At 39.3% G+C, this 72089-nt stretch overlaps 2 protein-coding genes across 2 annotated transcripts; both read right to left on the bottom strand.

Annotated features, from left to right (window-relative positions):
* Positions 1 to 2559: 2559 nt before the first annotated feature.
* Positions 2560 to 23135, bottom strand: LOC142149976 (cathepsin S-like). Its single transcript, XM_075205250.1, has 8 exons — positions 23065 to 23135; positions 21312 to 21406; positions 19375 to 19517; positions 14446 to 14658; positions 8550 to 8732; positions 6793 to 6952; positions 2994 to 3093; positions 2560 to 2778 (listed from the first exon to the last, which is right to left on the bottom strand). The coding sequence occupies exons 2-8, from the start codon at positions 21403 to 21405 to the stop codon at positions 2670 to 2672; spliced, it is 1002 nt and encodes a 333-aa protein (XP_075061351.1). The 5' UTR covers position 21406; positions 23065 to 23135; the 3' UTR covers positions 2560 to 2669.
* A 22245-nt stretch (positions 23136 to 45380) lies between these two features.
* Positions 45381 to 69468, bottom strand: LOC142149975 (neuronal acetylcholine receptor subunit alpha-3-like). Its single transcript, XM_075205249.1, has 6 exons — positions 69396 to 69468; positions 61391 to 61530; positions 58078 to 58122; positions 54627 to 54736; positions 52813 to 53809; positions 45381 to 45956 (listed from the first exon to the last, which is right to left on the bottom strand). The coding sequence occupies exons 1-6, from the start codon at positions 69451 to 69453 to the stop codon at positions 45834 to 45836; spliced, it is 1473 nt and encodes a 490-aa protein (XP_075061350.1). The 5' UTR covers positions 69454 to 69468; the 3' UTR covers positions 45381 to 45833.
* Positions 69469 to 72089: the final 2621 nt, after the last annotated feature.

The raw sequence follows: 72089 nt of genomic DNA, 5'->3' as shown, positions 1-72089 counted from the left end.
TTGCAACTTGGCAAAACCATGATGCATTGGAGAGGGAGGTAAATTTAAAATGTAGGGACAGATTTATAGTTGGAGTAAGGTATGTCCTAGATCAACTTTACATTTCAGTGTCAAAATAAAGTTATCAAATATGTGTGTGCTACATGACAAAAAAGCAGCCAGTATTTTCCTTACATGCAAAATAATAAACTAATTTGGACCTCTTGCATTGTAACATGGTTTGTTTTGGATCAAATTTACTCCTTTTTTTGCCTTGCTCTCCTTAACGACTTAGGCCCAGAGAGTCTTAAGACTTCTTTACAAAAATTTGATATGGACATTCCCACCATATATTGAAAATTGTTCCAGGGGTGTTATTACATCTTCAATAGGTAGAGCGCATTTGTGGGTGATATTTGTGCAGAGATGAGGGGCATCTATATCATATAGTTGACAACCTATATTGTGTTTCTACCACTGAGATACTTAACAAGCAACCGTGAGTAGCTTGGTATATTTTGCAAGATAGTTGAGGAACATGTGTTGCTAAATCTCTCTCCCAATGAGATGAGTTGAAGATTGAGAAAACTCTTCCATTAAGATCTTAAATATTCTTGAAATAACATGATTAAGGATAACTTTGGATACACATATGGTTTCCAAGAGAGACAGGTCTCTACCTAATGTTCTAATTCCTCCAATTGAACTGATGTAGTTTCTTCTGTAAATATCTCCAGTGTTCTGTTTCAGGTATGTTGACTGGAGTACCTGGAAGGAGCATAGTCTCTTGTTTACCACCAGCTGGCTTAACCTATCAATCCCTACCTGAGACTACCCTCTGACTAAAATCTTGGATAGGCCCGAGGGGAAATCAGAACTGGACATAATGGGGGAAAGAGGAGATGAAAAAGCAGATATGTTCTCCTTATATCAAAGCTTTTTCCACGTCATCAGAGTTGGAGAATTCTGGGAACTTTAGAAAGCCAAGGGAGGACACGTAGAGGTATGCGCATAGAATTACTTTCTATATCCACCCACTGCTTTGTCCCGTCCCGCCTAGACAACTCCAAAATCATACGCAATGATGTAGGCTGGTAGTGGCTCATGAACAAGGGTAATTGCATTCCTCCATGGTGCTTGCATCTGACCAGAATAAAGTGCTTAAACCTAGGTTTTTTACTTCCCTAGACAAAGATGCATACTACTACTTTTTGATGTTCATCAAGGAATTGCTTGGGAATCTGAATCGGGACATCTTGCACAATATAGAATACTTTAGGCAAAGTAAAAATGTTAACAATATTTATTCTGCCAAACCAGGAGAATTTGGTAGATGACCATAATCCCAGTTCCTTCTTTACTTAAGATAACAGTGGAGTGTAATTGAGGAGGAACAATTGTTGTCCTTACAAATGTAGATCCCCAGATAGCGGATATAGGATGATTGCCATTTAAATGGAAAGGCTGTCTTGAGGCCAGCTACTGTTTTTTCAGAGGCAGAACTATTGAGCGCAATCGATGTAGAATAATTAATTTTGAAATTTGAGAGATTCAGACATTAAATTGGGAAGAGGTGTAACCGGTTTGGTGATAACACCCAGTAAGTCATAAGGAAATAGAGCAAGGCGGCATTCCTTGGCACCTATTTGGAGACCAGAAATGTTGGGGTTACATCGAATAGCCCTTGTCAAAGCCTCCATGCAAATGAGAAAAATTAGTGGAGAAAGACGAAAGCCCTGGCGGGTACCATTTGTAATAGAGAGCGTTTCTGAAAGTATCCCATTAACCCTTATTTTAGCTGTAGGTGATTTATATAAGACTAAAATATATAAGACTAAAATCATCTTATGGTAGCATGAGGAACCAATTCCGATGTGTCTTAAAACCCTTTTCATGAAGCACCAATCCACCCTATCAAATGCTTTCTCAGCATTTGCTGACAGGAGGACAGTGGGGGTAGAAGTAACATAAAAAAAATGAAGAAGGTCTATATTTTTGATGGTATTGTCTCTTGCCTCTCTCCCAGAGATAAATCGTACCTGATCGTTATGGATGAACGGGGGAAGGAGAAGCTTAAGACGATTGGAAATTAATATATGAATGTATAACAAATGGCAAAAACTAATAATTAAGATTGATTTTCTATAATCAATAATAAACAGTAACAAACAAAAGGTGCTCTGTGCTCGGGGATTGTTTTATTACAGGTGGCAATTTTGTGAGTGAAGTTTATTACATTACTTGGAGTCCAGCTAAAAATGTGATTCTCCATTGAATCAACCACATTAAATGTATAGGATGAGGCCTAATCTCTGACAACCTACTGCAGTAAATTGTATCTCTAGGCCATATAATAATAAGCATAATAAACTCAAAAGTGACCTATGTAATAAATATGATTTCAATGTCCCCTCACTCTAGTGATTTATTTAAGTCATTAATTAGACTAAACTGAGCTGTGTTTTGGGAGGAGGTTGGACTTTGAGTAGAGTATACACAGTGCACCTCCTAAGTGTTTTTCTACCTTTTCGCACAGAGAGGCACATTTACAGCTCCCACAGCATAGATGGTGAGTCAATCTGTGAAAAGCATCAAAATTATTCTTTATTGATAATTGTTGTTTAGCAGACATATTTATATAGTGGTAAAGAAGCTTATAAGCGTGTGAATTATTTTAATGGTCATTCACTTTATGCAGGATCTGCAATATCTGCTGCAAACACATTGTTTGCAATTGAGCATTGATTTATGTTGCGTTTAACTCTTGCATAACCATCTTCACCCCATTCCTGGCCAAAGCTGTAAAGAAAATAGAATGAAAAATTAGAAAGTTATACAGATAGGCTCTTTAATGTTAATATACTAATTAGGTATATGTCTGAGATGAATCTCACTTGGCAAAGACATGGATATCACTGTATTGGGATTAGGTAATACCAACTTTATTAACCTGAAATTTATGCAAATGCATAATTTAAAATTATTTCCTTAATGATTATTGTAACAGTCCGTACCTATTTTTAAGTATCCAATAATCTGTTCCACAAGAGGACCCATAGCCCACAATTGTCATGCCAAAACTATCACCATCCTCACATTCCCCATCAAAGACTCCTATTACAGGAAAAAGAAGAGATAAGTATTAAAAAAACGATTCTGGGCTAAAAATGAAACTCAAAAACAATTATAATATGTCCTGCAAAATTATAAATGTATTAGACTTTGTCCTATATATTCAGCAAATTAATATGTGACCATTTCTACATGCAAAAAGGACTTACATTCTGCAGCTCAGGGCTGGTGGAGATTGGTCTCTTCCTATATTTTTGTCACCTTTGTGCTACCTCTAGACCACTAGTTATTACCAAAATAGTAAAAAAAAAAGCCTCATTCACAACGTTATTACAATTTTCCTGTTTCCGCAGTCTAGGGCTTTTTAGTATAGCATGCGAACACCATTACTCATGGCCTGGAAACTAGTCCATACTGTCTAGCGTTGCCACTGCTTGACGATTTGGGGGGAGCGTAAACCAAAGTAATTTACTCATGTTTCACAGAAACTTGACTGTTAAATTATTTACTCCTGTGGCTCTCCTAACCAATCAAGGGGCTGTTCAGCTCTCTTTTGTCTGGCCTTGCCTACATAATAATTTCTGTACCTCAGTTGTATGAACTCATATACTAAACTCATATACTTTTTACTGGATGATTGTGCAGTGACCTGTTTTTTTTTTTTTTAATACACATGAGTGTTTGTGACTCTGATCACTTTTAAAGTAAAAAAAAACCTTTTAAGGATTATCAATATAAGTTATATTTTATTATATCACCTTTATTTTTGTTAGTGACATGTGAGTTCATTATCACATCCTAAAATAATACACCCCCATCAATACCCAGGGTGTGTCTCATGTTAACAGTAGCTCTTTTCTTTTTTCATGTTGTACATTTAATATACAACAAATGAGAGCACCCAATAATATTAATTCTATAAATTAAAGAAATAAAATAATTTCAAGTATTTACTTAAGGGTTAATTAAAGACCAATATTTATCTTGTGTGTTATTTTTTCCCTTTTTTTCTTATGGTAGGAATTAAGATCTTGGGCAGTGATGGTTGTCAGAGTGTTTAGGGTAGGCGGTATGAGGAGAGATTTAAATGTATTACAGAGGTGATTGGGGTTAGAAGCCAAATGCAGAGAAGAGAGATTGGAAATAAGTTTGTTTTGCAGTATCCAAAGTTTACTATGGGAGTGGAAGACTGCAGTATATTTGAGGAAGTAATGTGATGTATAAGAATTATGCCAGTGACGTTCTCCTCTGTGGGTGAGTTTTTGTTCCCTTAGTGTACTATGGCTAAGATTGTGGTCGACAGCGAGAGGAAAGACTAGTTGGAGCTACTTGATCAAGGGCTGTTACTAAGGTTTTGTTAAGATCTGTGACTGTCAGATCAGGATAGGAGAATGTAGAAATATGAAGAAAACGTTGTTGAAGAGAGATGGAGAGTTGTTGAAAATGAATAGTTGAGATTTCTGCAGGTATGTGGATGTTTGGTATTTGGTATTTATTTGTCACATTGTATGACCACAGATAAAGAGTGCAAACATTTCAACAGACATTAAATATGTAAATTATATAAATACATAGCAAGCCATAACAAACCAGCTGAAAATATTTACACCTGTTACAATAAAATGCTAGTGATCATATATATGTGAAAAATTAATTGTGGATTGTCATTTCTGAGTAAATATAATATAATATATAAAAAATTCCGCCCTTGCACTTTTTTCAAATAACTAATCATTTCCGCTAGACATAAGTTGAAACAGTGTTTGCTCTCCACAATTCTTACTCTGCGAGTATTATAGAACATTTGTTTGTGATTCTGATTTTAATACTATATATCCTTTCAAAACAAAAAATTATAAAAGATGGCATTGAGGACATTACTGACACCTTAGACGTATATTTGGTAGCACATCCTTTGGTCAAAATAACATTCAACAATCAACCACTTCCTATAGCCATGGATGAGCTTCCTGCACCACTCTACTGGCAGTTTGGTCCACTCTTCTTCTGCAAACTGCTCCAGTTCTCCCAGATGTGAAGGTGTCTTCTCCTAACTGCCGTTTTCAGGTCTCTTCACAGGTTTTCTATGGGATTTAGATCTTGAATCAGTGCTAGACATTGCATACTGTCCAGTGTTATGTCTTGAACCATTCTTGGGTGGTTTTTGAAGTGTTTGAGGTCATTGTCCTGCTCAAAGACCCATGGCATTTTTGGATACCCAGCTTTCTAACACTGGGTTCAACATTGCACTCAAAAATGGTTTGGTTTTCTCAAGATTTCTTGATGTCATACAGATATTCCAGGCACACAGTGCCAGATGCAGCACAGCATCCCCAAAACATTACTGAACATTCTCCTTTTATAACTGTAGGGACGGCGCTGCTCTTTTCTTTGAAAACTTAATTTTGCTTTCTGTAGACCTAGGGATCATCATCATCATCATTTATTTATATAGCGCCACTGATTCCGCAGTGCTGTACAGAGAACTCATTCACATCAGTCCCTGCCCCATTGGAGCGTACAGTCTAAATTCCCTAACATACCCACACAGAGAGAGAGGGAGACTAAGGTCAATTTAATAGTCGCCAATTAACCTACTAGTATGTTTTTGAAATGTGGGAGGAAACCGCTGCACCTGGAGGAAACCCAAGCAAACACGGGGAGAACATACAAAATCCACAAAGATAAGGCCTTGGTCGGGAATTGAACTCATGACTCCAGTGCTGTGAGGCAGAAGTGGTAAACACTTAGCCACCGTGCTGTGTTAATTACCAAAAAGCTCTAATTTGGTCTCATCTGTCCACAGGGCATTCTCCCAGAAATAATTTGCTTTGTTCAGGTGTGTTTTGGTAAAGTACAGTCAGGCTTCTTTATGTCTCTCTCTCACAGCGGTGAGACCCTACTCCATATAACTATCTTTCTTTGAGCTGGCGACTGATGGTGCAAGATGAAATTTTCGTAATTTGAGTCTGTATGTTAACTTTTACTTCTGTATGGCAGTTGATCAATTATTAGAGCAATCCTGCGCTGCAGTCTTTGATCAAGATTTCTCTTGCGGCACTTCCAGGAAGGTTGGCTACAGTACCATGAGCATTAAACTTCCTAAAACTTCCATATGGTGGAAACAGGAACTTCAAGGTCTCTGGAGATTGTTTTGTAGCCTTGATATTGTTCAGGATTGGCTACAATCTTCTGTCTGACCTACTCAGTCAATTATCTGGATTTCTTTCTTTTCTCCATGCTCATTGCAGTACACAATGACACAAAGCTCTTTTGATGATGGATTTTTATTTTCCAGGCGTCTGCTACTGACCACAGGTGCGTTCAGTTCCAAAGTGAGTTACAATAAACCTCTTGAAATATTCTGTCCAACCATTTATGGATTTCTGTGTGGAATAAACTAAGACTTTTTTTCTTTGTTTTATTCCACTGCAAACCAAAGAAATACATATATGTGAAATAAATAGTGCATTATTAGGAAAAACTGCATGAGCGCCAATATGTTTGGCTATACCTTTATACTGTTTTGCTTATTTGTTTTTTAACTGATTAATAAAATCTTCCAGAAAGTGTATATCTAACAAAAGAATGAATACCAGTGTCATATAATATGTGAGTGTGGAATGAAATTATGTTCATACAGGCACATGTGTTTTTTGATAGTAAGTAAGAAAAACTAATATTCAATTAGTATATACAAAAAAATGAGCATAAAATACATGATATTTTATTTTAAATTACCTGCATTATATAAAAAGAACTCTGGAGTCACTTGAAATGTTACTGCTACCGGTCCATCCACTGCCACTGACTTTGCAATATTCTCCTCTTCTGACAGCTTGTAGTATTTGATAATATTTAAGTTGGCGGCTTCCTTACAATTGTACAAGCACTTAAAGTTCTTAATGGAAAATCATAATGAAAGTGTTAATAACGTCATACATGATCGTCACTGAGGGAAAAAATCCTAGTGAGCGTGTAGGGTAAAGAACATGCTTTGGTAAAATTGTAGTTTCATTAGACTAAGGATAACACCTTGTAATTTAAACCCTGGCTGAGGCTGGTTAGTGACAATAGGGTAATTTACTGGTCATAAAATGAATGTAAAAAAATATATAGGTTTATCTGCACTGACTAGTTGGAGCAGCCCTCCATCGATCCACATACAATCCACCCAAGTATGTAAAATGAAAATAAAATATAAAATATGATCAGTAGATAGGGCGTTAACAACCTATAATAATTAACATAGTATCAGTGTGAGCTGTTATAAATCTTCATATAAACAAATATTGCAGGGCTATATCACAATACAATGTCCATATGTCCCGGAAAATAAATATCTTTCTATATAGCTACTAACTCTGAAGTCTTGAAAAAGGCCCAAAAATACGTCATCCAAATAATCAATCAGTTCAATACATATGTGATGTTCCAACCAATCTCTTCCGCAGATTTTCATACATGGAAAATAAACCAGAGAAAACACATCATAGTGTAACATGCATATTGACTGGAGTAATTCTATCTCCCAAACCCATGAATACCACTGTGTATTCCTCTTTAATTTCAAACTTACAAGAGGATAAACTCAAATTGTCGTAGTTCCTATAGACATAATAAGGTGCTTCTCTTCCTAGATGGATTCTGTCTCTCTTGTAAACAGATCTTTGCAGCGTATACCGGAAAAGACAAATGCTAACAATAGTACATTATCCCCATAAAAACGTTTATTATACAAGCGACAATAAAACAAACTAAAAAGTAAATAAAAGTAATTCTGTTTCTTTTTCCCACAGAGAAAACAGACACCACCTATTACAGATGGATATAAGCGTGTAGTAGTAATCTCTGATCCCTCTCACTCGATCTGGTAGCCGGCTGATTACGTCCACAGACTTCTAGGAATCGGGCATAGGTCCAAACAGTTCAGTGCGTGCTTGTACCTTCTTGTAACCGCCCCTTGCCGACGTCTTTCAATTACGTGAATCTTTTATCAAGGCATTGCCTTGGCAATATTTGCTTATAAGAAGATTTATAACAGCTCACACTGATACTCTGTTAATTATTATAGGTTATTAGCGTCATACCTACCGATCATATGTTATATTTTAATTTACTGGTTAGGGCAGTGCAAAAAACAGGCATTTCCTTTTGTACTTAGACAGTGCACCTGCTTTTGCCCTTACATGCACATCTATTATGTGCTTACATTTGAGCTTGCTGACTGCCTGTCTGACAATTGAGCCATAAACATGTGCTTCCTATTGTGCCCTCATTATCCCCTCTTTTACAGTATCCTAGTATTTCTCTTTGCTTGTACTTTAATAACCAACAAAATACAAAATAAAATTCCAGCCTAAGCAATATGGGGCATTGTTGGCATTCTCTACTGAATAATTGACACATTAAATGAATAGTTGTCATGAACATCAAATGGATTCAAAACACAAATTAAAATACAATATTTTCTTAGAAGAACTGAAGAAGTATTTTACCGATTGTGTATATTCATAATCCTTGCTTTCCATGATCCCTGTGTAAGAAACATATTCAAATGCACGCACAGATCTTCCGCTGCAGCAGCCACCATTTTCAGGATCACAGTCTATCAATTGCTGTTCGCTGAATGTACGCAGTTTCTTGTGCTTGATACAATAACGTGATTCAAGAACGCCTACCTGTAATCACATGTTATCCACACATATAAATAGGATTGACCTCTTCTGAATAAAGGCATATATAGTGTATCATGAATAAAGCTGGACTCGGGCTTGTTCATAATGACAATGGGCCTGATTCATTAAGGGAAGTTAAGTAAAAAAAATTGAGTAAGTAGTTTCCTGGACAACACCATGTTACAATGCAAGGGGTGCAAATTAGTTTTCGATTTTGCACATATGTTAAATACTGTCTGGGAAATAAACTGAGAGATAAAAATAAACTTTCTTGAGGTGAGAAGGAAATAAGAGTAGAGCTCAGATTAGACTTTGAGGTTCGGGTGCTACTAATATATTGTAGGGTTTATCATTGCAGTGTAGGGTCTCTATTAAATGCGGTAGTTAATAAATAAATGTTGGGAAAAATCTGAATGCTATTAACTAGATGTTAGGGCTCGTTGAAGAAAATAGGTCTATTAATTAAATGACAATGCTATTCATTTTTTTTTACTTTTTATTTTGAAAAGACAACATGCATAGATAAAAGAATGTTCACCAGTGTAATATGTAAATAAATTTAAATAACACTAAAAATAATAGGACATTGTCAGCATGTCATTTGAAGATTTTAAAGTTATATGATAAAATTTGGGAGGAAAGGATAGGGGGGGGGGGGGGTAAAATGGGAGCAGAGAGCCTTTCAAGGTATGTACAAAAAACAGAAAGAGGGCTAAAGGATAATCCAAGTGTATCATTGTATAAATAGATATTGTAAGTGTTATCTCCACTGTCCATGTCATGTGAAGGGTCAAGCTGACGAACAGCAAGGAGTAGTTATGGAGTAGGAGGAGTGGGTGAGGCAAACATGAACCATGGTTCCCACATGGGATCATTTTTATCTGGTTTTCCCTGTAGGAGATAAGTGATTCGCTCGATGGAAGCAATGAACAAAATTTTGTTCTTTACATGCTGGAGAGGAGGTGGGCAAGGGTCCTTCCAGAATTTATCTATGGAAGATACTTGGAGACTTTGGGGGATACTTGGAGACTTTATTCCTAAACCAGGAAAAGAGAGACACAGCAGATCATGCTATTCATTTAATGTCAGGGTTGGTGGATGGTAAACTAGGTGTATTTCTTAAATGGGAAGGGCACCCATTTAATGTCAGGGGTGCTGCTGGTGGTGATGTTGAAAAGGTCTATTTAGTAAATGTAAAAAAATATATAAGCCTGATCTCGGTTAAACTGATACTGTACAGGATACCAGCTGCATGGCAATATAAATGCCCTTTATGTATATAAACAAAGAACAGAGTTGCTGTCAGCGCTTATCCCTACTATTGTAAATCTACTTATTTCTAGCAAAATGATAGTATGAGGCATTAGTTTTCATCAAAATATGAACTAATGCCTCATACTTTCATTTTGCTAGATATGTACAGATTTGCAATAGTAAGGATGTGTGCTGACATCAACTGTGTTTTCTGATTACTAAATGTGAATGGTTTTAATTTAATGTCTGTGTCAGGGATGTCAGGAATTATGTTACAAGTGGATTCAAAGATCTTACGAAAATGAAGAAACCTTTATTACATTTGCAACCATGTAAGAATTGACAATGGTTTGGCTGTCCTTAGACTAAAGAGATATATGAGACTGCACACTGGTAGCAGGGTGTCAGGAACTCATGATTGCACATGAGTAGCAGAGTGTCCGTAACAAAGGATTTCACTCAGGTAGGAGAGTGCCAGGAACTCACTATTGCATGCTGATTGCAGCATGTCAGGAATTTGGGAGTGCACTGTGGTAGCAGGACTTCAGGAACTCAGGATACCACACAGATAGCAGAGTGTCAATAACTCATGATAGCACATTGTATGGATTTGGGAGTTGTTAGGATACCAGGCTAATAATTAATCTATGTGTTTACCAGGCTTGGGATGGTTCCCACTATTACAAGGGGATCTTACGCTGCAGGTCTCCCTGTGATAGTTGGACCATCTCAGCCTAGCATAGCCTAGTGCTGTAACCAGACCAGGTTATGAGCACTGACTCAGTTTAATGTATTTTTGGAAGGGAATGTTAGAGAGAGAGATAAATTTATGTTTGCCATCCCTATGAAAGGTTGCAATATAAGTGAATATTTGAAAATTCTTATGAATAGTGTACTGTTGTATAAGCATGTTGCTGTTGTGTAATTTTGCTGTTTATGTATCTTTGCTATTTTAGTTCAAAACTCCTATGAGGGCACTTCAGACTCCTTGTGGTGTCTTATAAATAAGAGATAATAATATTATTGCTTATGATGCAAACATCAGATGTAGTTTTATACATTAATTAATACTGCCATCTACTGTCTAACATTCATATTGGATACACATGATTTCTTATTGAGCCAAACACCTATAAAAGCATTGTACTTTGAAGACATTTCTTGGAACTCTAGTCTGTTGCTAGTCTCCTCCATGAAGATTCTAGTATACATCCCCCATACTGTGAATTCATGGAATCATTTATTTGTATATCAGCCTTATTAATGGAAGCTAAGCAAATCAATATTTTATATTATTATGAAAAAAATTTCATTAATATTTTATGTCTGTCATTGTTTCTTTGTGCTAGTATTTCAGGATTGTAATCATGGTAACCTGTTTCAATAGACTGCATCTCCAGGGGGGATGCCAAACTTATGTGTACTTGTCCTTACTGTACTTCAGTTGCACTTGCAAACCTTCAATCCACCGCTCCAGGCATAGGGGGTCGCAAATGCAACTTATTCAACTTATGCGCATGCATAACCGGTAGGAAACCTGGTATTGTGACAGTGAGTGAGGTGAAAGCAGTTAACAGAATGAGAAGAGATAGATTGCAGCGCAAGTAAAGAGTGTAAGGGGAAAGGAGGAAGTAAATAAGAATTGAGTAATTCAGTTACTAAGATCCTGTCAGAAAGTTAGTTAAGTAATAGGTAGTCGGCTGGTCAGTCAGTCATTAATGATTTGTAAGTTTATTAGTCAGCTTGAGAATAACTTCGAGAATGTAAACTATTTTGTTTCCTCCCCCTTTTTCCCTGTTGTTTCCTACCCTACCTTGTATGCTACCTGATTTCGGCTTCCCTGGAATTCCTTTTAATTCCAGCCGGTATTTATACTTGCATTACGTGGAAGGATCTCCAGTGCATTGTAAGGTTAGCCTATACTCTCCAAGGCTTCAAGCATGCCCTTAAAACTATTTTCTTTATTCAAGCCTATCAGCCCTTATCCTAACTGAAAACCCACCTCTTCCTTAAAGCCTACCAACCATCCACATAACCCCTTCATCTCCTCCACTCGCTCTCCCGCCTCGCCTCATCTGGCTCCCCCTGTGCCTGTTCTGTTTTCCCTCCCTTAGGATGTAAGCTCACATGAGCAGGGCCCTCTTCCCTCATGTCTCCCTACCTGTTCTTCTGCTCCGTGTTTACTGCATTAGCCAGCCTGGAGTTTCTGACGTATTGGTATTTTTGTTTATTGTTTTGTACTGTTTTACCCTGTTTAGTCTACTGTATGTACTGTGTACGGCGCTGCGGAAACCTTGTGGAGCCTAACAAATAAAGGATAATAATAATAATAACTCTTTTGCTTCGGCTTTCACTCTGCCACTTGCTGCCCCCAATTTGTGTCTTCTAATTCCCTTTAGGACCCCATGCTGTGTTTTCCCTGCTATTGTGTCACCAGTCGTGGCTGGCATAACCTAATGCTGGTATTGGCAATTTTGGGGGGACCCTACGTTTTTTGTCACACTACTTTTGTCAGTACGAGTCTTGACTGCAGCACTAGGGTTGGTTTGGCTTTGGGGCGGGGGGGGGAATCACACTTTTTTAATTTATTTAATTGTAGTGTCAGCTGTGTATGATAAGTGTATCTTACAAAATGTACGCATTTTGCATACTATTCAGAGTCACATATGTATCATATGTCATATGTGTGACTCAGAATACAGCGGGATTGAATTGCGGGATTCAATTTATTCTTACGTTTTCAGTGTAAATTGCTTCCAACTCTACATACGCCACTTAGTGTCAGTCAGTTAAGTGTGAACAGTTAGAAAGTCTTTCAGTTAATATGGCTTTTGGTTGACTTTTTTAAATATTATCACCTTGTCAGTCAATTAGTTATCAGTATATTCAGGAAACCTTTAAGTCAGTAGAACAGAAAGAGCAGAGGCTCATTTAGGGGTGTAGAATAGGAATATAAAATAGTTCAGGTCAGGGCAGGATAGGGGAGAAGAGACAAGTACTGCCAATCCAGCTGCAGAGTCCATGAAAGAAGACCAACATAGCAAGCAGGGACACAGTTCAGGTCCACTGCACCAAGTCATTATATCACAGGAACTGGTACAGCATTGAGGAGGCCAATTCCGCACACCTGACACTACTGGCAGTTAAGTGGTACTAGTAACTCCCAAATACTTATAGTCATTGAAACCAAAGTGCACACACCATAGTGCATTTTCACTGGGCCAGGTGAAATGTATTCATATGCAGAGGTCTGATTACAGATATTCCAAAGAAAACGTTCACTACTGAATTGCGCTCAGACAATCAAAAACATAGGTTTATTGTTAGGAACCCCTCCAGCCGGCACAACACAACCCGGAGTCTACTCTGCCAGTCAGGTGCTCACTGGAGCCCCTGATGGTGGGGACAGACTGGGCCGCAGACTGACAGAGGGTCGTGAAGTGTGTACCGGCTGGGGAGAACCCAGGCAAGAAGAGTCAGGTCCACGCAGAGGTCAAGGGCCGGCAGCAGATAGCAGTATCGATGAACAAGCTGAGGTCAGAGGTCACAGGCAAAGTAGCGGAACGGGTAAACAAGCCAAGGATCAGGGTCACAGGAAACACGAGCGAAGTCCAATACAAGCCAAGGGTCATACATGGGAAGTCAAATATCGATATCAGGATACAGGAACTGGAACAAGCAGGTCAGCAGACTGGAGCACAGAAGCTATAACCGGCAATGAGGCAGCAGACCTCATTGCCTTAAATATCCAGATGGACCAATCAGAGCCTGCCCCCAGATAGAACACACTTGCAGGCTAATTGCCTGCTACACTATGCGCCAATCAGGGCTTGGCCCTGGCATCCACACTTGCAGGCTAATGCCTGCTAATTCAGCCACAGGCTGAATCTGATTGTTTGCCCCATATGCGCGTGCGCACCCGGCTGCCTGGCCGCCGCGCTGCAGAGGCGTCCGGCCGTTGCCTTGGCAACGGTCGGCAGTTGGGCGGAAGTGACGTCCCGGTCGTTCGTCATGGTGACGGCCGGGACGCCGGGAGGCATAGGAAGCGAGCCGCGGCGGCTGTGAGTACCGCCGCGGCTCGTGACATTTATGCAGATTATATTTGCTAATAAACAACTTATTTTGAGGGGGCCATTGAGGAACCATAAGCAAAATTAGGTCAGGATTCACTAGGGTTATTAGGATATTGATCATAGTAATATATATAGTAGTGAGCCTTAATAAACCAGTCAATTCTTGTTATTTTACCCTTACTTTATTAGTGTATTTTAATCCTTTATTTACTAATACACATGTTGTGTGTACGAGTCTATTTTGTCACCTGCGTTCCATGAATGAATGTGTAAACAAGTCAGTGACTTTAAACACATCTACTGTATATAGAGAGCCTGTTTTATTCTAAAACCCCTTATGTTCCACAAAATAAAATAATAAATAATAATACAAATATATATATCCTTACCGAGGCAAAAGCCCAACATGCTCTACAAAGCAATCCTGCATTTTTAGCAGGAGTGACACACCCTGATGTTCTCCAGTCCACCTGTTCAGGGAACTTTGCATTTGTCTTTGTTTCACAAGAAGAAGCCCGTGCTGGCTTAGGAGTACTTTCTGGTGTTCTTTGTTTTTGCCTTGAATAACATGGGCTGTTTTGATACAGCAGTTCGTGAACAGTCTATACACAATATTATAAAAAAAAACAAGTATTAGGTCAATTTTAAAAATATTCATTTTTTCCATAACTATATTGACTACATACCTTGGTATTTTAATTTATATACAACAATGAAAGCAAAATGAGAGCTCAATAAAAAAAAAAAAGCATATAACATAATGGAAATCAATACTAGTTTTAAGTCTCAGTAGCATGGGGGAGCCTATTTATGACGGACAGGGGTGGTACAAGTATTGCTGCAGACTCCTTATCACTCTGAATGGCGATAATGAAGGATTTGAGGGGGGATACAGGGAGCTACCATAAATATCTTCATGTGAATCCTCCAACCCCTCCTCCCATGGCTTCTGCAGCCTTTGGGAAAATAACAAAATTGATTATTTTTTTTAACAAAGTTTTTTTGTTTTCCTTTTTAAATGATTTTTAAAAAAAATGTATTTGTGTTTTGCTTTTTAAAATAATATTACTAATGTGAACTCGAAGCTCAAGTCTGGGCTTCCAGTTCAGTGCACATGCGTAGATGCACAGAAAATAATCAAAAGGGAAGAGAGAAGCCTGTACTGTGAGGCACTCTTGGGACTCTTATTGAACAATATAAGATTAAAATTCAACTTTATTATTTTTTTATTTAAAATTGAAACAACATGTATGTTATCACTTGGTCTGCCCTTAATAAGGCTATATCTCATTAGCGAAGTAATTAAAGTGAGGAGAAAAGAAATAAATAAAAATAATGAAATAATAAACCCAAAAAATAAAGAAAGTATGTGAAATTGAAATAGCTGATAACTGCTAATCTGTGCTGCTGTCCTTATATATCCCTTGAGTATGACTCATATCTGCCGCATCTCGAAATAATATGTACAGTATCAAGATTAACTGTATCTATTATCTTGAATCAAAGATCAATAGTTTTATTTACAATGACAAAAATTAAAACAACTAAAAGAAAGGGCGGAGCATGTAATAAATATTAAAAATGGTTACACCCTGCATTCCGTATCTTTGCACTGTAAAGAAGAACATAAATGCAATATGGACTCTTTCACCTCATTTTGCTGCATTAAAGTAGTTGGTGCGAATGGAGAAAAAAAGACTTCAGTATCTCATTAGCACAGGAAGAAATGCAATTAATTTATTCATTTGATTCTTTATTACCAAACGGTTTAAACAAAGATTTCAGATTAAAGTGGTTCTTCTGAAAAGTCTGTTGAAACATGTTCAACTTAGACATAGGGATTCTCAGAGGGCCTATAGCTCATCTAGTCAGTGGATGTTGGGTACCTGTATGGTCTGGTCCATATGCAATATAAATATAAGCTTGTTGTTATATGGTAGTTCCATGTATACTCTATGTGTTTTAGTTAGATTGGATTTTATGTTACTCATATGTGTCCAGGTCTTTTTATGATCATACTAGAGACCACTTTTATTAGGCTTTTTACATGATGAAGTTTTATACATGATTTTTGGATATTCATTGTCCCATATGTAAGAAGACATAATAGAAACACTTCTGAGTTTGTTTAATTATTCATTCAGTCAAATACAATCTTACTTTTACGATGTCTAGATATCATACCAAGTACTAATAGAGCTTGTGGCTCAACATGTTGGTTTAAGGTTAGCATATGTGAATGACTGAGTTTTAAACTTAAGAGATCCAGAAAAATAATTTTCGTTTGAGTTTAATTTTATTTTTTTTAATTAATGTATAAATTATAAATATGGTGTTTGCATAAATCAATATCTCTATTTTTATCCATAATAACCTTAGATAAATATACTTATTTCTATGACTCTGTATTTAAGATTTATGAAGTTCTGTTTTTCAGCTGTTAATTAGCATATAGCCAACAGCTGATGTAATGTTTAATTACCCAACAGCTGAAGTAGTATTAAATTTTTTTGTTTTTTGGTATATTATGTATATTTAGACATTGATGGTTTGCTATTAAAGTATTAGATACAGTGTGTTGTATAAATATGAATATATTTTAACTACAAAATGTATGCAAATTTGATTGGTTCTGGGGTATTTAAACTCAAATCCTAGGCGAGTTACCCACACCTTGACAAAGAATTATATTCGAAACGTGTTGGTGGAAGTGGGGATCTGTGTCCAGGAGCGCTTCCCATAATATCTGATGATCAGAGGTCTGGAAAAAGCTGTGGTGAACGGCCGTTTCGTTTAAACCCTGATCTGTACAGATTTGTCAGTTCTTATACAAGCCCTTGTTTCCTCTACATGTGGTAAGCGCACATCATTACTGTTACTGGAATTCACACAGAGAAATTTGTTTCTTATGCTTTTATTTCAAAAGAAATATGTTCCAGCATGTGTCTGGTCACGGCAGAGGGGGCAGAGTGAGAGAAGGCAGTGTGAGAGGGGGCACAGGGGACAGCGTGAGATAGGGCAGAGGGGGCAGCGTGAGAGAGGGCAGAGGGGGCAGCGTGAGAGGAGGCAGCGTGAGAGACGGCAGAGAGGGCAGCATGAGAGAGGGCAGCAGGGGCAGCGGGAGAGGAGGCAGCGTGAGAGAGGGCAGAGGGGGCAACGTGAGAGGAGGCAGCGTGAGAGAGGACAGAGGAGGCAGCGTGAGAGGAGGCAGCGTGAGAGGGCAGAGGAGGCAGCATGAGAGGAGGCAGTGTGAGAGAGGGCACAATGGGCAGCGTGAGACGGGGCAGCGTCACTGGATGCAGAGGGGGCAGCGTGAGAGAGGGCATAAGGGGCAGCGTGAGAGGGGGCAGCATCACTGGATGCAGAGGAGGCAGCGTGACTGGATGCAGAGGGGGCAGAGTGACTGGATGCAGAGGGGACAGAGTGACTGGATGCAGAAGGGGCAGAGTGACTGGATGCAGAGGGGGCAGAGTGACTGGATGCAGAGGGGGGCGTTTTTGCATACAACTAAATAAGTATTTCTATCCTGACCTAAATACTTATTACATTTTTTTGACCCAATTACTTCTAAGACAGGACTGCTCAGTAATTATTTTGGAGGGGTGCCTTGAAAAAATTATGGAGACTCTAAGGGTGCCGCGAACTGCAAAAGTGTGGGAACCATTGTCTTATACCATTAAGGCAGTTGAATGTTATTTTACTTTAAGGATGTCCAGATGTCATATTAAGTAACAATAGAGCTTGTAGCTCAACATGTTGGTCTATGGTTAGCATATGTAAAGTAATATGTGAGTTCAAATCTTGGGTGATCCAGAAAATATATATTTTTTTTTCTACGTTATTTTCCTATTAAGGTTTTTATTACTAGTAGGATATCTACATAGACCCTATTTTCTTTACAGCCATAATAGCCTCTAAGATGCATGCTTATAGTTATGATTGTGAATGTATTAAGCTCTGTCTTTTAATTGCTAGGTTAAGTAGCATACAGTGTTTTATTCACATTTGAATCAAATAACATTATGGAAAATTCTAAAATAATATATATAGTGAAATACCGGTTACACTATGTTGTTTTTGTTTTCTCTTTTTTTTATATGTTGTTTTTTTACATGTTAACAACGGAGTCACAAAGAAGAACCATCTTCACGTATTCTATTCAAGGACTATACTTTTGAACTCTCTAATGTTTTTGTGTATACCTTATAAGTTTTGTATTTTTACACTAGCGCAGATATTCAGCATCCTTTATTTTTTTTTATGTCTTTGGCAAATGTGTTGGGGTGACATTTAGATAGTGAGGTCTGCTGCAGGTGGATGGGGTGCAGTTTTATTGAACATTCCATCTGTTACATATTAAATGAGAACTTTCTGACTGGGTACAAAAAGTACCCAAATTTGACATCCCCTTCCCGTCCATACTTCAGTTTGGCTTCTGGTTCTACCTGCTGTTCGTTTTTAACGATGTAAAAAAGCAATTGCGAAGACTTTACAAGTTAACTCTGGCTGTTCCACATGCCCAAGCATAACATGTGTATGTCCTTATCTGAAAGATCCAACTGTACAGTGCTTGGCCATATCCAACAGTGCACGATTTGCATGGTTGGATAATGACCACATGCATAGTAGTTAACGTGTGACCAGATTTATTTTTTGTTTAATTTTCACGATTAACATCTGCTAGGCCCCTGTCTGATATTAATTGAGATCAGCTGTCTTTTTGGGCAATGCATGCTATTATTTGTGGCCAATTAGGTCTAAAATTATCTGTCACACGCACAGAGTGTATGGCCATCCAAAGCAACTCAGCAGGGAGCTTATTTTGCATATTTTATGTGTCTATTTGGAGGTAGAATGCCAGAAGGAAGTTGTAGGTCCAGACCAGGGACCAGCGACCAAGGCAGTCTGTCCCCTGAGAGTAGTGATCCACCTAGAGTCTGATAGAGTCTCTAGGAGAGTGTAGAGACATCAGGGCAAGTGGACTATGTCATCTATCTGCTAGAAGAGGTTGAAGAAGTGAGATAGTGCTCTACTGGGGACAAAATTATATTGTTACTTACAGCTAATAGTTAAATCTATTTTAATGTTACAATCTATGGATTCCCTAGTGGCAGTGTATATGTTGCACGTAAACAGCTGCCATTGAAGCAAAACCGTATCAATGGATCTCATTTTTTGTTATTCAGTACTATCATAGCCTCTACCAAGTTGTGTGTTATTTTGTCTCAATCAAACACTCTTACTTATGAATAATAGACTGGGGGACCTGAGTTCCCATACAATGAACAATTAAGAACAAAAATGCAATCCTAACTCACCTTATCAGCAAATGTATTCATTGCCAGAGTATAATTCTTTAAGCCCTGCTCAACCAAGCTATTGTGCTTCTCCACTTTCTGCCAGTTTGCCTCCCAAATTTGTCTTCTAAATGTTTCTTCTTTTTTATTAGTATATTCCTTTTCTGCATAAAAATGCATAAATGTAATCTCTAATTGTACAGTATTGTGAGGAATGTTGGCATTTTGAAAATGAATAATAATTTCACAGAGATTCACCCCATGATTCATTAATACATAACTTAGAAGAACAGCATAATACCCCTTATATATGAAAAATATATAGAAGGGGAGAGGGGTCTTCTGAATTCTTGTAAATTCGTAAATCAAATTGAGCTGACAGATAATTCAGCGCAGTCTGATAACATATTGGTATTATGAACTTTGCTGTAACATTAGCTCCATTATACTTTACAATAGTAAGCAGTGCAAGTTCACAGGCATAGCAGTAAGATGCTCTTGTATCTGACTTGAACTATGAGAAATATGTCATAATGAGACTATTGATGGTAAGAAATAAACATTTATTTATTAAAAAATGCCTATCTTCCATATAATAATATACATATTACTTGAGCTCGAGATAAAAATCAACAAAATAAAATATAAAACAAAAGTAAACACATATCATTTCACCAGCAATTTATGAAATGTACACTCTAATATTTTTAAATCTGTGGCTATTTGGAGCAGCTGACAGTTTCTCCGATTTGGAGAAAAGGACTTTTTAAAAATATTAAATCACAAATTTGAGAAGTGAACCATTGAAGCACTTAGGAGGTTACAGCAGACACACAGTTTTAACAAATATGATATTTCCATAAAACCATGTGGCTGTTTAGAATATGTTTCTCCCCCGATAGGTTGTCCAAACATGGTACAGATGACCGGTGTTCTCCTTAGCTTATACAAGACTACTTATATATATGTGACTCGATGCAGCTTTTTTCTTTATGAATTGCCCCTTTTCTCCAGGTAAGTCTTTGCACATTTAGTTATACTGTACTTCAGCACCTTTCAAATGCATTTATTCCTATCTCTAAATCAGGACTCCCTAAATAGACCTGTTTTTGATTAAAATAATTAGGCTTTATTTTTCTGCATCTGATTGAACATAGATTTAACAAGATAACAGAAGGCTATAAAGTTACTAAATCACCCCCATTATCTTCCTTAGAAGCACAACCTGCTCCACAATTGATTATTACGAGGGTATTAAACTTAGTTACAGTTAGGGGGGGCTCAGGGCAATTAATATCACAATTAAAATGAAGCCTGCTGAGATCGCCAAACACTGCACTCACTGATGACAGTAATGAGTGCACTGGACAGGATACATAGGCACAGCTTTCTCTGAGCAGTGCACGCTCTAATGCCACACATTAAGGAGGATGGCGGGTGCCGCAAGGCAGGGAGAACTAATTAGTTTTTTTTATAGAAAGTAGTATTGGGGGGGGGGGGGGGGCGGCAGGTGCTATCATCCCAGTGTAGGGGCCCTGGTGCTAGTCCCCCAGTTATGTCAATACTGCCAATACTGATACATTCTAAGAAACCATCTCAATAGTATATTAGTGAATTTGCAATGCTTTCTCATGAAACTAATGATATAGCAAAGCTCATTGTAATACCGCTGAACCTTTTGAACGCCAGTCCACAGGTAAGTACACTTTTGAGATGGGATATAACTTTATTATATTATATGATTTAAAGATATTATCCCTTAATTAAAATCATGTTATTTTATGAAACAAAAAATGTGTATTTGACCAATGGACAGATTTTAAAACATGTGAGTGTATAGATTACATATTTTCTGTATAGGTAACACACATCTCTAGTTTCACTGCAAATCTGATGGCACTAATATTCAAAATGCGTATCTAGGATGCAAAATGTAAATTATAGCCTAATTTTCTTACCATAATTAGATTTCCAAATGGTCCACTCTTCATCGAGAACATTTACAGCTGAAGCTACAAGAAATGCTGCTCCTAAAACAATTAAATTCTTCATCCTGCATGCAATGTACAAACAAGAGAACAGACCTGCTATGAGTGAAATGGTTTGTGTCATTTATTGTTATCTATCACACTGATTTGTAGTATTTGCAAAAACACAAACAAAATAACTGGTAAACTTTGCATGAGTCCCAAAAAATGATTTCTGGATTTCAATATGTTAATGAGATACAGTGTCTCATATATGTTCTTATTTACCTAACTACATCCATACGCAGGGCCGGGTTAACCATAGGGCTAACTGGGCTACAGCCCAGGGGCCTATGGCATCCAGGGGGGCCTTTTAAGTGCTCAACAGCAGTATTGATCGGTCGGGGACGGGGGCGCCCTCGGCGAGATCAATGCTGCTGAGCACTTTCACTGCGGTCCTTCCCCGGCGCGCTGTAGTCTCCTTACTGAGGAAATCTCGCGAGTCTCACTCTCACGAGACCTCCTCAGTAAAGAGCGTACAGCGCGCCGGGGAAGTACTGCATTGCCAGGACAAGGAGGTGAGCGCCTTGGGAGGTGGGGGCGGGACTGCTCGGCTCACTGGGGGGGGGCACTCACAGTGGAATGGAAGCCCCCTTAGCCCAGGGGCCTCCATTCCCTTAATCCGGCCCTGTCCATACGTATACATTTTTACTCCATGTTCTAGCCTTTTATTTTACAAATAATGGGCCTGATTCATTAAGGAAATTTAAGCAAAAAATTGAGTAACTTTTCTTACTCAAGTTTTCTGACCAAAAACCATGTTGCAATGCAAGGGGTGCAAACTAGTTTATTATTTTGCACATAAGGAAAATAGTGGCTGTTTTTTCATGTAGCACATAAATACTTGACAGCTTATTTGTACACTGAAATTTAAAGTTGCTCTAGGACATGTCCTACCCCAACTATAAATCTGTTCCCACATTTTACATTTATCCCCCCCTTGAATCAAGCCCAATGTTATTCACAAAGACATGATCAGCAACCATGATGCACTATAATAATGATGTATTCCCCCCCTGTACAAATTTCTTGATGTAACAGCTCTTAAATGTTGTGCCTTTTTCTCAGTCATTCATTTGTAAACTTGCCTGATGAAGGGGCCTCTGTGCTCTGAAAGCTAGCAAATATAATAAAAAAAATTTGGTTAGCCAATAAAGGTATCACTCCTATAATACTTTTATCTTTTTTGACACGAAAGTATTTAACATCACATAGATTTTTCTGGCTAACACGATACTGCAATAATAATAAAAAAATCTTTTTTGCCACACAATTTAATAATGGAAGAGGATGCTAGCACACTGTGAAAAAGTAATTTAGTATATTATTTCCTATGGTGCTCATAATGGAAAATAAATTTGAAGCAAACTCTGTCCCCTAACTCATCAAGCTATTTTTTAAATATTACCCTACATACTGTTCATGTGTGAATAATAATATACTATAAATAATAATTAATGCATTTAAATAATATTCGCCATACCTTAATTATGTAATAGTAAAAATTACATTAAACTTATCTTATTGCTGCTGTAACATGAATCCTTTCAGAAATTGAAAATAAATATTACATATCTTAAACTGAGAGTCAATACAGTTAATAAAATCAGACTCTGTTTACATAGCATTTGGTTCAGAGATTTTATCTTACAGAACCTAAATGACAAATCCATCCATACCCTACCTGGAAGCTGCTTTTCTGTATCACACAACTTTCCGATACAATGGGACTATTTAAAGGCCGTCCTATCAACAACTAGAATGCATGTGTTGATAACCAGTTCACAATCACATGAGATTATATGGAGATTTGCATCTCTATCTAACAGTACTCATAGGAAATAATTCATCATCAGCTAGATCTAACTGCACATAAAATGTGATCACCAGAATTATGAGTATATGAATTCATAAAATATATGTAAATACATTTAAAGATATTTACTGATGATTTTCACATTAGATTTTAGTGAACCATTTCATCTAGAATATTGACATTTTGCAAATCTTTCCACCTAATAGTATATTTTTGCAGGGCATTTCACTTAATAGGATGAAAATAGTAATTTCCCAGCCCCTGCTTGGGAAAACTGCAGCCACCTGGACATAAACGAAAGAGCACATGACAGCGCTAGTGAGTCTTCTAGTTCTTGTTTAATAAACTATGTGTTTAAAATATTGGTTAAAATATTAGAACAAACTGTTGAAGTCGTATAATTGGATGAACGAAAGTATATTGGTTAATATTGTTTTGCCGTGCGATTGCGATTCGTACGCCACGTAACACAGATCCGTACGCCACCTAACACAGCGCGTAGTGCGATCGCACAGTAAAATACGCACGTACACACTCGCATTACAACATTTAGTTATTTATATAATTCATATTCATGCTAGTCCGTTACACTGTAATTTATGAGCAGATAGTATTTAGTTTATTATTAGTTTATATAATATGATTATATGTACACTTCAGTGATATTTAAGGTTCAGCTTATAGGAAAGGTGTCATGTCTAGTATCATATTAAACCCCTATTCATCAGCAGCTGTCCGGTGCATTCGGCGAAGAGATCGCACATTGCATACTTTAGTTATTGATGTTAGGGAATAAACCTTTGTATGATGCTGGCTATGAAATGCTAATGGTTTAACTGTAACTGGAGCACTTCCCCTGGAGAGACGACCCCCACCTTTGGATTCCTTAGTCTGAACTAGCCTATGACCTGTTTACCCTGGACCCATCTGATGTCTGGACCTATAGAAGCAAGCCACGTCATCTCTATTGTTCACTCTGTAACACTGTCTGTATATATAATCATAGCTGCACCCCCACTAGCCTCAGTCTACTCTGATCACAGTATTCAAGGGTGAATTGCTGTTCACTGGTGCCCGTGGTTAGCGCAGCGGTATGTATGTATCTTTTGGTATTGGCTGTACTGTACTGTATCATAATATAATCATGTATTGAACTGTTAACTTTTTACATCTGCTAAAATAAATCACTTTGTGCGTTAGAAACACAATACAATCGCTTGGGCAATGCTTATTTAAAAACAATAGAATTACTTTAATAATACATACAAGTCACAGCATTTGAGACCGGTCTCATCATACAATATATACAAATAGCACAATGGAAGAACAGCTAATAAATAGAAAACATCTCTCAATAAGTACAAAAAAATATCCACAGAATATATTCCACTGTAATGCGGATATAAGCATGTATCTGGATTAACACAATAGGGCAACTGGATGGATTCCCCGTTGGGGGGATAAAGAGTATATTGGTTGAGATCAGCTGATAAACTTAGATGTAAGAGAGATATTAAATAATTGAATAATGTCTGTGATGAAACTTATAATCAACTGTGAACAAGAGTCTCAGAGCAATTCATTCTAGTTTTGCATGTTAGGAGTATTTTGAGATATACTATATCACTATAATATTGTCAATGTCCCAAAATAATTAACTGTCCATAGATGAGTCCAGTAGTTGAATAAAAATTGTAGTCTTACCGTACCAAACCAAGTATAGCCCGACAGACTAGCAGCATAAAGAATATTCCTTAACGTGGCCGATCCAAAGGTGCTTAGCACGCGTAGTGCAAAGTATTCCCCAGCACGATGTAAGTAGAATCCGCCCAACGGAACAGGTTGTAGCAATTCATATGCCGATAGCATCGATAGTATTGAATCAGTCCAAAAAGGCTACTGCAGATAGCCAAAAAAAGGAGCTCCGTAAAAGATTAAACCATCGATCTATTAATGACAAATGGATAGTTGTTTCAATGTCCTCACCTTCTAACGCGTTTCGTTCAGCTCAGCTGAACTTTCTCAAAGATATGGTCACCTGGACATGGCTTTTTATTTAATATAGGCACTGACTGGCACATACAGTAGTTGAGAGTGTATAGTTTAGAACGGGGCAGCTCAAAATCCCAACAAGACCAGGCAGTGAGAGGGACCACCAGTGAGATGAAAGTCAATTACTCCACAGGACTTTATCCAAATCAAAGCAACTTTTTAAAATACAATATATCTTAGGTCTTTTGTTTACTGTCTTTTTTTATTAAAATTTTGCAAATGCAGAGTTTTATGACCATTTGTTTTACTTGCAAAGAAATGTATATTGAAAGTTTTGGTGTTTCATTGAGTAGAGTTTTTCATTTGCACTTCACTCCATATTTTATTGACCTTAACCAGATCAATTGAGCCTGACATTTTTTAAAAGGGTCACGGCAATCTATGTCACTCATTTTGTTTTTATTAAAACCGGAATTGTAAAGCAGAAAAGAGGCACGAATAAGCGCTACTGAGGGAGAAGATGTGATGGTGGAGGAGGCTGTCACGCATGTACCTGTCGCCATACTTACTTTTCTACTCATTTATCCTCCTGCCAAAGGATGACTCATTGTCTTCAGCCTCTCCCATAGGGATGCATCAATATTTTTATACAATTTATACGTCTCCTGTCATAATTTTGCACCCAAAATATGTTTGCCACCCTAGGTTACAGCCTAGTCAACTTATTGAATAATCAGGCACTGGCAGAGCTGGATTAAGGCTCTGTGGGACCTGGGGCACTTAAATCAGGGGGGCCTCTATGGTGTACTAAGGTTATCATTTTAGACAAATTGTAGAGAAATACACAGGCAATACTGTGTGCACTACTGTTAGGTGCACGCAGCTCTGCCTTCACGAGCAGTACAGTGTGAAGTGGGACATACCTTCCTACTATCCTTGTAGTCAGACCAAATCCTGACTAAAGCTGGGTACACACTACAGAAATTTCGACCAACTTTGTATGCCGAGCGATTTTACATGCGACTGATGGTCTGATCGGTCGATCCATGGACTGCATACACACTAGCCTTGTTTAGGACGAGAAAGGGAAGAGCGGACGTCCCGTTAGCGACTTTTTACAGCCATGTTGTCATGAGCAATGACGGTAATTTCGTACTCACTGTTGTGGATCAGTCGGAAGTTTATACACACTACACAGCGGAAACGAGATTGGAACGAAAATATTAAACGGTACGACCAACCAAATGAGGCGACAATCGTCCATTTGGGCAGACTTTCGACCATCGTGTAACTGTACACACTGACCCGACTTTTGAAAGAGCGGTCGTATATCGGCTGTTTCAACCGATTATTGGACGAAAACAGTGTAGTATATTCCCAACTTAAGCGAGGGAATCACCCAAATTCAGGACTGCCCCACCAGATTCAGGACAGTTGGTAGACTGTTCTGCTCTCTCCTACGTGTTTTTCTCACTTTCACCACCTGAGGCTGCTGTGTCTTTAGATTAGTTGCTGCTTGTCTGGACCCTGGAAGGTTAGGGGCTCTGGAAAAAAAATGGGTACATGAAATTTAGAAAACTCCAACCAGCCCAAGGCGTTAAATCAATAGCGCCCATGTTTTATAATTAGTCCACCTTCCAACCCCAACATTTAAATACTAGTATTCACATTTGATTGATAGATCTATTTCCCTCCAGCCAGCTCCAACATTAAATTAATAGTATTCTCATATAATATGTAAACCTATTTCCTTGTCTCCAAAGGGCTCTAGCAATAAATTAATATCATTTACATGAATAAATATACCTATTTCCTGCAACCAACCCCGGCATTAAATAATTCATATTCACATTTAAAAAGTAGCCTTCCTGCCCAAACACAGCCCCACATTCAATTAATAGCCCCAAACCACCCCAGCATTAAGTTAAAGGCCCTGTCAACTCACCTTAAATTAATAGGCCCCAGTTTTAAATTAAATAGCCCCACCATCACCTCACAAATAAATTAATAGTACCCACCATTACATTAATAGTCTACCTCCCACCCACATTAGAGTAGAGACCCCCTGACCCCGGCAAAAAATTAATAGCACTTATGTTTAATAAGTATACTTATTTCCTTCACCCATCACTGTCATTATATAATTCATAGTCACATTTAATAAATAAACTTCATTCTCCCCAAACTCTGCCAACATTCAAATAATACCCTCCTATCCACACCAGCATTAAATTAAAGCCCCCTTCACCCCACCTTAAATTAATAGGCCCCATTATTTAATAAAATAACCCCACCATTAAATTAAATAGCCCAACCATCACCCCACAAATAAAATAGTACCAATTAAATTGATTTAAAGTGGCCCACACCCACACTCTACCATTAACTTAATAACTTTCCTCTCACCCACATTATATTAAGACCCCCTCCCTTCCCTTACACATTAAGACCTCAATCATTCCCCCTCACACCAATTAAGATACCTCCTCCCTTCCATCACACATTATAATAAGATACCCCCCACGCTTCCCTCACATATTATGGTAAGATACCCCCCACGCTTCCCTCACATATTATGGTAAGATATCTCCCACGCTTCCCTCACATATTATGGCATAATACCCCCAATGCTTCCCTCACATATTACAGTAAGATACCCCCCAAGCATCCTCCACATCTTATAGTAAGATACCCCCCATGCTTCCCTCACACATTATGGCAAGATACCCCCCAGGCTTCCCTCACACATTATGGCAAGATAACCCCCACGCTTCCCTCACACATTATGGTAAGATAGCCCCCACGCTTCCATCACACATTATGGTAAGATACCCCCCACGCTTCTCTCAAACATTATGGTAAGATACCCCCCACGCTTCCCTCACAGAATATGGTAAGATACTCCCCACGCTTCCCTCACACATTATGGTAAGATACCTCCCACGCTTCGCTCACACATTTTGGTAAGATACCCCCCACGCTTCACTCATACATTATGGTAAGATACTTCCCCCCACGCTTCCAGACACCAAGTACCACACTGTGCCCCTGCTGGTACCCTTTGAGAGTACTGACAGAGGGGGTGGCTCCCCTTAATCCAGATCTGAGCCCTGGTATCCATGTATATAAAGACTGATCTCATGGTATTGTTATTAGCTTAGTTAGCAAGTGTTCTTGTTTGGCAGAAAAAGCCACTGAAAGTTGTGTCGTATAGGCGTTTGACAACTCTGAATTCATCTCCACTCAGGCCTGGACAACCTGTGTCTCTCCAGGTGTTGTGAAACTACAAGCGTCAACATGCTTTGCAGTTGATAGCCAGACAAGTAGTTTTGCAACACCCAGAGAGCCACAGGTTGCCCTGGCCTCTTCTGGAAGATTACAACATTCTAACACACATATAAGAAAGTAACTGTAGCAAGGTGTCCCCCGGAGCTGAAGACCGAAGGCGGAAGAAGAGAAAAAGAGAAGTTTGTCGGTTGTTCCAAGGCAGGCTCCAGGTGCTGGCGATGGCAAATCAGCAATTATTCACCGTCAGACTATTGGCGGCTGGGTGGGTGACCCAATCTGGGTTCACCTCCGGCTGTTTGAATTTTTAGTGCAGCGCCGTCGCAATGGCTGTTATATAAGGCATCGAGCTAGGCGCCATCTTCAGTTCGATGGCGTAGCCAGTACGAGAAGGATGGCACTGGAGAGCCATAACCAAGACAAGCTGCATCAGAAGCGGAACAGCAAAGTAGTCGTCAAGGAGCCCCTGTCAGTGCTAAGAGCATCCCTGCCTGGAAGAAAAGAAGATGAGACGGTGGCAGAGTCTTGAGGATGGCAGCAGAGAGGGAGGCAGCTACAGGAACACTGAGGACATCCCAGGAGATGGCCAGAGCCAGGTGAGGCATTGGGGGCACACCTCTTTCATTCTTGCGCCTGCACTCTCTTTCTTCTGCTACACAGTGGGACACAAGGTCCTTGGCTAAATCCAGGCACTAAGCCCGAGTGGTGACAGTGGGCACAAAGCCCTGTAGTAATAGGATTTCAGAGAACAATTATCATCGGCATTAGACTCATGGGTGCAGCAACTTAATTCAGGCTCTAGGCCTGTGGGCATATTTAATTCAGGCTGTACACTGTCGGTAAATTTAATTCAGGCTCTAGGTCTGTGGGCATATTAAAGTCAGGCTTGAGCCCTGTGTTGCATATAGATTCAGGCTGTAAGCCTGTAGCAACACTGGAATTTCAGGCTTAAGGCCTGTGGCTCATATTCCTTCCGGCTGTAGGCCTGTGGCCCTAGTAGTTTATAGATCAGAACCGTGGATTTGTAGTAAGTGGTGTTAGTGTCGGTGGATCCCGCTGCAGGCAGCCATCTTGTGTGTTTCCTTAACAGCCATTTTGTTGGGATAACAGCAACAGGTAGTGTAGCATTAGTGTGTAGGTTCTGGAGGAGAACAGTGGTTATTTCCCATACATATACCCCCTTCAGGCTGGTGTTAAGTCCCTGTGGCCTGTTTTTGTATCCGTTATTCCGTCTGCATATTGTGATTTTTATCTTTGAACTGTGGGGTGTGACCTAGGGTAGTGCACCACACCTAGTGGTACTAGCATTAATGTTGCATAGCGTCTGGTCACATATTTATTTTTAGGATCAGGGTGTTGATTTGCTGTTATTGTAGATAACACTAGCGTGGGAGGCACATTTGAGAGGATAAATAGCTCTGTGGGGTGGTTCCTAGGTGTTTAATTGGTAGAGATCAAGATGGCTATCAAGAGGAGGTGACCATTTCTCAGTGGGTACTGTCTTTCGGTGTCGTCTTTCTTGGTAGGGGCCCTTACCATGGTGAGTAGGATATTCGGGTGGGATTCTTCCCTGTCCCGAATATCCGTAGCCCTGCTACCAGGCCCAGAACAACAAGAAGTGACATAAGCAAACCAAGATACTGCACATGAAATGAAACAAAATGTTTGAGACCCCTTTACATTGTATTTTTTAAAAGATAATAGTTATATATGGAAAAAATGCATGTTACATTATTTTCTAATATACTCACATGAGGTATTGTGAGGAGGACTAATTGAAAAGAATGTAAAATAAACATATTAAATAAATATGTCATGCAGTAAAATTTTTAAAAAAGTTGATTCAGTATCACAAATTACATTGTTTATGAATATGTAGGGCTTGATCAAATAGGCGTATGTACATAATGAATGTTTCCAAAGAACTCCATCTTAGCTTACAGAACATTGAAGGCAACTGGAAACTGATTAAAAGGAAAGTAAAAGTACCAGAAAGTGTGTATGCACAGGCCTCTTCAAGTACATTACTTTGGACAATCAGCATCAAAGCGCCTTAGGCTTTAGAAACGGTTTGGGTACGGATTTGCGATGCTGACAATTCCGACAGAGAGGAGACCTACGAATAAAAATTTAATGTAGTAAAAACCGAATTAATTATAAATAGACTTACCTGAAAAGCGGGGCTGCACATCTCCGATGGCCCCTGCATGCTGACCGCAACTGATTCCAAATGAAGAGGTGGCCTGCACTACAAAGTCGCTATGACGTAACAGTGTAGTGCAGGCCACCTCTTCATTCGGAATCAGTTGCGGTCAGCATGCAGGGGCCATCGGAGATGTGCAGCGTCGCTTTTCAGGTAAGTCTATTTATATTTAATTCAGTTTTTACTACATTTGATTTTTATTTGTAGGTCTCCTCACTGTCAAATTTGTGGTAATCGTTTTAACGATTACCACCGTTAGAGGGTTAGAAACACATGTTGAAGACACCCATTTGAGGCCTTAGAGAAATGTTTGTCTCGTAGACTTTTTAGATCAAAATTAAAATTGAGTATATCATAGTCTTTATTGGTAATACAAATCATTGTATTTCAAATGTTCTTTAAAAGTAATATTTATAATCAAAAAACTCAGTTGCAAAACTGACAAAGCAAACTTTATTTAAATCCAGAGCTTAATTATGTAACTCCCTGTTTGCCTGGTGGGTGGTGGTGTACAGTATTTCTCTACTACACCTACATCTGTAGTAGTCTTGGGTAAGGATGGGCGGGCTCGGATTCCGCTAATCCGAGCCCACTCGAACAGTGCGGATCCGACGGGATCCGAACACTGTTCGGGTACTTCCGGCCGCAAAAGGAATCCGAAACGAGGCTATGACATCCAAGTCTCGCGTCGGATCTCGCGATACTCGGATGTCATAAATACTCACCTTGCGGCCGCCATCTTCATTTCGCCTGACATCAGGGAAGAGGGAGGGTGTGTAGGGTAGTGGTGCTCCTGCGTGATCAGTGCTCTGTCCTTGCTGAGTCCAGTGGTGCTTTATGCCTGTGTCCAGTGCTCTGTCCTGCTGAGTCCAGTGGTGCTTTTGTCCTGTGCTCTGTCCTGCTGAGTCCAGTGGTGCTTTGGCCAGTGTCTGTCCTGCTGAGTCCAGTGTTGCTTTAGTCCTGTGCTTTGTTGTGCTAAGTCCATACAAATTTTATAATTATTAAAATCTCTTAAAAATTACTAAAAAAAAATTATTTTAAAAATTATACAAAATTAATAAAAAAAAATAATATTTAAGCAGTTCTAAAGAATAGGTACTGCAATCTATATTACATTTACTACGTTCATTGTTTAAGCAGTTCCAGAGAATAGGTACTGCAATCTATATTACATTTACTACGTTCATTCTTTAAGCAGTTCCAGAGAATAGGTACTGCAATCTATATTAAATTTAATACGTTCAATTTGTAAGCAGTGCAAGAGAATAGGTACTGCAATCTATATTACATTTACTACGTTGATTTTTTAAGCAGTTCCAGAGAAAAGTATTGCAATCTATATTACATTTACTACGTTCAATTTTTAAGCAGTGCAAGAGAATAGGTACTGCAATCTATATTACATTTACTACGTTCAATTTTTAAGCAGTGCAAAAGAATAGGTACTGCAATCTATATTACATTTACTACGTTCATTGTTTAAGCAGTTCCAGAGAATAGGTACTGCAATCTATATTACATTTACTACGTTGAATTTTTAAGCAGTTCCAGAGAATAGGTACTGCAATCTATATTACATTTACTACGTTCAATTTTTAAGCAGTGCAAAAGAATAGGTACTGCAATCTATATTACATTTACTACGTTCATTCTTTAAGCAGTTCCAGAGAATAGGTACTGCAATCTATATTAAATTTAATACGTTCAATTTGTAAGCAGTGCAAGAGAATAGGTACTGCAATCTATATTACATTTACTACGTTGATTTTTTAAGCAGTTCCAGAGAAAAGTATTGCAATCTATATTACATTTACTACGATCAATTTTTAAGCAGTGCAAGAGAATAGGTACTGCAATCTATATTACATTTACTACGTTCAATTTTTAAGCAGTGCAAGAGAATAGGTACTGCAATCTATATTACATTTACTACGTTCATTCTTTAAGCAGTTCCAGAGAATAGGTACTGCAATCTATATTAAATTTAATACATTCAATTTGTAAGCAGTGCAAGAGAATAGGTACTGCAATCTATATTACATTTACTACGTTGATTTTTTAAGCAGTTCCAGAGAAAAGTATTGCAATCTATATTACATTTACTACGTTCAATTTTTAAGCAGTGCAAGAGAATAGGTACTGCAATCTATATTACATTTACTACGTTGATTTTTTAAGCAGTTCCAGAGAATAGGTACTGCAATCTATATTACATTTACTACGTTGATTTTTTAAGCAGTTCCAGAGAATAGGTACTGCAATCTATATTACATTTAATACGTTCAATTTTTAAGCAGTGCAAGAGAATAGGTACTGCAATCTATATTACATTTAATACGTTCAATTTTTAAGCATTTCCAAAGTGTGTGTGGTTTAGGGGTACACTCATTAGTGCTGCATATAATGGAGTACAAAAATTTGGAGGATAAAGTAGGGAAAGAGCAAGTCCTACTTCCTCCTAATGCTGAAGCTGCTGCCACTAGTCATGACATAGATGATGAAATGCCATGAACGTCGTCTACCAAGGCCGATGCCCAATCTCCTAGTAGAGGGCATGTAAAATCCAAAAACCCAAAGTTCCCAAAAATTTGCAAAAAAAGAAAATTAAAATCATCTGAGGAGAAACGTAAACTTGCCAATATGCCATTTACGACACGGAGTGGCAAGGAACGGCTTAGGCCCTAGCCCGTGTTCATGACTAGTGTTTCAGCTTCAACCATGGATCTAAGCATTTCTCCTCCCCCCCCTAACAAATTTAAGAGACTTAAGCTGTCATCAACAACTAGTCCAAGTCCAGCGAGTCCAAGGGTTTTTGTGGTTGTGAAGCCTGACCTTCCCATCACTGTACGGGAAGAGGTGGCTCCTTCAACCATTTGCAGCACGCCCTCTGCATATGCTGGAAGGATCACCCACAGTCCAGTTACAGATTTGGCTAATGAAGGTGTGAATGTTGTACACCGGGAGGAGGATATTGATGTAGCTGGCGCTGAGGAGGAACTTGACGAGGAGGATGCTGATGTGGTTATCATAAATGAGCCACCAGGGGGGGAAACAGTTGTTGTCCATGGGATGAAAAAGCCCATCGTCATGCCTGGTCAGAAGACCAAAAAATCCACCTCTTCTGTCTGGAGTTATTTTTATCCGAATCCGGACAACAAATGTATGGCCATATGTAGCTTATGTAAAGCTCAAATAAGCAGGGGTAAGGATCTTGGCCACCTAGGGACATTCTCACTTATACGTCACCTGAAGAACCTTCATAATTCAGTGTTTAGTTCAGGACCTGTGGCTAGGACCGTCAGCAGTCCAGGGACACCTAAATCCCTTGGTCCTGTTGGATACATACCACCAACACCCTCCTCGTCAACTTCCTCCACAATCTCCATCAGATTTAGTCCTGCAGGCCACACCAGCCAGACTGAGTCCTCTTCAATACGGGATTCATCCGAGGAATCCTGCAGCGGTACGCCTACTATTGCCACTGCTGCTGTTGCTGCTGGTAGTCGGTCATCTTCCCAGAGGGGAAGTCGTAAGACCGCTATGTCTTTCACCAAACAATTGACTGTCAAACAGTCATTTGCCATGAGCACCAAGTACGACACTAGTCATCCTATGGCAAAGAGGATAACTGCGTCAATAACAGCAATGTTGGTGTTAGACGTGCGTCCGGTGTCCGCCATCAGTGGAGTGGGATTTAGACGGTTGATGGAGGTATTGTGTCCCCGGTACCAAATCCCGTCGAGATTCCACTTCACTAGGCAGGCGATATCAAAGATGTACAGAGAAGTAAGAACAAGTGTCCTCAGTGCTCTGAAAAATGCGGTTGTACCCACTGTCCACCTAACCACCGACATGTGGACAAGTGGTTCAGGACAAACGAAGGACTACATGACTGTGACAGCCCACTGGGTAGATGCATCGCCTTCCGCAGCAACAGCAGCAGCTGCATCAGTAGCAGCATCTCCACAACGGCTGCTCGTTCTAAGGCAGGCAACGTTGTGTATCACTGGTTTTAATAAGAGGCACAACGCTGACAACCTCTTAGAGAAACTGAGGGAAATAATCTCTCAGTGGCTTACCCCACTTTGACTCTCCTGGGGATTTGTGGTGTCAGACAACGCTAGTAACATTGTGCGGGCATTACATATGGGCAATTTCCAGCACGTCCCATGTTTTGCTCACACCGTTAATTTGGTGGTGCAGCATTACCTGAAGAGTGACAGGGGTGTGCAGGAGATGCTTGCGGTGGCCCGCAAAATTGCTGGACACTTTCGGCATTCTGCCAGTGCCTACCGCAGACTGGAGCAACATCAAAAAAGGCTGAACCTGCCCTGCCATCACCTCAAACAAGAGGTTGTGACGCGCTGGAACTCCACCCTCTATATGCTGCAGAGGATGAAGGAGCAGCAAAAGGCCATTCAAGCCTACACAGCCACCTACGACATAGGCAAAGGAGTGGGGATGCGCCTGAGTTATGCGCAGTGGAGACTGATTTCCGTGTTGTGCAAGGTTCTCCAGCCGTTTGAACTTGCCACACGAGAAGTCAGTTCCGACACTGCCAGCTTGAGTCAGGTGATTCCCCTGATCAGGCTGTTGCAGAAGCAGCTGGAGAAAGTGAGGGAGGAGCTGGTAAAGCATTGCGATTCAACAAAGCATGTAGCTCTTGTGGATGAAGCCCTTCGTATGCTTTGCCAGGATCCGAGGGTGGTCACTCTTTTAAAGTCAGAGGAATATATTCTGGCCACCGTGCTGGATCCTCGGTTTAAAGCGTATGTTGTGTCTCTGTTTCCGGCAGACACAAGTCTACAGTGGTGCAAAGACCTGCTGGTCAGGAGATTGTCTTCTGAAGAGGACCGTGACATGCCAACAGCTCCTCCTTCATTTTCTTCAACACCTGTGGCTGCGAGGAAAAAGCTGAGTTTTCCTAAAAAACCCGCTGGCGGGGATGCTGAGAATATTTGGTCCGGACTGAAGGACCTGCCAACCATTGCAGACATGTCTACTGTCGCTGCATTGGATGCTGTCACTATTTGATGTTGCTTCAGCCCTGTCACTGAAATGATTTGTTTGTTAAAGTGTGCATGTCCTTTTTCCGAAACATAAGGGTGGGTGGGAGGGTCCAAGGACAATTCCATCTTGCACCTCTTTTTTTTCTTTGCCAGCTCGTTTTGTGGGGGTCCAAACAAACCAATCATTTCAGCCACAGTTTTGTAGGCCCTGTCGCTGAAATGATTGGTTTGTTAAAGTGTGCATGTCCTATTTCAACAACATCAGGGTGGGTGGGAGGGCCCAAGGACAATTCCATTTTGCACCTCTAGCAAACTCTTGCAAACTGCCATCCTGTCTGCCACTGCACTGCCATTCCTAGATGGGCCACGTGTTTGTGCCGCCCACTTGTGTCGCTTAGCTTAGACATCCAGCTTCCTCTGTGCAACATTTTTGACTAAAAACAATATTGTGAGGTGTGAGGTGTTCAGAATAGACTGGAAATTAGTGGAAATTAATGTTATTGAGGTTAATAATAGTGTAGGAGTGAAAGAAAAACCAAAAATATGGATTTTAGCACTTTTTATGCTTTTTTAAAAAAAAATCAGAACCCAAAACCCAAAATCAGAACCAAAACCTTTCGTCGGGTGTTTTGGCAAAACAATTCAGAACCCAAAACCTCAAGCTAATCAGAACCCAAAACACCAAAAGTGGCCGGTGCACACCCCTAGTCTTGGGTCAACCAGTTGGCTGTAGCTTAGTCTCTAATGCTCCTGTGGGTGAACGGCAAACAGGTGTCCACACAAATGCAGGTTTAATATTAGCAAAGTTTGTGATGTGTAGATGTAGCACTGTACAGTTACCAGTGTTGAAATTAATAGGCTTCAGGCCATCTAATTCTAATAAAATAATTGAGGTTGTTTTTGTTTTACAATCTATTATTATTATATTATCTTCCAGCTTTGCTGTTCTGCACATAGCACTTATTACATGTACTGTAAAATTCTATTTAATATACAGTAAACATTAATGACATCCTAATAAATATATTTCATGTGAAAACTTTTTTTAATTAAACGTCTTTTAATGACTATATTATTAACAGGTGACATTAATTGAATGTCTTTTTTTTTTTTTACTGTGTGTTCTTTTTATGTTCCACAAACGTTTTGGATGTATCTTGAAGTGTCTTGTGTAGTAGAGCAGAGCGGACCGACATCCGTATTCATCACCAAACGTACCTTCACAATCACTCCTTCTGAGTACAGACGTGTGTATACCCGATTTACGTGCGGTTTATAAAAAAAAATGCACATTGTGTTTGCTTTGAGTTTCTTAATGAATTAGGGCCTTGAATCAGACTCCTGGCTCCCCACAACTGCCCCAACCCATCTCTGCATTCCATAGCCTCCCACATGGAACTCAGATACTCTTGAAAATCAGCAGCATTTGTTCCAGTAATAGGCACCACAGAGAAAACTCAGACCCATGGAACATTTGGGTTCACTAGGCATCATTCAATAACATGAGACTCAAAGGGTGTTACTTAGACTTGAACTGGCTGCACACTGAACTCAATTTCAAAGCTTAAAAACCTCACAACCCCAAGTCCCACTTTTAAGCCCTCATGTCCAACAGTCCCCTTAAGTGTACACATTCCTCAAACATCACAAGGGGAGTGGCATTCATTCACTTACGACACAGGGGTAATTACAATTATTACCAGCAACAATAGTTATGACATATTATTGTTTGAAGATTGACAGAAAAATCCTACATTTGAACCTAAGGGATCTACTGGGCCCCAAAATCTAAAACACAAGATGACCAATATGAAAAGATACCCTGCAACTTTGAAAATATATATACTTAAAAGTTTCTATTCCCCAGCAAGAGATACAGGGCCTGAGTAATAAAAATAATTGTTAAGAAAGCATTTCCCCCCCCATTGCTTTTAATACTAAAAACATAAAATCAGGATGTTCTTAATGCATACTATACATACAATGTATTTTTATAGTCTATCTTTCTTGCATACACATGTTCTGTGTTAACTAGTGGCCCACAGGCCCTGATTTATTAAGGCATGCAGAACGAATGTAAAATATGTTTTTTCAAAGACCTGTGATTGATTACCCGTGTATGACCTTTGCCTGTTCCTGGATTCTGAACCTGTGCTTCTGACCCTGATCTATTGCCTGTACCCGGATTCTGAACCTCTGCTCGTGACACTGATCTATCGCCTGTCCCTGGATCCTGAACCTGTGCCTGTGACCTTGACCCTTCTGCCTGTACCTGACATACTCTGGTGCTCTGTCCAGTCTGCTGATCTCTGGCCTGCCGCTACTCCGTGTGCTACCTCCCATACCTGTGCTCTGCCGAGTTAGCATAAACTCATACTACTCTGAGCATAAGACCTGGGGGCATCCGAGTACCTGTGAGCATAACCAGTCTCTACGGGAAAGGCGGCTGCTAAAGGCGAAGACCTCTTCTACCTGTTCTATGAGTTTATGCCGCACTGGTGGCCATAACACAGGACAGTCCAGTATAGAATAGTTTACAGGTCAGTTCAAACGACGCCCTCCAAGGGTGGGGGTCAGCTCTCCAACACCTGCATACTAATCTTCCCGTCGAAAGCTAGTTCAAACTGGTCTATTTACATTACACACACGCAGTACCATTCTGATCATTAATTCCCTATATTCCTTAACTAGCATACGTGAGGTGCGATCTCATATCCAATCGAACCGGGTCACTAAGGATAAATAGGGGATTAGTTTCCTGTAACCTGAACCATAGATCTCAATAAAGTGCTTCCAACATTATCATATTTAAATATAAATTCAGTTATCCAGTTACATTTGTTCAAAAACAACTGTGGGTTGGAACTATTATAAAAATGAACTATGTACAAGTGAATGTGTAAGTGTAAATGTATGTGTGCATTGTTTATTGTGCGATTGCGTCATAACACGTGGCGTACTGATCGCAATCGCATAGTAAAGCAATATTAATCAATATAGTTTCTTTCATCCAATTATTTGACTTTGACAGGGTCCAGGGGCGCTCTGCTCTGGCAAACAACACAATGCAGGATAAGTCCAATTCATATGTAGAACATAAAAGTGTGTTCTGCATTAAGTACAGAAAGTATTTCCACAGCTTGTCATCATCTTCCTTTTATCCAGTCTTTTTCATAGAGTGCCCAGAAGACCTTCTTCATCAAATAAACATGTAGGCTTTCATATGCTGTGTTTATACAACATTTATTACCCCCTATTTATATGAAGTTAGAAGATTAATATTCAAATAAAAGCCTTTTAATTGGCAGAAATATACAAAGGTGCAATTGACTAGGCAGTAAAAAAATGCATAGATACAATGGAACTATAGTAACATTTTGTTCTGAGGTTAACTTAATTAAAGTATAAACAATCTTGTCAGTTTTGTTCCGTTAGATAAATTTAGGGGCCGTTAAGATAATATGTGATAAGTTGTAGTTAATACACTCTGATAAAGATCATATCTGAGGCACATTTTCACAATTCATATACTGTATAACCATGTTATTGTAGTGAGTCTGTAATCAGAATAAAAGTCATATAGGGATATATAGTACTTGAGAGTTAAGTAATACAGCCCAAATGTGAAACCCAAATAACCTTGTAGCTGATAATGCTGGCAGATCCAGGTGTCTCTAATACATTAGAAAGGCTTGAGTATTTTAATCCAAAGCAAAAAAACGACAAGGGGCAAAAGACAAGTAACTTTATTTTGCAGACTGTTGCTTTAAAAAATGTGTGATTTCATTTGTTGAAAGTACTAATCATTAGTGTAGCCATAGCCTTAAAGTGACACTCTTCCCTTTAAGACATGTAAAATACGAGAGAATAAATCTTTATTCAGGACCCAGCTTGCATCTTTCCTTGTTTTTTTATCTCAATTCAATGACTTGCACTCTACTCCTATCACATAACTCTCCATCCTGACAAGAGTGGGCTGTGCCTTTGGGAGGGTAGGCATATGTCCCCCTGCTGATTCATTAGTGGATTATCTAGGATGGCCAAAAAAAAAAAGGGTCACTTTCATCCTCCCTGTTTCCTGATCCAGAACGGGTGCAAGGTTAGATACCTCAGGCATTGATGTTCTTTGTGGTGGCTATTATTATGTTGGGTCTTGGGATTTATCATTATGTGGGGACTGGGGGGGAGTTAATGCTATGTGGGGGCTGGTGTGTTGGGTTAATGTTAATGTGAATGCTATTTGTTGGATTTTAGGGCTGGTTCATGGGAAATAGGCCTATTTATTAATATGAATGCAATTAATTTGATGGCTGAGATGGTTTGGGGGAAATAGACTTAAGTAATAAATGTCAGAGCTATTAATGTCAGGTTCTCTGAGGGGAAGGAAGCCTAATTATTAAACATGGGTACTATTGATTTCATGTAAGAGTTGGTTGGGAACGGGCAGCCTAGCATGTTCACTTGTTGCTCTGTTTTCCAAGTGTTGATAACAGCAGGTAGTTAAGGCTGCAAGAACAGGCACAGCAACACTCTCTGATAACAATCCTGACTGATAGGACAGTTCCGATTTTAGGCTGTCCTGAGCAGTCATGATAGGAATATCCCACTTCATGCTGCTTTTCTCTGTTCAATAACCTGTGAATAGCAATATGAAATTATTTAATTCCCCAATAGCTAGTGTTACCTGTCTGGGCATAGACCTCGGGGGCTGGCTGGCAAATTTTAAGCTGGAGGGAACGAGACTTGACCTAGCAGCCTACTAGGAACATTTTAAAGAGGAAGAAGGAAGGTGGCCTGTTCACCTGGCCCAATGCAGCCCAATACTGGACCTGCCCTTAAACCCCCAATGCCTCCCTGCCCCCAAGCCCAGCCAGCCCCTGGACCCAGATATGTCAAGGAGAAAACACATCCACATATTGTCATCTACTGATAGTTTGTTACTATAACATGAACAGGAAGGATCATTTCTAAAATTGCAGGCCTGCAGTGCAAATGTTGTTTTGCGTTGTCGTGTGCTACTTTTAAACAAATGTGCTTTATTTTGCACAACACATATGGATTTTACATATAAAAATGGCAGTGTTTGCAGTGATGCAGCATTTAGCTGGTTCTGATGAGAGGCGCTGGTTGGATCAGGCCATTAAAAACTAAATGTGGGCTTGGTCACCCTTTGTACCTCTGTTACATCCATATGCAAAAAAATTATTTTGTTTTGTGAGAAAAGATATTCAAATTAACAGGCGGAGAAGGAGCATTTTGTGAGCTTTGCCTGGTTTGTGGAAGGACATGAAGCAGTATTTTTAGTGAGCGAATGAAGAGGGACGGGGTTGAAAGGTGGTCTAGTGATAGGCATGCTGCCTACATTGCTTGGTTATTCATCCTCTGGACACACTGGACCACTCGGTTGGAATATCTCCTGGGCTAATAATTACCAGCTGATTTTTACTATTTGCTCACATGTAAAATGTACATTGCAATGTTATAAATGTGTTGAAAATAGATATAAAATTACAGGCTTTTCGAAATTTTGACATGAAAAAACATGAATGTGTTATACACCTTTTAGAACTTGCAATACAAGTAGCTTCCTCTTTTAAAATGTTTAATTTTCTCATGGTTACTTCACAGTCATTTGATGGTTGCTACATCATAGGAATGCACCTCAAGTATTGTCAGCTAGGCCTCATGATAACATGAAAACAAAATGTGTACAACTTTAAATATAAAACATGAGGAGCAGATACTATAAAGGGAGTGAGAGACAGGAGCTGGGCATCTCCAGCTTTTAGCTGCCCATATACTACCCCTAGAGTTGCAGATATGAAAGAAAGAGGTGAAACCTGAGACAGTGGAGCAATGCAAACTGATCTGAAGCCATATGACTGAACTGGCCTGTGACCAGTGGTTGAAGTGGAAATTTAGAAGAAGCTGGAAAACTGTAATAGGAATGTAAGTGAATGGAATTTTATAGTTTTACAATGAAGACAGTAGGAGAAGTGGCGGTATGGTATATCACTGTATACAGTCTTACTGCAACCACTGCCTGTGACTGTCAGAGAGTTGTCGATTGCGTATGGGTTAATCATGTTGTTATTAAGAGGAATAAGCCACCTACTAGCTTCTGCATGATTCTGATCCAAATATGGAGTAACATCCTCTCAGGCTTAAGTAAATGAATGTCATGTCCTGTGACGTGTGAGCGAGTGTACAGCATTAAGTGGGGTGTGTTCGCAGGACCAGAATGTTTAAAAAGTGTAACTCGGGATCCTGATGAAAGAGTCTAGAATAAACTGTCAGATAAAAGTTGAAACTCTAGGCTGAAAGAACAAGTCTAATATGCTTTTGATTCTCACTTGTTTGAATCAAACTGAGGGAACCCAACTGCTGTGCCAGCTTGAATTCAGGTTAATGATATGCTACAGATATTCAGTAGTGTGTCCAAGTTCTGCAAGTAAACAGTGAGAGAAGTCGCTGAGGCTGTGGTGGTGAAACTGTGGGTGTTCCCTCTGAGAGACACCTGGAAAGTTCTAAACCGCACCTGAGACAACAAGATGTGAGCTGGAGCTGGCCCAGAAGATATGTAAGCACACTAAACAACAAAAGTAATTGGCCACACCTGTTAATTACTGAATTGAGGTGTTTCAATCAGACCTGTTGCCAAAGGTGTATAAAATCAAGCACCTAGCTATGCAGTCTCCATTTGCAAAAATTTGTGATAGAAAATGGGTCATTCTAAAGAGCTCAGTGACTTCAAGCGTAATAGGATGCCACCTTTGCAATAAGACAGCTCATGAAATCTCATCCCTGCTGGATATTCCACGGTCAACTGTAACGTATGTTATTAAAAAGTGGAAGCTTTTAGAACAACAGCAACTCAGCCATGAAGCGGAAGACCACGTAAAATCATAGAGCAGGGGCAACGACTGCTAAGGCGCTTGGTGCATAAAAGTCCCCAACGCTCTGCTAATTCCATAGGTGAAGCCTTTCAAACTTCCATTGGCATTAATGTAAGCACAAAAACTGTGCAGCGGGAGCTTAATGGAATTGGTTTCCATGACCAAGCAGCTGCATGCAAGCCTCACGTCACCAAGACCAAAGGCAATCGTTGGATGGAGTGGTGTAAAGCCCACCGACACTGGACTGTGGAGCAGTGGAAATGTGTTCTTTGGAGTGATGAATCACGCTTCTCTGTTTGGCAGTCAGATGGGCAAGTCTGGGTTTGACGGATGTGGAATGGAGGGATAATGGTATGGGGCTGTGTTTCAGGGTTTGAGCTAGGCCCCTTATCTCCAGTGAAGGGAAATTTTAATACTTCAGCATACCAAGTCATTTTGGACAATGCTATGCTTTCAACTTTGTGGCAACAGTTTTGGGAAGGCCCTTTTCTAGTCCAACATGACTGTGCCCCAGTGCACAAAGCAAGGACTACAAAGATATTATTTGATGAGTTCAATGTGGAAGAACTTGACTGGCCCACACAGAATCAAGACCTCAACCCCATAGAACACCTTTGGAATGAACTGGGATGGAGATTGTAAGGTAGGCCTTCTCGTCCAACATCAGTACCTGACCCCATAAATGTTCTACAGAATGAATGGGCACAAGTTCCCACAGAAACACTACAACATCTTGTGGAAAGCCTTCCCAGAAGAGTGGAAGCTGTTATTGCTGCAAAAGGAAGACCAACTCCATTGAATACAATGGGCCTGGTTCATTAGCGGACGGAAACTGTTCACAAGTTGCGTAACGTATTTTGCACAAAAGTTGTCAAGATAGGTAATGAGCATTTCAATAAGCAACAGATCTTCACATACATACCAAGATGAATTGGTATGCCAGTAGCTTACGTAATGGAAAAATATACGCAACCTGGAGATAGGAACAAATTGTCTTCAATTAAACATATGAGCTTTGCCTTTAATACAATTGCAGTTTTAAATAATGACAGCAAACTGCTGAGAATTGGCAATTTAAAATAACTGTTTTGATACATTTGCCCCTTAAACTGGATTGTTTTAGCGGTATACACAAGGGATCAGTGTTGGGCCCTGTAATTTTTAATCTTTGTATTAATGACCTTGTAGATGGCCTAGAAAATAAGGTGTCTATATTTGCTGATGGCACTAAGCTGTGTAAGATAGAAATGTTCAAATTTGTTTCAAAATAATTCACAAACCAGCTTGTAGAATCAGTTCTATTTGCTAATTATTCTCAAACTTTAGATGGCTAAAGATTTGAGCTAAATTTAAACAAAGCAAATAGCAATGACCATGTTAGAGCCAGTTTGGAAATGTTTGAACTTGTTTGAGCTTAAAATGTCTACACTGTATAGTATTTGTAACCAATTATAATGCAAATGGAAAACTCAAACTTTTAAATTTAATCATAATACTGTTTGAGTTAAAAAATACTATAAAATGTAGCCATGTAGGCTTGAACAGGCAGCGCTTTGTAGCTAATTTAAATGTCTTTTAACTGTGAGCTTAAACTTTAAACTACAAGTTTGGCTGTGGCAGTTGAACACAATTTAAGCCAGCCCAAACATCATACCATGAAAAGGTTCAAGGCCCTTGAATCAACCAAATTCTATAGAATTTCAAATTGGTTTGAAGATTTTCAGTGTCTCTAATGTAGGGTTACTAAGACGGAGCTGGTTAGTAACTTGCTACTGAAAGGTTTAGGCAAACATGAAACTCGATAAGGGTATGGCAGATAACATGTAATGTAGACCAATTTAACTACTCTACTATTCTTCTCTACTTATTCATTACATTGTATATAACTGGGGAAATCTGAGATGGAAGGAGTTCTTGCTGAGTAACAGCACTCAGTGCTAGGTTACCACTGCAAAGGTGTATAAAACCCTGAGATATATTACAAGGGGGATAAATGCGCATCATGCAAGTATAGTTTTGCCATTGCATCAGTCACTAGTTAGACCATTTGTTTAATATGGGCTACAGTTCTGGGCACTGCAATACAAGAAGGTCAGAGGTGGGCAACATCAACATTAGGAAAGGGAGCAAAAGGATTTATAAGAAGATGTTCAAAAAAAATGAGGTTTGTTTACCATGTATAATAGAAGCTTAAAGGTGATGCAAATAGTATGTGTAAGCATATCCAAGGTAAATCTAAGTGTTTGCTAAACGAACCAGTCACTTTGGGCCATACAGAGGGCATGGGGTCATTAACTGTAAATTAATAAATATTGTATCATTGCAAAAGTTTACCATAAACGTTTATTAAGCTGTGGAATTCCTTAGGAGGCAAATTCATTACCAGAATATAAAAATTGATCAGATGCCTTTCTTGAAGGGAAATTATATATGTAGCTATAATTAGAAGCCATTATGGAGGTGATTGACCCAGAGATTTGATCTGAATGGTATCTTTAGTGTCAGATGGAATTTATGAATGTTTAAGTTTGATAGACCTATGTCTTTTTACAATATTTCTATGGAATTATGAAACAAACATGGTTGTGGCCTCTATGCATTATGGCCTGTTATTCCATATGTATCCCTGGATGTGAGGTGGAATAGTGCATGATCAGGACAAAGCACAGCCCATTCTCCATCTCATTAAATGCAGCTTCATCCTACTTCTTCCCATGCTTTGACCATATAACCTTCATTAAAGTAACAATTAAATAAGAAGACAATACTGCAATGTTTATTTCAAGTGTCTTATTTCAGTAGTTTGTAATATTAAGTACATTGGTTACTCTATGTTGAACTTTGGGTCAGGAATATCTTCCAGGATGTACAAACTTTGTAACACTAATAATAATAGCTGATGGCAATGCTACTGTATCTCCGAATGTGCGTTATAAACTAGAACTTTTACACTCTATTATGTATGGAACAGCTTTATGCTTGTTCAGCTTCCACTGCTTGTAGCTCATAAACATATCAGGCACACACATGCAAAATTTGCAAAAAAAAACTTTGTGCTGTGTCTGGCACATAATTGTGTCTAGCCAAGATGGTATGTGCTACAATAATCCAATGCCAGTTTATGTTCACATGGGAACATTAACTGGAAATCTGTATTTTCATGCTCATGCAGCTTCCTCTTCTTTATATATATTCCAGTTTCATGTACTTAAATGCATTTGGATGGCACAAAGAGGCTGCTAGTTATATAACTCAGTCGCCAAACACCAGTGGTTGCAAAAACAGTCCAGCAGTGCCAAGGACGCAGACCAGTACAAACACCCACAGGAAGATGCGATCAATTACCATAGCAACATATTTCCAGTCATTTTCGATCTAAACAAAAGATTAAAATTTGTATTAATATCATTTTATACAATATAGAAATACTGTTTCTGTTTTTGAAGGTTTGATTTTTCTGAAAAAGAAGACTAAATACCATGTGTTGTCATTGATACATTTTATTAATGAACTCTTAATAAAATGTAGTTCATTTCAATTTGTGGTGGGACCCAACCTGGGGTCTCACTAGGTTGGTGAGACCCCCCAACCTGGGGAGTCTCACCACCATTAACAAAAGCAGATCTGCTGTCCCAGGCTCTGACCAATCAAAGGGAAGCCACTCTGCATTGACTAGAGGCTGACAGGCCGCATGCGGTGTGTGGGACTATTTTTACTGACATTTTTTTTCACGGTATGAATGCGTTATTTTACGGATGCTCTACAAGTCTCATGTGACCCTAGGAGACCCCAGATGCCAGGGCATGCTGGCGTTTTAAGTTCTGCATGGGCCAGCATGCTCTAGCAGCCATGGGTGTGCAGTTCTACAAGCGCAAACTTTCACAAATACTGTAAACATACCAGGGCTTGCTGGGCCCTGTAGTGCACTAGCAAAAAAATACTGATCTATTAATTTAAAGTTATTATCCCACACTTACCACCCCAGGGGAGTTTGGGAAGAGTCCGAGTGTTTTCAACATGAGTCTTTTTTGTGTGATTCCTATTCCCATAGAGAATTCAACCCAGCCTCGGACTGGCCTGCCAGGGATCCGGACTATCCACCGGTAGGCCCCAACACCTGATAGCCCCTCCCACTTCCTTGGTGGGGCGGAGCAAAGTAAAGATGGTCCTGATCGATTTTCATTAAAACAGACAGCTCAGACTGACTACTATGATAGCTGTCCACCGCTGCTCTCTGCTCCCCAGCCTCCCAGCTGCTGCTGTGAGCCTCTCAGTGACAGGCAGCAGCTGTCAAATGAGATCGGAGGTGAACTGCAGGGGAATGACTCGTGATCATGTGATCGTGACTCTGCTTCTTAGTTCATCAACGTCCTACTGCTGCTGTAAAAAGAAGGCTCTACTATTAAGAGATGCTGTGTAAGTATTTCTATTTCTCTCATCTTCCAATTATTTGTCCTACTTTATGGAAGTGGAAGTAGAGGATATCTTATGAAAATACTGGCACCTGAATATTATTCAGTGTATAGCTCAGTGGTTCCCAAACCGTGTGCCGTGGCTCCCTGCGGTGCCTCTGCAATCTCACAGGGGTGCCTCGACCAGGGATAGTGGTAAGCAAGGCGGGGGACTACTTGGTAATTATTTTGGCTTCGGGGTGCCTTGAAAAAATTATGGAGGCCCTAAGGGTGCCTTGAACTGAAAAAGTTTGGAATCCACTGATATAGCTAGCTATCTATATACCACTGTATACCAGAACACTTAAATTATATATAATTTAAATTGAATTATTTCTTATTTTATAATGCTAATATCATGTTAATATTAAAAATAATGAGACCAACAAATAAACGTTCATGTTATTTCACACAATAGTGCCCCCATTTCATATTATGCCACACAGTTGTGTCCCAGATCATATTATATCTCAAAACTGTGCCCCCCAGTTTTATCCATCATAGTTGTGCCCCCAACTCGCATTAACCCTCATAGCTGTGTCCCCATTTCATATTATACCTCATAGTTGTGCCCCCAGTTCATGTTACATCTCTTAGTTGTGAACTCAGTTCATGTTATGCCTCATAGTTGTGCCCCCATTTATGTAAGCTACGTTTGCATTTGAAGATTTTACTTGATTGTCAGCAAGAAGATAGTTTTGCAAGAGAGAACAGATAAAATAATATAGCAAATGCTTTCAGGTATGTGTGAGCAACTACTCATGTTGTCCTTTGTTCTGATGCAGCTTAAACTCCTTTACTTGATATTAACGGTGCTTTGGTAAACTTGTTTTTAACTAAACAGAACTCGTTCAGCGGCAGCGCTCAGCCTCTCATTGTAACAGGGAGAGGAGAGGGTAGGGGGTTAGTTTCGGACAATAAAAAAGCACTACTTGTAAACATAAAATTATACTGTTAATGGGGAGGCTGTTAAACTAAATTAAAAAATGTCCATAACTGTATGTTACAACCATTATGATGGTTAATTTATATGCTTTCATTTAAAAGCTGCTGTTTAATTTTCTATTTCTAATGTATATTTTTGTATTTAATCATACATGTGTTTATCGGTATAAATAAAGGTTATTTATTGATTGATATACATTTCATCTCTATTTTCTTTACATGATACATGTGAGATTGACCTTATTTGCAAGGTCCGCTTTTTCTTTATAGACTACACTTGGTGCTATACACTGTCCTCCGTGGGCAGACCACACCCCCTTAATGACTGGCCACACCCCCTCTTGCAGTTGGCCACACCCCAATGTAGTGGGCCCCTATCACCGCATTCCCCCGGTGGGCCCTTTATGTCCCAGTCCGACACTGATTCAACCGCATGCTGAACAGGCTAAGGCTGAGTGACATTAGACAAAAGACCCCATGCTGTGTGTTTCCCTGTCATAGTGTCACCAGCCTAGCATGTCATAGCCTAGTGCTATTCAATCCCCTGATTTTGCTGCTACAAGCTTAGGCTATGAGTGCTGGTGATGGTACACTTTTTATTTGGGGTGGAGTTGAGAATGCTGTTTTTTTATAATATTTATTTTGACTTTCTTTTGCACACTGCAAAAGTCAGTGTTAATGATGATGATGAATGATTATCTTGACCCTTGCAACATTAGATCCACCTACTGACAGGTGTATCTGTGTGTAGCTGCAGATCTTCATCTGGTTGCAATTATGTCCTTTCTATAATTGGTCTGTTTTTGTTTGCCCCTTCCCTCCCTCATTCAGCTACTCCAGTCAAGACGAGGCACAATTGTCAGATGCTACCAACTCTGTATACGGTGTTGTGTGTAAGTTATTGTCTGGGCATGCACAGTGCAAATTACCGTATATAGACAATTTAGTTTGAAGAACACAGAAATTACTTTTAAATATAATTTAATATGCTTTAAATATGGTGTTCCAAAATATGGAAAAACCTCTTATCCTGTTAAGCCTAAGTCCAAGTGGTATATTTACTAAATTGCAGGTTTGAAAAAGTGAAGATGTTGCCTATAGCAACCAATAAGATTCTAGCTGTCATTTTGTAGAACATACTAAATAAATGATAGCTAGAATCTGATTGGTTGCTATAGGCAACATCTCCACTTTTTCAAACCTGCAGTTCAGTAAATATACACCCAAGTGTTTATTTTTATCATAACACATTTGCTAATTATTCAACTTTTGCTGCAATATATACTTTTATTTTGACACGCCACATTTGTTAAGTGTATATTTTTTGCAATTCCAGGTGATGCTGCCCACAGCACACAGCAAACAGAGTTGAATGCAACCTGGACATAGAACACACACACCAAAATAACATACTTCAGCCCATATGCTGAGTCAGACACATCTCGATACGTCCAGCTCTGTATCAGTAGTATATATGCTAGGTTTACGGCAGGTGTACCTACAGACTTATAAACAGAACTAGTTTGTATGTGCAATAAAGATTTATAAATATTTTTTTTCATAGGGAAAATCTCATTACCTATTAGGCTTTATATCAGGGTCATAGTTATAGTTATTAGTTTTATGTCAGTTAACTTTTCACACATTATACACTGGTATTTTTTACATGTTTTTATATGTTTTTATTTTGTATTATATATATTTGATCTTTTTGCACTCCCTTTATGATATTTACCCCATTATAAATTTAAAAAAGTCAACAAAAAAACCCCATCACTTTATATTGCATTTTATTTTATATATTCCTTCCCCCTACAGCACTTTTCTTTTTACATACCTGGCTGATTATAATGGAGTATATATTTATATAACATTATAGCAATAGATTATATAATATTGCTCTATTACAGTACTGAACACAGAGGCTGATTTATAAAAGTGCAAAAAGCCCCTTTGCTTTAAAAATCTGATATTTTGCCAGCAAAAGGGCTTGAGCAGATCACTGGGTGTCAATCTGGCCCAGAGCTGGATTAAAGTTCTGGGGGGGTTGTGGCACTTAAGAAAGGGGTGTCCCTATGATGTAACATGGTTATCATTTTAGACAAATACACAGGCAATACTGTGTGCATTAGTGTTAGGTGGACGTAGCTCTGCCTTCACGAGCAGTACAGTGTGATATACCTCTCAACTGTCCTTGCAATCGGACCAAATTCTGACTAAGCAAGACAGTCACCTAAATTCGGGACTGCCCCACCAGATTCAGGACAGTTGGCAGACTGTCCTGCTCTTTCCTACCTGTTCTTGTCGCTTTCACTACCTGTGGCTGCTGGTGTCTTTAGTTGCTTCTTGTCTGGATCCTGGAATGTTGGCGGCCGTATTTGGGAAAAAAATGGGTACATTAAATTTAGAAAACTCCAACCAGCCTTGGTATTAAATCAATAGCACCCATGTTTTATACTTAGGCCTCCCTCTTGCTCAAACATTAAAAACACTGTATTCACATTCGATAAATAGTTTCCCTCCAAACAACCCTGACATTAAATTAATAGCATAGACATTTAATAAATAGACCTATTTCCCTCCAACCAGCACAAACATTAAATTAATAATATTCCCATTTAATATATAAACCGATTTCCCTCCCTCCAAACAGCCCAAGCAATAAATTAAATTGCATTTACATTTAATAAATATAACCATTTCCCACAACCATTAAATAATTAATTCAAACTCAGACCCATATTCAATTAATAGCTCCAAACCACCCCAGCATAAAATTAAAGGTCCCATCACCTCACCTTATATTAATAGGCCCCACTATTAAATTAAATCGGCCCGCCATCACCCCACAAATAAATTAATAGCATCCATTAAATACTTAGCCCTCCCCTACACTCCACCATTAAATTGAATTAATAGCCTACCTCCCACATTATTTTAATACCCCCTCACTTCGCTCAGTTAGTGCTTGACCGAATCCTGGAATGCTGGGTTCTGTTTGGAAAAGAATAGATACTTTTTAATTTCTGGAAAGCTGCACAATTAATAAACACTCTAGGCATCCCAACCAGCTCCAACATTAAATCAATAGTATTCACATTTACCAAATAGGCCGATTTCTCCTAATAACCCTCAAAATTACATTGTTACATTTTCATGAATCATTCCATATTAAATAAAACGTTAACAAATATATCAGAAAAAAACCACAACTATTGAATGATCACCTGACCCTACACTGCCACATTTAAAGTATATCCTTCTACAGCAAACTGTCAGAGGAAAATCATTTTTTACTACAGTAACTATACATGTGTCTTTTCTATTAATTTTCAATAGCACAGTATATAAATTAAGGGGGGTGGAGGAGCTGGGTGACAGCTAATTGGATGTCATCCATCAGTTTGATTAGATAGGAAACATTTACCTGGAGATGTCTGCCCCCTTGACTCACAGGCAGAGTCACCAAGAGGAATTTTGGCGCCCATTACAGCAACTTCTTGGGGGTCCCCTTCATAGTCGACAATGGCAGAGTCTTATGGGTGAAAAAGCACTAGGCCACCCCCTTTGACAGAAATCCATATTATGCCACACCTTAGTGCCCCCAGCTCATATTATGCAACATAGTATTACCCTCAATTAATATTATGCCATACAATAGTGCCCCCAAATCATATTATGCCACAGTAGTGCCCCCAAATTATATTATGCCATACAGTAGTCCCCCCCAATTATATTATACCACAATAGTGCCCCCAAATCATATAATGCCATACAGTAGTGCCCCCTGTTCATATTATGCCATACAATAGTATCCCAATACATATTATGTCATACAGTAGTGCCCCAATTCATATTATGCCACAATAGTGCCCCAATACATATTATGCCATACAATAGTGTCCCCAATAAATATGCCATACAATAGTATCCCCAATACATATTATGCTATACACTAGTATCCACAATACGTATTATGCCATGCAACAGTGTACCCAATACATATTATGCCATGCAACAGTCTCCCCAATACATATTATGCCATGCAATAGTGATCCAATTCAAGAATGGTTAAAATGTAATCAAAAAGGCATTGCACACAAAAAAGAATATTAATATACCTGATCATGACATCCTGTGTGATCTCCTACTGGGTGCGCCGGACGAGGAGGAATCCGCAGCTATCTCAGGCAGGCAGTCGAGAGCAAGGGACAGAAGGAAGGAGGTGAGGATAAGGAGAGAGGAGGGTTGCAAATGTAGTAAAGTGACTGGTTCCTGGGATGGGGCCAGCCACCGGGAAGCCAGTCATTGTTGGGTTCGGCCACCAATTGGCTAGAGCCAGCCCCATTAGTCAGGCAGTCAGGTCCTGAAAGATAGTAATGGCCAATCCGCCCCTGCTTAGACCAGCCCATCTAGCCATCAGCCCTTTTGGCATTTGCCAGAAGTGTCAGATGGCCAGTCCGGGCCCTGCTTTATATAATACAGCAGATATAACCTTTCTCCTCATGTACAAATTAGAGTAACAACATTTTTTTTAAAAAATATGCACACACACAATCCTATAATATATGCACAATCAATGAAGAAAGCACCCAGAAACGGTAAGCTAGTGCTGAAGACTGTCAACATCATTAGCGTGTATTTGAAACAGTCCCCACGGCAATGCGTCCAACTGAGCATATGCATATTAATGTTCTTTTTCATGCTTTCATTTGAGCCCTCCCAATTGCTTAATATAAGTTGCACAGTCCTCTTTCTCCACTCCTCCTATTATGATCAAGTAGATTATAGTTCAAGATAAGCATGCATTTATCCATAAAGGAAAGTTATCTTACCTCTTTAGATTCATTTTGTGTCTTCATGTTCTCTGCAATAAAATGCACATTTTCTATAACTTCTCTTATCTCTGAGGATAATACTGAATTTGACATCAGATTGTCCACTGATTCCAGGCTGGACCCACGAGTAAGATTACATGCAATTTCTGAGGTATATAGTCTTTTCACTTGCCCACATGGACAGGAGTTCTCCGGGCAGAACAATTGGTCATTACAGCTCCTAGTCTCAGAACTGCTGACGCTATTTATGTTGAAGATATCTACATTTGGTTGTGTTTTTATTTCTTCTTTTGATGGTCTTGCCATGAACATTATCTTTGGAAGCTTATCCAAGAATATTTTCTTGACCCACTGGGGCATTGTGTGTGTTTTGGGAGTTCTGTAATGTACGTTTAGCACAAATACAGTTATAACAATAGAGAGGGTTACAAATATCATTGTAAAAAGTAAATATTCCCCAATCAGTGGGATCACCAGAGAAGTTGAAGGGATAATTTCAGTGATAACCAATAGAAAAACAGTTAACGATAAAAGGACAGACATGCACAAAGTAACCTTCTCTCCACAATCTGATGGCAAGTAGAAAACCAAGATTGTTAAGCAAGAGATGAGAAGGCAAGGAACGATCATGTAAATAGTGTAGAACAACGGTAGACGTCTGATGTATAAAGAATATGTGATATCCTGGTAAATTTCTACACAGCAGTTGTATTTAATTTCGTGCTTGTATCCGGGAGCACTGATAATGACCCACTCTCCACTCTCCCAGAATTCCTTTAGGTTCATCTCAGAGCTGATCATAACTAGATCAATTTTTGCTTTATCATAGGTCCAGGAGCCAAACTTCATGGTGCAATTCTGGTAGTCAAAAGGGAAAAACGTCACATCTATCCAGCAGGAGCTCTTGAATATAGCTGGTGGTATCCAAGTTATATCTCCTGTGTGTTTTAATACTGCTTTGGCTTTGTCATCCACTTGAAACACCCCAACTGCACTAAAGACATAATAATAAATATTTGAAATCAGTGCAAGTTTCATATGTCAAAACTGTTTTTTATTGTTCACCATAATTGTATATTAGCCACCAAATTGCATTGTATACTAGAATTGGAGCCTGCAATGTACATTACACAATTTTACACTATCTACGTCTGCATAAATTACAAGTCACCAGAAGGTGGGTATATACTTTATTGATCATCAGAATAGGGTCTGCTTTCTACGGTTGATACTAACATGGAATCTGTTTTATATATTGGTTACCAGAATGGTGTTTGCTTTGTATGCTAGCCAAAAAGATGCTTCTGTTTTTTATTATTAAGTACAGTGCACATTACTATTTCTCGTGTTTGCTGGGACTATTTCTTTATATCTGTTTTCTACATATATGGCTTTGATATATGTACGCTTGTGAAATAGGTTATCCAAAACGTAGACTCTGAGCTTGACCCATTCTTGTCGAAACAAGCCCTGAAACTATGGGATTACTTTGATTACTTTTAATACCTACGTCCAACAAGTGTTTGTTTCACAAATTTTGTCACTGTTATGAACCTCATTCCTGCTCTATTGAGAAAATACAAAAATAAACAAATCTATAGGGTTTAAGCCACATTCATTTCGGGAGAATTAATTTCAACCTGTGACCAACTTAAACTTAAAATAGGACTACAACTTCCCGACACTATTAGCTTCATTAACAGAGATAAGGTTTTGGTCACGGATTTACTAGGATGTGGTAGTCACTTACACAGAAAACCAAGCAAATCTATGCACAAGAATAATACATTTATATACTGTGAAGTGATTACTTGTTATAGAGAACAATATCTGGCCTCCAGATCTGTGCAGAAGGAACCCGAATATATTCAATTCCTCCATAATGACTTGGATTCCATTTGAGCTTGTAATCATTCCATATCTGTAAAACAATGGAGCAGCCTCATGAACCATACTCTGTACAGTGACATCATTTACTTCATAAAACTGAGCATCTGAGTTGTATTTTTGCAAATTGGATATATTTATGCAAAAAAAAGAGTTTAGTGAAGTACAAATATCTAAAAATATACAGTATATTTGCAATACTATATTGTATTCACATGGCATAAAAAGCAGATATAAACCTGCCGCGTGCCTTGATTTAGGCAAATGTGCCTTTGCCACGTAATCAACCATCAGATGCACCTCGTAAATGACCTCAATAGGCTATTTAGATTGTCATTTCAAGTTACCATGGGATACACTTATTTATGGGTATAGGGAATTTAATAAGGAAAAATCTGAAATGAATGAAATGCAATAAGTGAAACCTCCAATTTTGCATTACCAAATATTTGATTTAGTTTTCAAATGAACTCTAAAATTCGATGTTATAAAAAGTTGAAACTTATAGCTAATGTTTAAACAAAATTGATATCACATTCCCATGAACTAGTAACAGAAAGTTAGTTTTATTGCAAATTCCAATGAGAAAACACATTTCTTAAATTAACAAGAAAGTAATTTACATCAATCTCTATTTGAATAAATGTGCTTGCCCTTCAAATGAACACTATTTGCACATGAAATTTTCAGTATATGTAATAACTGTCTCCTCTCAGCTCCTGTAGAGGGAGCCTATGGACTGAAAAATTATTCCAGCAATTCCACAATTGAATATTTACCGTTTTATTTATTTAAAAAATAGTGTTGACGTTCTATAAATGGAATAAATTAAAAGAGCGTTTTTTAATCTAATTTGAAGTTGCTTTTGACCTTATTTAGCAATAGAAAATATTTCTTTAATTTCATAAGCCACTATTATAAGACATAGTGGGCCTCATTTTTCAAAGCACAAAATGACTGACGGGCAGCGCAAATCTTTCTTTGGACATGTTATAAACCTTGATTTGTGCAAGAGTGCCTATATTTCTGCCAAAGTATATGGGTGTAACCAGCATTATGCCAGCCTCTGCTGAGAAACAGAAGTTTGCACCAGCTGATGGGAGGTGTTTTGCATAGCAGTACAAGTGGCCCTCTTTTGTGAAGTGCACTCTATCCGAATTGCAAAAACACTTTCCTTCTGCAACCGTGTACTTAGATGGTCCATCCAACTCCTGTGACAGAACACACCTATGGTATGCCTGGGTGCAGAGAGGTGGAAAAATCTGAAGAGGCACATAAAGCAGGGATGCAGTCAATCTGTCAACGCTGAATCTGTCCACAATCAGAATGTTGACACCAAAATGTCAACAGTCAGAATGTCGTCAGGTTCAGTGTGTCTACGTGGTTAAAATGGCGACATTGTGACCGTCAAAAAGTTGACAGTCGCAATGTCACCAATGCAAATGCCACCACCAGATGGCAGACCCACCGACATTACAGCCGATGAACCCACCAGCACAATATAGTAAATAATACAATAAAAAATAAATAAAATGTTAATACCTAAATTAAAAAACAAAAACAGCATATCCCCCCCACCCAAAAAAAAAGTGTAACCCTAGTTCTGCCAGCTTAGGCTGGTACTAGCAAAACTAGGGGGGACAAAAAGTGTGGGTTCCCACGATTTTACTAGTACCAGCTCTAGTCTTTGCCAGCTGGTGCCACTATAGCAAGGTAACCCATATCAGGGGGTACCCCTGACATAATGGCAACCAACCCCAGGCTGGTCCGCATGGATTGCCTACGGAGATGGGATCCGGAAAATAGCAGACACCACCTCCCTCGGGGTACCCAGCACCGTGCTGAGGTATCTTCTCACATCCCTGGGCATGGAGTGTGGTGTAATAAAAATATATTTTGGCAAAAACACCATTTTGCCCCGGGTGCACTACAAGTACTAGCAAGCTCAGGCTGTCATTAACAATTTGGGCATGCTGGTGCCATACCCAACCCCAAAGGTGTAGACGTAATATCAAGAGTCCAAACTCCGTTTTAGTCCATTTTAGAACCACTCTTTTTATTAGATAAAACTTTTCTGTTTTTCTCCTAAAATATTGTTCAGTTCCTCATTTATGGCTTAAATTAATTATGAGAGTGCAGGGACATAAACCCTGTCTTTTCACTTTTGTGTCTTTGAAACTTTGTTTTACAATGGACAAAGTACACAAAATCTATAGGATGAGACAGAAGTGGTGGAAATATCCAAATCCTTTGCAAGTGGAAATTACAGTGCACGCCTCCGCACTGCAAGGTATGTCCCTCTCCCCTCCTCTTCACTATCTCAAATTATTCCTCATTCTCCGCTCCATGTATCACCAACTCTTATTTATCTCTCCCTTCCGATTTCTAGCCAAAATGATGCGATTATTGAGCCCCACCTCCACACACCCGCTTCTTCCCTTGGAACTCCCGGAGGACAACTTGAAAAGGTTGGCAAGTATAGTTTACTGTATTGCCCTGTTATGCTATGTTCTTTACTGTCCTATGCTCTCTGTACATCGCCATGGACCCCTTGTGGCATTGTATAAATAAAGGATGACAATAATAATAATAATAATAATAATAATAATAAAGTCATCATCATCAGCGCATATTTGCAAAACACGAGCTTACTAATAGGCATATGTGCGTGTTTCTGCTTCGCTTCTCCAGCTCCAGGCAGGCGTAAGTGCCAGAATCACGCAAGTCTGCATAGGAGCACTGGCATGCATCCATTTTCAGAGCATGCACAGAGAGATTTCACGCAAGATAAGCTGACTTACATCCCATAGTGATTCCTGATGCCGTGCTTGAGAATCACTGATCTGCTGTATAGACTTACTTGATTAATGATTTTGTAATATCAGTGAGAAAAAATAACTTTTCTCATGTTTTCATTGTCTCAATATACTATACGGACCTATTGATGGGTCGTCTGGTAACTTTAATGGCCAGGCCAAGCTTGCTGACAGTATTAGTAAATTGTGAACAAACACTCAGAGAGTTGTGTGCAATTAAGACTTTTACATTTTTATCTACAGTAGAAATGGCAGATCTGTTGCTGGCTATAGCAGTGTGATGGGGGATCTCTCTGTGTGTTTGTTCCTTTTAGGATAACACCACCCTTTCATGCACCAGCTATAGCCTATAAATTGATTGAGCAACTTCCACTTCTTTATTAGTATTAGTAAATTGTACTACGTGTTTGAAAAGGTAAAGTTATAAATCTGATATGCATATATAGATTAGTATATCTTGTGGCCAAATGGTAATAGTTACTTTACAACACTTTTACACTGTTAGTGGATAACCCCCTTTCACTCTAGTTGTATTGTATCCTTTTCTTTAGGTACTTACATGTTTCAGCCAAAGGTTGGTTTCCATAATCTGATTTACTTCATCCTGTGATAATGCATATAGAAAGACAATTAACAATTACAATATCAATGTACTAAAAATTATGAAAGTATATTTAAACTTTATTTTTTATATATTATTGCCAACATTTCCAAGGACACTTGTTAAAGTAAGCGCATCAAAGAATGTCAAGTTTGGGGCTTACCTAGTGAACCTCAGAGCACTACAGGCCCCTCATGACATGTTTCCTTAACTTGGTTATCATTTTTAGGGCTCTTCAATAAATATTACATTTTAAAGCCCAGAAAATAAGAACATTAACTGAGAATTCACTATACACAGGGTAAGCAAACTTATGTGCTACAGTTTTTTTTTAAATAAGGACATTTCTATTGATACAGATTTACAGGAACAAATACTTAAAACCTGGGACTCTCCCTTAAAATTAGGGACAGTTGCCAAATATATTTTATACATGAAAATAAAAGTAAATAGCAGCAATAGAATAAATCATTTTGCTAGTGAAAGAAATAGAGAATACATAGAATATAGAAAATCTGCACAATAACCACAATGCTAGAGAGAGGCAATCCCTGATTATGTTCCACCAGATATTTGGATAAAATTCCTAGGAGTAAATGTATCAAGCTGCGATTTTGAATTTCCAGTGATTTCCTCGGGCGAGTTTGAAATTGCCGATTTATTAACCGGCGATTTGATGTAAAATCGTCGGATATGAGTTTCTTTCAAAATCGATATTTTCGAAATCGCTGCACATCGCGGCCCCGATATTTCCACACTCCAGCCATACAAATCGCAAAATGTATGAAGCTGCGATTTTGCAAACTCATCTGAGTTTGAATTTAAAATCGCCAGATACAACACGCTGCTTTCTGTAGGTGAGATTGGCAAACACATCACTGTTACACTGCAGGGCAATGTTAATATAACACAATGGAAGTTTATTAAATAGACCATCTTTTTTATTGTAGAGGGTCAAAAATGACAATTTATTTTAATAATAAATTAGTGGCCCAAATTAATTATAGAATAAATGTAAGTGTTTTATTTTGTTTTGTTTTTAAGAGTGGCCATTTCATCAGCATTGGGCCAATAATTATATTTTTATGATATATCAACACTTCAAATTTCATGATGGGGAAACCATTAAAAGTACAGGCTTGTGGTATTACAAGTGTTAGCATGCACATGAGCACTTGCCATAACTAGACATGTATTATTATAATGGATAAAGAAACCAGAACAACATTTTGTGCACAAGGTATACTGAAAATCATCCAGTATAGGCTTCATACATGTACTATAAAAAGCATATAGGTTGGCCTGTAAATGAGTATTTAACTTGCTTCTGGTATTGTCCTATCAGTAATAAAACAATAAACGCAATATAAATCATAACGTCCCTTGAGGATTTACCGGCCCAAAACCATCTCTCTGAAGCCTATATTGGATGATTTTTTCATTTTTTTTATACTACACAGCATTTTGTGACTTTGCATTATTGTAGAGACTGGCCACGCATTCCAAGTTTAATTACTAATATCATGGTGCATGAGTACCTGGGAAATATATGATACATTCTGAACTTTATTCATTATTATATTTTTACTCCACTAGGTGTCTTTTCACTGTTATGTATCTCTATATATTTTTTATACATGTACTTTATTTATTCCTGCATTGCATTTAGTGCTTCTTAATAAATATATTGTTTACATAAATTCCGTCTGCCACATCCTTGGTCATTGTTCAGTAGTTTTTGTTGGCGCACCTTTCTATCTCTCCTCTTTATTATTCATAATTTTTGGGGATTGGCAACCCCTGAGATAGGTTGCGACATTTTGTTAGGTTTTATCAATTTTATTTATTATATCAAGCTCATTAGAGTCTGTGTTTTTTATTTCTACCTTCCTTTCAAGGTTCACCTCCTATATAGCCAAACGCTCCTTCTCTGTTTTAACCTTTGGTTACCCTTCTCCTCCATCCATCCATCCTTCCTGTAGGTGTCCAGCAGGGTTCTGACCTTTTGTTCTTTTCTTTGTGCACCTATTTCCTGGATGAACTCATCAGTTCCTTCGGCCTCCAGTACCCCCTCTATACTGATGACACTGAACTCTCTTGGGTGTCCAGTTGCCTCTCTGCCATCTTCTTCTCAGTGGCGGATCCAGGGGAAGGCGTTCGGGGCGATCGCCCCCCCTAGCAGGGCTTGCTGCCGGCGGCTGCACACTATGTGCAGGTCCGTTCGGTAGTGACAGGTAGGGACAGTGTGCTGCCCGGCCGCTCTGATTGTGTTTTAAACACAATCAGAGCATCGGGGCAGCACACTGTCCCTACCTGTCACTGCTGAACGGAACTGCACATAGTATGCAGCCGCCGGCAGCCTCAGATGTCAAAAAGCGGGCAGGGCCTAAATTGCCCCGCCCTAAATCGCCCCGGGTAGAAGAATTCTCTAGATCTGCCCCTGCTTCTTCTGGATGTCCCCTAGATTTCTCAAATCTCAACCTCTCTATCACTGTTGACAATACCACTATCTCATCGGTTCCCCTTCTCTGCTGCTTGGGTGTCATTCTCGACTTCTCTCTCTCCTTTTCCCCTCACAATCAATCTCTTGTTAAATCGTGCCACTTCCAGTTATGTAACATTGCTCACATTTGGCACTACCTCTCCCAAGATTCCACCAAATCTCTTATCCACTCATTGATCATCACTCATCTGGACTATTGCAACCTTCTACATACTGGCCTCCCCCCTCCCATTTGATCTATACTTATTGCTGCTGCTAGACTTTTCTTCCTGTATTGCTGCTCCACATTTGCCCCCCTCTCTACTAAGCTTTACACTGGTTCCCCCTCTACTGAATACTTTTTAATGTATTCAAGCCCACTTCAACTGCTGGTTGCACTACTGAATCCAGTCATTTGACCATGCAATTAATGGCTAGATCTTTCTAATTTGGCCACACACATGTATGTATGTGTATGGCAAAATCTGATGTGATTTGGCTGCTCAGCAGACAGAGTGAGCGGACAGATCGGCATGCATATGGCCACATTTAGGCAGAAGATGTTTGGAGTGAGTTGGTTCAGAAGCAAATGTAATTGCCAACAATATATATGTTGGAGGATAGACTGACAGAGCATAGTCAGATGTAGAACCAATATGAAAATAGAAATGTGATGGGATAAAGCAGTTTCTATAAGAAGACAATTTCCTTCAACAGACAGTCCCTGCGTTAAACAGGCAGACAAAATTCTTGTGCATAACATTAAAACAATAGCAATGTAAACCTTACCACTTTAACAAGCTGGGACAATGACACCTCAAACTGGACAATGACCGGATCAGACACATTCTCCACAGGTCGGATGTATGGATTGTAGTTGTCAAACAACTTTTTATAGAGTTTGTGTTCTACACTGGAGCAAACAGAACCTGGAAGCAAAGCAAGAGAAATTAATAAAAAGGGATGTTCAACAAGGGAATATTATGTGCTAAATGGATTTGAATGTGCACATTTCTCTTTATGGAAAGCTATGAGGTATTATTTTTTATACTAACCTGGTTTCTATGTAAATATTTAAAGATAAAATCAAGTAAAATAAACACATTAAGTTACAATGAGAATGAAATACCATTTTTGCATAAGAGATATTCCCTAACCAATGGCTGGTTGGGCTGGGGGGCAAGGAGGCATCCCCGGCTCGATCCCATAGTGCACTACCTGCATTTTTTTCCCTTTAAAATTTTCCTAGGCTGCTGAGTCAAGTTTCACCTCCCTGGGCTAAAATTTACCAGCCTGTCACTGTTGCTTGGCAAGTGATGCCTGGCAATGCATCAAAAAAGTCTTGTAGCATTGTCTGTATGCAGATAGATATACAGACAAACAGGTAGATAGAGAGGACTATGCTTACCGTTAAACCTGTATCTTCGACGAAACTCAGTGGCAGCCAACAATGGTTTAAGTTCCTCTTCACTTAGATACAGACAGCAAAAGATCACACTAGGAATTTTTATGGCGGCTGCCGGACGCATGCCAGCAATTGGTGCACCTGAGCAAGGAGAAGCGGAGTCTAAAATGTCACAGTTACCCACCAGGGACCCCCGCAAGTAGGTTTGGGCTTTGCTGCGTGGAACGTGTAGGTCGGTCCTCAATGTCAGTCACTGGCGATGCAGCAGGTGAAGAACAGAGTGTTCAATCAATACCAGAATAATCAACGGAGCCAAATCAGATGTCAAAAGAGTGGTCAGGAAAAGCAGAGGTCTAAGCTGTGTAGTTAATGGAGCCAAATCAGATGCCAAAAGTGGTAGTCAGGAAAAGCAGAGGTCAAAGCTGAGTAAACAATAGTAACTAGCAGGAACAGGTGAATGCTGGAGCTGGAACATAAGTGGGTCAATACTCTGGCAACCAGTGGGTGTGGGAATTTGCATGACTGTCTACAGGAGAGGTGAAAAACGCATCCCGTCGCCAGGCAAAGGGCGCACATGTGCAGACCAGCAAAGAGGAAGCTGGAGATTGGTCCCGTTGCCAAGCAATAGGTGCACCTGCCCGACATTGGAAGAAGACGTCTGTCCCTATGACGAAGCAGGTGAGCAGAGACAGTGGCACTCATTCCATGCCAAACCAGAGTAGAAACTTCTTCCAGATCCTATGGTGCAGCCTAGATTAAACAGTTTTTCTTGCATGTAGCAAAGTCTTGATTACTGGATCAGATTGATCCTTACATCTCAGAAGATGACTTTAAAATTCTATGCCATCAAAGCCTAACCCTTAACACTTGAAAAAACACACTGTGTCCTAGTGACGGAGAACTTGCTGCAAAGGTAGAGGCCACAGAGTTTGCCCAACATTTCCAGAGCCGTAGGAAACTATGGCTGCCTTGTCCAAAATGGGAGACTGGCTACCACTTCAACTCCCTCTTGCTTGGTATTCTTGAGGACCCGAGCACTAAGAAGAAATGGATGAAAAACATACCCTAGCTCCAAGGGAATGAGAAGGCATTCACCCCCTGAGAGCCTGGAAGTGGGTGATGAGACAAAAAAAAAATGTTGAGATTGGAATTCAGGTTTTCCTTTACTAGATCTGGGGAATTCAGAATCTGTCCAACCAACAACTGGAAAACATTGGAATTCAATTGCCATTCACCAGGAAGAACTTGCTACTGACTGAGAAAGTCCACCAGAGTGTTTGCATCCCCCGACACATGAAGAGCTGAGAGGGATCTCAGATTCAGTTCCACCCAATGCATTATTTGTGAGACTTGGGCCATCATCGCTGAACTCATGTACCCCTCTTATGGTTCAGGAAAGCAACAACTGTCTTATTGACCGAAACAACCTGAAGACTCCTGTACCACTACTGAGAGGGGAAGTGGTGGACAGCCCTCCATAGCACCAACATCTACAACGCATTGGAAGAAAGTCTATTCTCGGACTCAGTTTAGTCCATACACTGAGAAGGAACAGTTTGGCTCTTTTCCATATTTAGGACTAAGCTGTGGAGCTGAAGGGATGCAATGACTTCACTCAGTCTGAAAATGACAATTTCTGGACATTTACCTATTATTAAGAGGTCATCCAAGTATAGCCGGACCCTGCTTCCTTAGTTCTACCACCAAGGCCACCAGGACCTTGGTGAAAGACCTTGGAGAGGTGGATATTCCAAAAGGCAGGCAGATGAGCTGCGTCTTCCTAGTACACACATTGAGATACCTTAATGAGGAGCAAAGATAGCAACATGGAAGATCTTTCAGATCTATGGAGACCATGAAATCTCCCACATTGATGCCCAGATGGATATACTTCAGCGTCTCTTAAAGTGTTTTGCATCGATGAAGCTGTTCAGGCACCTCAGATCTAAGAGTCTTGAAAGCTCCTGAGGCTTTCTTGGCCAGATAAAGAGGCAAGTAAAAGCATGTGCCTTCTTCTCCTGAGGAAACCTCTACAACTGCCCAGGACTGCAGAAGGGACTGCAAAACTAACTGCCACTACCTATAGAGACAGGAAAAAGACAAAGCTAAAGTGGTGTAGCTGGGCTAAATAGAGGAGGGCAGTGTTCTTTTTGCTGCCTCTACCTAAGTAAAGAGGGATTTAATCCATTGTTGCCTGCCATGGAGTGAGGAAGAAGATAGATAGATAGATAGATAGATAGATAGATAGATAGATAGATAGATAGATAGATAGATAGACAGAAACCCTATTCTTCTGCACACTCTTCACACTATTGGCCTTCGTCACACAGTTCTTTCCATATCCTTTTCTCCACTCCCTCTATCTTTTGGGGGTCAACAATGCTCTGTTCTCAGCCCTCTGCTTTTCTCATGTACACCTGTTCCCTCTGCTTTTCACATGTATATAAGGCAAAGAGAGGAGAGAGAAAGAAATGGATTGTTAGAGCACTCCTAATCCGGTCTGAATAGTTGAGAATATCTCTCATATTCCAGGAAAATACCTGGTCTAATAATAATATGGTGGGGACATATCAGATGGTCCAATAATAGAATTTTTTATTGGTATTATTATAGGGCAGATGCCTTTATTGATAATAATAAGTTAAAAACATATCTCTATTGAGATTGAAATATCCTCTTAATAGATACTAAATAGTATTACTCTGCTTTTCTCTCATTGGATTATATAAACAATAACATACCCCTGCTACTTTCCTAGCTCTACTGTCCGTGGTATTGTTTTATACACTTTTTGCATTTGCTTTTTGCACGTTTATTTTTCTCTTTTATTTCACTTTTTCTATTCAATTAGCAATTTGCCCATGGCAGCCAGTTTTAGCATTCTGTGCTGATTTCTGGAGGTAGTGACTTGAGCAGCTGGGGGGGATAGGCTGGGTAAGTGGAACCCCATCAACCAAGTGCATGTCTGGAACGTGACATCACATTTTCCGCTTTATACTAGTCATGATATATAGGTAATTATTTCATACGTGCATTATTTTCATACCTCTCCAGTCATTTGATGGGGCCATTGTCATCATCAAGTGGGTGGGGAAATGCATAGGATGACAATAATTGAGTCATCATGCTCCTGCCTAGTAGTTGTTAACTCGGTGGGTTGAATTACATGATTTGCCTCATTACAGCATTTTCCAACCCACCTTGCAGGAGAATTGTCTGCTTCTTCCACCTAATTTGTGAATCACTCAGACATTCAGGGGCATATTCAATTGTCGGTGGTACGGTAATAGTGCGCGGAAAAAACGTTATTACGGTAATTTTCACGCTGGATTTCAGCTCGCAGCTCCCTGAGCCATGAGCTGAAATCCAGCTAACTACTACCATAATAAGGGTAGTAGTTTTAATGCCGCAGAAACCCGCGACAGTTGAATATGCTCCTCAGAGTTAGTCACCTTGAATTATTTGTAACAAAATAAATTCTATTTGACATTGGAAAATTCCTCCCTAGGGCACTGAGGGGGGTGGGATGATAAAAAGTAATGTGGCCCAGGCATGCCTGGGACCTGGCCTGAGCTGGAGCTGCCTCAAGTTTTTGTTCTTAGTTTTTGTAATTACTTAGGTGCCGGCGCCATATTTCCAGCGTCTTTTTTTATGGAGGGATGGGGGTCAGGGGTCAGCCAGTGCCACATTTCCTGCATGGCCCACGACCTCACATCTGCTCCTTTGCCAGTGGGCCACAGCTCCTGAGATTCTCTCCACCTCCCCCTGCACATCTAGGATGGACTGAAGGCAAATTAGGTAAGTATGAATACATATACATGTGCTGTCTGTGTCAGCCTTTCTGTCCTTTCCTGTCCAAGCCAGACTTTATGCCCATCCAGTGTCTGCACCTGCCTCTCTGCCATTTCACTGTCTGTGCCAGCCTCTGCCCTTCCACTGTCTGCACCAACCTCTCTGCCCTTCCCCTGTCTGTGCCAGTCTCTCTGCTCTCCACATGTCTACTCCAGCCTCTCTGCCCTTCCCCTGTCTGTGCCAGTCTCTCTGCCATTCCACTGACTGCACCAGCCTCTCTGCTCTTCCACTATCTGTGCCAGCCTCTGCCCTTCCACTGTCTGCACCAGCCTCTCTGCCCTTCCCCTGTCTGTGCCAGTCTCTCTGCTCTCCACATGTCTACTCCAGCCTCTCTGCCCTTCCCCTGTCTGTGCCAGTCTGTCTGCCATTCCACTGTCTGCACCAGCCTCTCTGCTCTTCCACTATCTGTGCCAGCCTCTGCCCTTCCACTGTCTGCACCAGCCTCTCTGCCCTTCCCCTGTCTATAACAACCTCTCTGCCTACACTATCAATGCCATATCCTTCGTGAGCTGACCACGGTCCCTGTCTGGTATTTGGTCATGTCCCTTCAGAGGTGGCGCACACGCTGTTTCATGGGCCCTTACCATATTTTTGCTGCTGGCATGTCGGTAGAAGAGCAAATGCCACGTTCTTTTGCTTGCCCCCCATACCAAAAGTTGCCAGACTTTCCAGTTTGTGTATATAATATGTCACATTCAAAGAGGTGCAACCACATCCCAATGTGGCCATGCTCCTAACATTGTGTGACCACACACCCTTCGTGGCATGCCGCTGCTCCTCTGTGTCATACAACTTCTCTCCTGATCATCTATTGAGGGGGCCTCAAGCAGTTGCTCGTGGCGGCCGTGTGCACCTCTGGTATTTTTTTACAGCTGTAACACTCTGTAAAGCACATTATGTGATAGGGAAACAGCTTATTTTCATTGCTGTGGAAGCATCACAAAACATGAGTAAAATACTGCACATTAGGACTGCATATACCAGGCCCAACAGAGATGAAGAATCTACAGTAAAGCTGAGTACCAGATACACTCTGCTAGAGAGTGTATCTACCAAACAATTATACATAAGATAGCAATTATATTTGCTAAACAGAACCTTACTTTGCACATTTAACACTTAAAAAAGGCCGCAAAGGTAGAATTTTATTTAACAATTTTAGTACTCTGATTTTACTATGTAAAGTCATAAAACTTGACCTTATAGCTCGGGAAATTTCTGAAATGTTAGGGTACAAAGAGTACATAGGTAAAATAAAAATATACTGGGGCCCCAAAACACAGTAAAGAGAGTAAAGACCTTAAATTTAAACAATAGTCTGAAATTGTCCAGTACAGTTATAAGAATATGGATCATGAAACGGCAAGGCTTGGCAATCTACCAGGATAGGAGGGGATTGCATGTGGAGACAACTAGGTCTACCTTCAATTTACCTGCTGTTTGCACCTCATAAAGTTAAAATAAAATGCTTTGTTACGCTAATTGTTTATGATAGATTGAGACATTTAACATATAATGATATTTAACAATGTCTACTTTTTCATATGATAACATAAACAAATGCAGATTTTGCAAACAGTTATGTTTGCATTTAATATTGTCAATACAGCATACTTTGCAATTCACTATCTGCCAGCTAAGGGTAATTGATTCCTGTACTATACAATTTACAAACAATGGCACAGTATATAAGCAAAATGCATAGTATATAAACAAGTCAAGGCAACAGCACAATAGTATGCACCAACACAAAATGGAGTGTTTACCCTAAAAATATATTTTATTACCCCACACCCTCGCCAGGGGTTTGGGAAGAGCCCTAGTGCTTTCAGCATGGGGCTGGGTACTCCTGAGGGGTGCTTTTTTGTTTTTTGCAAACCACAATCACCTAGGCAACCCAGCCCCATGATGACCAGGGTTAGTTGTCATTATGGCAGGGGGAACTCACACTGCGGGCAAAGCTTAGTCCTGGTGGTAGTAAAATCAGCAGGACCCCACGGTTTTTGTCCCTCCAATTGTGCTAGTACCAGCCTAGACTGGCAAAATCAGCGGGACCCCACGCTTTTTGTCCCCCCAATTGTGCTAGCACCAGCCTAGACTGGCAACATTAGGGTTAATGTGTTTGGGGGTTGGGTGTTTCCGACTACATGTTTGTGTGTTTTTTAAAAAAATATTTATATTAACTATTTTGTGCCATACCAACCGACTGTATTGCCAATGAGTCCACCGGCTGCCGCTGACATTGTCCTTTGAATGTCAACATTCACAAGGTCACAATTTTGATGGCAACAGTATAAGTCGACATATTCACCATTGCCATATCATATCTAACCCCATTGTACTGCATACCTTGTTCCATTATACACTACTCTGTAATGTAATTCCTTATACTGCTCTGTAAACTCTGTGACAGTGTACAATGACAATATGTATCATATGTGCAGCTAAATAATAATGTGCCTATAACTGAAGCAGCTGACTCAGGCAGCAAGTTTTGGGGTCAAGCAAAATTAAGTGAACTCAATTAAAAAATGCCAATTTTCTTGATGCAAATGTATAATTGTGTGGTATCTGCCTTGTTGGTAGGTCTAATAATGATTCACGTTTTTATTTGTATTGAAATAAATTATGAATTATTAAGCTGTTTCCCCCAAAAATAATAATGACAATGCATTAATAACAAATAGCTCACACTAAGGTACACACATTAAAGAAACACATAGTATAAATATACAAAATACTGCACATGATAGTTCCATAGTTGCCAGCATATACAAGTTCTGTATGGCATGCACTGTAGGCAGCTAAAAGTCACAGTACCCATAGCGAAATTAAATGAGTGCTGGACACTTTCATAATACATTTCCAATAATGTACACATCATATATGTTACTATGCAGATTAACAAACAAGCAAAAATACAAACTTCCAGGAACAAATGTTTACATTCTGGAATAGGCATGGCAAAGTAAGAAGAACTGTCATCTAGTATTTGCTTCACTGCTATAAATACATTGACTCAATGATGTTTGGATGCTCAACTTTCATTAAAATAAAACATATATTTATTTTATTGTCCTATGTTCTATTTGCTGATAGCTGCTGGATGAATTTATGTAAGTCCTGAGTTTAAGTACATAATTTCTACGCACACCAGATATATTTTGGCAGCTTGGTTTCTACTTTCTACTGCACATAGAACAGTAGTACTTCATCTAACACGTCTGAGGGTATATAATGAACAGGTACGGCCCTGAACATATTATACACAAACTTTTATACACAGACTGTGTATACATATAGTACAATACATACTTATCATTATGTTCTCATCACCTCCCGAGTTCACATATTCAGTGATAGAAATAATAAACCATCCAACCACATGCAATGTGTCCACATTTATACTTGCAGCAATCAAACAGGCATATATACAAAGACATAAAAATATACTAAATGTACTATGATCATTTCTCTAAGATTTACAACCTGATAAATAATAAAGTCACACAACTGAATATTGTAAATATTACTCACCCTTACTTAAAGTCAAAAGAATCATGAAGGTATACAGCCATTTCATTGTCTCGGCCATACCGAAAATAAAGGAAGGTTTTACTGGAGTTAAACACTGGGAGATTATGTGTGAGAGGGGTCTGCACTACAGAGACTTACTGACAATAAAACAGATCTGCTGGTAATGATGTCCTCCTCCCCCAGCAGACCAGAACAGCTGTATGAGTATAGAGGATCCAGGAAATAACACAAGAGAATCGCACATAAGATGTGAATAAAATGTTATGTTGATTTAATGTGTTTATATAACTTAACATTAAAATTTGGATTTTATAGTTGTATGGGATAATGACAAATCTGAGTTAAAGAACCCCAAAGCCTAAAATATAGGTTTCCTTATATAAACAAGCTACTGATAACGTTCACAAACATGCGTAAAAGTTTCCATACCGTAACAGAACAATGTTTGCTATTGTATTTACATTTACATGTCATCGGACATTTTCTGCCAAAGATGGCTATAAGTGGCTGATTGCATGTGTCCATGTGTCCTTTTATGGGTTTACTGTTAGGAAGTTTAGAAGAATGGCTGTGATTATATTATTATACGATTATACTTATTATACTATTATACTATTATTATAACTTTATCTCAAATATCTTCTCTTGGGATAAACTCCTGAAACATTTACATGTTTATTTGTGAATGCTATCAGTAATTCTATTTTATAAGTCAACCTCTATTTTAGGTCAAGTAGTCCTTTACGAAGCACCATAATTTTGAAGATAATGTATCACTATGATTCAAGAAAATCCAAGCAATGCTTCTCAAAAATGGCTGACTTTTAGATTGCAAAATTGTAAGTTGCCCACACATCGATAGACCCAATATTGTTCCAGTTGTGTGACTAAGATGATCCCTCTGATTACAATAAATAAGATTCTGATTAAGTTTTAAAGAAAATCTGTTTGTTGCAAGACCACAGTCTGCTTGATTGGGCAGTCATTGTCTCAGACTCCCACATGATCAGTATGTAATACTGTGATATGCCCTGTTTGCTTATCAGTAATATTCAGGGATTCTTGTTCTGCCTGTGTGTAGCCAATTTGGACTGAAAACTGATCGTTTGCAGGTTGTGCTGAAAAGTCGAGTTTGCCCATGTGTGGGCAGATGTAGTCTCTACTTTGACCAACGCTACCAGAATGGGTAGCAGGTTCAGGTGCAGGTTCAAATGGAGCCAGTAAATTTACAGTTGCATGTAACAATCAAATAATGTCAAATAAGCCATTGAATCAATCAAGCAAAAAATCTCAGCAAATAAAGTAAGGCTGCTGTTCAAAATATATAGGATCACTGTAGAACAGAGTGACAGTGACACAGGCAAAGCTTGTTACAGCATCTTGCTATTTAATAATAAAACACACCACCCTATGCTGTCAAATTGGTGCTGGAGACTTTATTAAGAGTAGAAGTTGGGAGGGGACAGGGAGGGGTCAGTTATGGGCATTTGGGAGCCATTAAAGGTATCCTTATCTTCAACACATGACTTCAAAATGTACTGAAGTTAATCATTTCTTTAGTTGCGGCTTTCTATATGTCTGCTTTGTAAGTGAAAGCTATTTGTATCTTCGATTTGGGGGACATTGACGGCCATCACTGCATCAGCCCCTTTATTTGTCAGCAAACAACAATCTTGTTCACTCCTCCTATGACAAACTTTTTCTGGAAGTCAGAAAATGTTTATTTGTTGTTTTCCTGTTACAGTGTGATGTTGGTGCAGGTTACATAGCTCTTGTGGCTGTTGTTGCCTTCAGGCGCCCTACAGCAAATACAGAAAAGATGAGAATCATAACGGATGAGGATTAATGGCCTAGGCAACCACGTTTCTTGTCTGCAGCACGTTGTCCTGTAGGTCCTTTACAAAGCAATGTCCTTTCAGACTACATACTAAGAACTAGACTAACTAGATTCCAACTAATGTAGTGGATACACTGTGATAGATATTTATTTCATTTTCTCTATCCTTGATTTCTAACTAACTTAACTAATAAAACATGTACATTCAAAATACCCTGCACACATAAACATGCCAATTGTAACATTATTTGGGCTGGTACACAAATAATGTATTACACCCTGCAACTATGCAGTACTCTATTAATAACATCTTAAATTATTGCATACAGTATAACTCTGTTGCTTCTCTGACAATTAGTTACTTGCAGTGGTGCTTTAATAGTGAATAACTGTGTGATATTTCTATGCTGTAATTGTGAATCTTGTTTCATCACAGCCTTATATTATACTATTTCTTCCTTCTATTTAAATTTTTTGGATACATCAGGGCTTTATAACTATAGTCATTACACCCTTTTTTATTCTTAGTTTTTCAATTCCCATGCTACTCAAATTTAAGTGGGGTTATTTGTAGTTAAGTCAGTCTCTATTTCTTTTTTACTAAAGTAAATATGTATTCTGATACACTAATGCCCTTAAGTCACTTACACAATGTATTCTACACTACCATACACTTCTTTTTTTATACAATGTTATTCATCTCATGTACTCTTCAACTAAGGTACTCTTTCTGCCAACTTACAGCCATCAAGGGTCAGTAATCCAAGTTCCAGGGACAACCCAGAATGGACCAGTATCTCAACACAATATTAAATATAAAGTAGTATAGAAGGCAAGTCTATTAATAACGCTATACA

This window comes from Mixophyes fleayi, chromosome 4, assembly GCF_038048845.1.
Source record: "Mixophyes fleayi isolate aMixFle1 chromosome 4, aMixFle1.hap1, whole genome shotgun sequence".
Taxonomy (NCBI): Eukaryota; Metazoa; Chordata; class Amphibia; order Anura; family Limnodynastidae; genus Mixophyes; species Mixophyes fleayi.
The sequence above is the reverse complement of the archived record's forward strand: the minus strand, read 5'-3'. Positions and strand labels throughout refer to the sequence as shown.

Coding starts and splice junctions, on each gene's coding strand:
- LOC142149976 (XM_075205250.1), bottom strand. CDS start 21,405: ATGAAGAATTTAATTGTTTTAGGAGCAGCATTTCTTGTAGCTTCAGCT. Junction 19,518..21,311: donor CATTTGGAAATCTAATTATG/GTAAGAAAATTA, acceptor ATTTTTATGCAG/AAAAGGAATATACTAATAAA. Junction 2,779..2,993: donor TATTGGATACTTAAAAATAG/GTACGGACTGTT, acceptor TTTTCTTTACAG/CTTTGGCCAGGAATGGGGTG.
- LOC142149975 (XM_075205249.1), bottom strand. CDS start 69,453: ATGGCCGAGACAATGAAATGGCTGTATACCTTCATGATTCTTTTGACT. Junction 61,531..69,395: donor TCTTTTGACTTTAAGTAAGG/GTGAGTAATATT, acceptor CTTTGCTTCCAG/GTTCTGTTTGCTCCAGTGTA. Junction 58,123..61,390: donor TGTCCCAGCTTGTTAAAGTG/GTAAGGTTTACA, acceptor GCATTATCACAG/GATGAAGTAAATCAGATTAT.